Source organism: Bremia lactucae, linkage group LG10, assembly GCF_004359215.1.
Source record: "Bremia lactucae strain SF5 linkage group LG10, whole genome shotgun sequence".
Lineage (NCBI taxonomy): Eukaryota > Oomycota > Peronosporomycetes > Peronosporales > Peronosporaceae > Bremia > Bremia lactucae.
Window position 1 is genome coordinate 5,234,199 of NC_090619.1, and position 65,514 is coordinate 5,299,712.

The following is a 65,514-nucleotide window of genomic DNA, read 5'->3' on the forward strand; positions in this document are numbered from 1 at the left end:
CCGCCCGCTATTTTCTCCACCGATTTTTCAAAAAAATTAAAAAAATCACTATACGAAGAAGTCTATCGTGTGTAAATTTATCATGTGTCGGAATCTACAGTACCTCGTGAAAAACGATTAATGGCTTTACTCTATTTCTATAACAATCTATTTCCGGAAAGTTTACCGAATTCATTGCCTCCTCATCGGTCAGTTGAGTTCGAAATTAACAGGCATCCCGGTGCGCATCCGAGTAATCGTCCGCCATTTTGACTTTCACAAGTTGACTGGAAGGCTTTACAGAAGCTCGTCGATGATTACCTTTCACGCGGTTGGATCGAGCTTTCAGAACTCGCCTTGGGTATCTAACACCTTAAGCATTCCTTAAAACAAAACCGGTACGAGTTCTACTCGTTCGGAATGGATTCGATCCGGAATCGCGAGCATTCTGCTCCGTTGGATGATTTACTACCGTTACGTCAACTCGAAGTCATGTCGTACCACAAATACCTCTGACGCGAATCGATGAGTTATTCCATAAAATGCAAGGTATGAGCTACCTCACACTCATTAACTTAGCTAAAGGGTTCTATCAGGTGCGTATCCATCCGGAAAGCAAAACAATCGCTGAGTTTCGTACATCAAAGAAACATATCAGTGGTTCGATGCTTCGATGGGCTTTGCAGGAATACCTGGTATTCGATCGCGCTTGATGCGTGGAGGTTCGCATTCGCTGTGATGCATTTGAATAACATATGCATCTTTTTCGTCTCTTGTGACGAGCATCTAGGACGTCTTGCTATCGTGTTCGACGTCATGCTCAAGGAGAAACTTTTCGCTCACATCGGCAAGTGCAAGTAGAGGTCAGCTTTCTCGGAGCACACTGTTTCTAGCAAAAAGTTGTCCGTTGATAATAAAAATACAAAAGCAATCGCTAAGTGGCCACCACATACCTCTCAAAAGAAATTGCAAAGATTTCTTGGTCTTGCTGATTACTATCGCCGCTTTATTCATCCGTTTGCGCAGATAGTTCTGCCGTTAAGCCATCTCGTTAAGTAAGATTCTCCATGGGTATGGAATGCAGAACAAGAGGATTCTTTCGTGAGGCTATAGTTGCCTTACAAGCCGCAACTGTGCTGACTTTACCCAGCTTTTCCCACCCGTATGCTCTCAATACGGATGCATCCGAGTCGTGCGTTGGTGGTGTTCTATCGCAATTTATCAATAGACATGACGATTTAGCAGCATTTATTGAAAGAAGCTCGGAATCAACGATATTTATTAATGGCCTGTTCATGATAAGGAGCCATTATCAATCAAAGCTGGGTTAGGCGAATGGCGTGATGACCTTCATGGCCTTCAGTTTGAGATCTTCAAGGACAGTAGCGCCTGCTCTTGGCTGGTTCATCATCCGAAAGTCTCGCCAAAGTTGGCTTGACACTTGACCACCTTCGCTCAATATACGCTTACTATACACCAGATTTATGCTGCTTTAAACGTCGTAGGTTATGCGCTTTCGCGCCAGCCTGTTAACATTGTCGTGGACAATATCCACTTTTGCAAGTGCGATTCTAGTTGCCAACAACGAGGTGCATGTTTACTCTGTTCGCCCTCGGTGCCAACTCTTCCCCGGGAGAAGCTGAGACTCTGCAAGTTGCCGCGTTAACGATATCGTCGTATTTCGGGTTGTCACAAGAAGTTCGAAACAAGAAAACGCCAACGATACAGAATTTGAAGAAGCATTAATCCTACTTTTAACGTTGATGTTTTATCAAAGTATGAGCCGACACCGGAAAGTAATCAAACGTTGTCCGATACCGAAAGCATCAAATTTGTGGATTATAGCACAGCGGATCATCTACAAATTATTGAAGCCTCTTTAAAGGAAATTCGATTCAGTCGTCAACCATACTGCCTCGTTCAATAACATGGCGAAACTAAGGTAGAAGCAAGCTGGGAAAAAGAGAGAAATATTCGCCATGGTTCCCACTGGATCAGCGTCAACGAGAGATCGAATTGGGGAGAATGTCAGGACTAGTCAACTCGCTGAGCCCTTGGCCACTCATTTCGGTCTATCTTTTGAACCATTCATTTTCTTTGATTCAAATTTACATATGCGCTATTATAGATAAAAGTAAAAGCGTTTGTGCAATTAAGAGAGATGGTACCTAGTCAGAATTTTACTTAGGATAGGCAATACCTCAAGGAGTGAACCAAAATTATCGGTTAGGAAAACGATATCTTAATTCGGTCGAAATTTACCCTCATTCCTTACAACCTCTTAATGCAGCATGAAACAATAATTTCTCGAAATGTTATGCTCAGGTATCTAATGAGCGCGACCGCTATCGCAAAATTAACCGGTGAGTTTTTCGCCCTTCAATAAAGTTCGAGAGGCTAAAGAATCGATTGTATTATGTGCAGGGTCACCTACCTTTATCACATATAGATACCGCTGCCGGACTACCATCGCATCCGACTACTCACAGTAAAGGAGCACTCCATTGGATCCCATTTATCGAAAGGATAGGGTGGGTCGCAAGGTCTTATAGAGACCTACGGTGCATACCAGGGATGAAGGCGGTGTCAAGCTCCATATTCGCTTTTAGGTGGCTTACATCATTATCTGCTTTCAGAGTCTCTGACCATCACTCTTCGGGTCAGTCCTTCAAACGGAAATTTGTATTATGTCCATAGAATAGCCCTTCTCAATCCCAGAAATCGCAGCCTTCTGAGGGACATGATAAAGCTTGCGGATACCTACGTGAAACACCGAATGATCTTAAACTCGAGTCTGCAGATTAAGCTAATATCTGTAACCATGACCGAAGCAAATACTCAGCTTTATTAACGTGACAGCAGTGACAACATAAGTTGGTAATTATTGTCCTTTAGCATAGTTAAGTCACCAACAATAATTAGGCGGATGCTTTACATCCATTTTGTCAATTTATTACAAGTTGGAGCGCTATCGCGTCGCATATGTGTCTGATGAAGTCACGGCGGCTTAGTGGCTGCGGGTTGGGAGGCAAACTCCTCGGCAAAAACTAGACCAAACTTAGAGTCTTCGGTGAATCTGAAATCATCCAGTGGTAATTTACAGCGCCGCGAAACGTTATGCCACCCACGTATTCAAATTTGCATAGGATACGGAAAACACTTTTTGGATCATGAAATTTGACGTATCCGCTCACGAATAAAAATCCCTGCTTTTCCGTAGGTAATAAAATCACCAATATAATGCTTTCTATGTTGCAAGCTTTAGCGCATGATTAACTATATCAAGATATTGCAAGCTGGGTGACAAGAGAAAAACTACTGGACTTAAATTGACGCAACTTTGTTGAAATAAGTATATAAATGAGCCAGCATACTCTTAATCAAATGTGATTTAGTTTCGTACCCAGTAATCCGATACACTTAAGCCTAACAAAAGCAAAACCGTCGTTTGCTGAATATAATTTTGAAGATTTATCTCATACTTTATTGTATTATTACCAATCACAAATATTAGCGAGAAGCCTGTGGAAGTATGCACAGCGTTTCTTATCGATTTCTCTTTTTATATAAGATTAGACCTCCACAGTTTTGGGAGTGAAGGCATTAATGTTGCAAGTATATGCTCAAAATAAACTGGTAATAGTCCTTTCTGACCATCCGAAATATCGATGGATGGATGTTGATTTGTGGACACGGCTTTCTAGCAGCCTAAACAGCTGTCGTCAGAAGGCGGATGCAACCTTTGCCTCTCTCTTTTCGATAGTTAAGCTAGTAACCCGCGAGCGTGCTTAAATAAAATATGTGGTTCGTGCCATGATTGGTGACAGTGCAAGTTGCCAAATGCATCATCTTGCAGTTACTACTACATTTGATATAAAAGTAATGCGCCCCAGTTAAGTTACCCCTTTTGGTTACAAAGAATTATTTTAGACCATTGTAGACTGTGCTGAGCGCACTTAGTACCCAAGCTAGTTTCACTCCCTCGCTTACCGATTCCTACTTGGAACGTATACATGCATAGCGAGGGAATATTATTTTACATCGTAACATTCAAAAAGCTTATTCATTGGTAGTATAGGCCTTTATATCGACTTGCTTCGCGGTCCAGTCAGCACTGGACGCGCGTAAAGAGAGAGACATATAAGACTTTATTACCTGTTTTGTATTAGTATATAATTAAGTTAGTAGAAAATAATTAGAAACAGAAGAACTTAATTATGTTAAATAGAGTTTACTTTTGACCCTCTTAAAAGCAAGTGTTTCAAAGAGGGTCTTTCTCTGCACGTACTAGTGTACGTGTGCGCACCACTTGCACTGAAGCTGCAAAGTGAACTTGTACTGAAGCAGTGCAAAGTGGACTTGTACTGAAGCAGTACAAGTCGGCAGTATCCCGTTACACCTGGTAGCACTTTGTAGTCTGTCCAAGGACCACAGTTCTATCATCTAACATGGACATGTCAGATAATAACGGAAACACGCATCACGTTTCGCGTAAAAATTACTCCATTATAAGTTACATAGAAAGGAGTGTGGTCGAACGAATGAGTTCTATCGTACGGAATGATGCCATCCTGAGCATGCTGTCCGGTTTGGACAGAGATGCCCTCCATTGAGCCATCGCCGTGTTCATACAACATGAACTTGACGTGGCGAGGGAGAAACAGCCTTGCTTATCAGCAAGGCTCTCAACAGGCAGAACTGTTGAGGTTGCAACAGGTACCGACCCCTGCGCCTCAGATGACGCACACGCGTCGTCCGAAAACCTTTAAGATAGACATCTCTAACTATAGGCGAGTCGAAGAGGACTCCCTTTCAAGGTGGTTCGTCGAATTAAACGATACCATATAAAGGCTCGTCACATTGTCGACGAGCAAATGCAAGTCGCATTTGCGCAATCAAATTTAATAGGTCGAGCCAAAATTGGGCACTAGGCCTCAAGTTGCGCGACCCATATGTATTTGGCTCGCTAGAGGCTTTTAAAGCCCGGCTCAAACAGACGTTTGAACCGCCTAGGGCTGAGTCCAGAGCTCGATCAGAGCTGAAACTCAAGCAAAGCAAGCATGATGCTTACGCGTATGTCCAGCATATACGACTCTTAGCGAGTTGTACCACAAACAATCTAGTTCATGAACACACGTAGATTACGGTGTTTATGCAAGGTCTTACGGATGGTCCCGTGAACCATCTGTTCCGCTTGGAACTGGATACGCTGAAGAAGCAATATCCGTTGTGGAACAGGAGGAATTTAGTTTGAAACAGGCTTAAGCTAGTTCGTCATCGTATCGTCCGCCGAGACGCCAAGAGCTTGGAGGTCCAGAACCTAAGGACCTCTCTTACGCCGAAAGCGAGAGATCTCGCTTTTCGATCAATAAGCGATTGAAGAGATGCAACCGCTGTCAAAAGCTCGGTCACTACGTTCATGAGTGTAGTGCCCCACGCTCAGTACCGAGGAATACTGGACGTAATTATGGACCGAATTTTAAAAAAGGGCAACGGTCGCGGGTCCGACGTTGTTGCGAAATCGCAACAGCGAGGCGGACCGCCAAAAAACGGTCGGGGTCAGTATGGGCGCAACTACCTACTGATCCAGCAACCTCAAGAGAATTTACAAATTCCTTGACAAAAGTTGCACCAGACACACAATCATTATGTCTCTTTGCACCTGACGATGAGGTATGCCTCATCACCTTGATGTTAAAGTGACAAACGATTTGTCACTTGGAGCCGTAGGGGGCGTCGAATAACTTTATTCGTCGCCAGTCGCTAGAGGGTCGTACGCTCAAATATGATGAGTGCGACATCCCCCAACGAGGATGACGCTGCGTCCAGCGACAGGCGCATCGATAACAGTGATGAAACGCGTAGTGAAATTTCACTACAAGTTAAGAGATTTACAGTATAATGATGCTTTCATCATGCCGGATTTGGATGACAAATTTGATGTCATCCTAGGTCTACATTGGCTCAGAAAGTTTGAGCCAAGAATCAGCTGCAGCATCGATCCCTAAAGATGCCTGCTACTTGTTATTGAGATGGCCATCTGATGAACGTCTTGGAGCTTTTGCAAGCGTATGAATGTCCTACGAGTGAGTGCGATGGCCTCACTTGTGGTACGGTCGCTAGTACGACTGCACAAGATCACAGTGGGATGACTAATCATCAGCTGCCGGTGGCTGTGCGAATGCACAGGCAGCGCCGAAGGTCCACCACTCGACTAAGTCGAGTGGATTGAGACATGAATGTACGCCTAGCGGGCGACATCCTTGGAAGATACCGGTTGCCCAAAAGGAGCAGCACGATGACCCTTGGTCGTGTAGATAGTAGACCGTAGAGGACCCGACTATGATAGCGCAATCACAGTTGGAAGACGTTGAGGAAATAAGTCTCCACGTACTTGAGGAGGAAGCTCCTCAAACAGTTAATGCTAAAGTGATTAAAACTTCAGCACCACGAGCGATTAAATCCTCGGCAGCCTTTGGATAAGGAGGTCCCAGGAAGAAACCGAGACATTGAATGTCGTGGTTAATGACGGATCAAGGGTAGGCGCTTATACTCTTGATCTGTATGCACCTCCTAAGTTAACTTCGGAGATAACTGAATCACCAACCCTAGAACCTAAACGCTTCTTGAGAGATCTGCACTGTGGCAGAATGAAGCAGATCTGCTTACTCGTCACAGAGGACGAATACGTAGCCGATATTTAGTCAGCGATAATTTTGCAGAGAACGAACGGGTTCTCAGCAGCTCATCGATGGACGAGAGTGTCCTCGATGTGAAGACTCGGTTTGAGAGATATCAAAATAGCTCGGTGCGAATTCTCGCACCGGTCTCAACAGATCCGTTACATATCTGTTAAATGTTGCTGGGGCGTTACTAAGCCAGCCTCTGTGGCATTACTAGCCATTCCCAGAGCATCCCACTGGGAGTGCTCACTGCTGTGTACGGGATGTCCCGTTCACGCATAAGGATCTGATAAAATCCATCCATCAGGTCCATAGACGAAAGGTGGTTCTCTTAGACATACCATCTATGATTACGTCCTTGTAGGTATCGGCGATTGAGCCGGTACTGTTGCAGCATTCTGTTTATTGAATGCGTGCCACTATCCGCCATCCTCCTGTGGCCTTTCACACACAGAAGATCGGAGAGCTATGTGGGGAGGTTCACTCTCTTACATGACCCGCTTTAAATCGATCGATAAAGAATTTATCGATGACAAGTACTTGTTCACGAGGCAGTGGCCACTGCTTCATGACACAGTACTTCAAGCCCGGTTTGAGCTCCATCTCATGTTGAGTGCCTTTATCCTTAGGCAACTCGCATGGAGCAACTTCAGCGAATACATCCCTAAATTCAATCAAACCTTTGTATAAAGAATTTGTCTTAAGTGAATCCCAGGATTGAGTAGTACGATGTATTTGTTCATAGCCGGACTACGGACGGAAAGACGGACGTAAAGCTCATAAAAACTCACGTTCGTCAGGTTCTTACGCAAATCTCAAGAAGTAAATATTCGCTGCAAGCGAAATATCACTTCTTGGGTGCATCGTCGGAAAGCAACGCGTGCGCCATGATACCGAAAGATCAAGGCAATTACCGACTGCCCAGGTCCAGTCGATGTCACGGGACTTAGAAAGCTTCATGGGTTAGCGACATACTTGCACAAGTACTCACGCAATTAGGCCGAGATGACAGTTCATCTCTCTCGTCTCTTGAAAAAATACGAGAAATGGTTATGGAACGCTTTCTGTCAGCGTTCCTTTGAGGGCATCAAGCAAAGCTTAATACAATCACCCAACTTGGATTGCAGATTAAGATAGACATTCCATGTGGTTTGTGCAAAGCGATTTGCAATCAGCTGTGCGTTAATGCAATACGATACGGACGGCGCGGAGCGAGTCATTTGTTACCAATCCCCCGTCAACCAGCTGAACGCAATTACCCATTGCGTGACAAGGAACTCCTTGCCATGACATATTCACTGGCTAAATTAAGGGTCTATCTCCTCGGAGATAGACAGTTTATCGTAAATACGGACCATGCGTCATTACACACGGCCGTAAGCAGCCCACACCTCTCGCAAAGAATGTCGAGGTGGCTATCGTTCGTCGCGGCGTATAGTTTCTCCGTGGAATATAAATCAGGACTACTTTTTGTCGTCGCTGATGCGTTATCACGACGACCCGAATTCGAGTCGACTGCGCATTTCAACAGTGAAAATAACCCCACTGTTGCAACACTAATTACGAGTGTTCCAGTAATAACTTTGTTTGATGACATAAAGAAAGCCTACACAGAAGATAAAGACCTTCTGCGTTTAATGGATCATCTGATGAATCCATCCAATAAATCTCTTAAATATTAACGGCTTTATATCAATTGTCATCAAATCGATACACAACACGCAACGGATTACTGTACTACACAGCCATTGCCGGCGACACTCCACGTGTGGTCGTCCCAACTCACAATGATTTGCACTTTCGCATCATGTATGAGTGTCACAATGCGCCAACAAGTGGGCATCGTGGATGGGAGAAAACTTATATCACAGTAAGTCGCGACTTTAACTGGCCCCTCTAGTATCAGTTCGTGCGCAAGTACATTCGTGCTTGCGAGGTATGTCAACGGGTGAAGCCTAGCCTTTCATCCCGTGCACCTCTTTAACCTCTACCACTTCCGGCAGAGTGTTGGCAGTCCGTATCTATGGACTTCGTCTTCGGATTTTCCAAAGCCAGTGATTTGGCAATCACCTGTGCTTTATGCAATACGATACAATACGGAGGGCGCGGAGCGAGTCATTTGTTACCAATCCCCCGTCAACCAGCTGAACGCAATTACCCATTGCGTGACAAGGAACTCCTTGCCATGACATATTTCCTTGCTAAATTTAGGGTCTATCTCCTCGGAAATAGACAGTTTATCGTAAATACGGACCATGCGTCATTACACATGGCCGTAAGCAGCCCACACCTCTCGCAAAGAATGTCGAGGTGGCTATCGTTCTTCGCGGCGTATAATTTCTTCGTGGAATATAAATCAGGACGACTTTTTGTCGTCGCTGATGCGTTATCACGACGACCCGAATTCGAGTCGACTGCGCATTTCAACAGTGAAAATAACCCCACTGTTGCAACACTAATTACGAGTGTTCCAATAATAACTTTGTTTGATGACATAAAGAAAGCCTACACAGAAGATAAAGACCTTCTGCGTTTAATGGATCATCTGATGAATCCATCCAATAAATCTCTTAAATATTAGCGGCTTTATATCGATTGTCATCAAATCGATACACAACACGCAACGGATTACTGTACTACACAGCCATTGCCGGCGACACTCCACGTGTGGTCGTCCCAACTCACAATGATTTGCACTTTCGCATCATGTATGAGTGTCACAATGCGCCAACAAGTGGGCATCGTGGATGGGAGAAAACTTATATCACAGTAAGTCGCGACTTTAACTGGCCCCTCTAGTATCAGTTCGTGCGCAAGTACATTCGTGCTTGCGAGATATGTCAACGGGTGAAGCCTAGCCCTTCATCCCGTGCACCTCTTTAACCTCTACCACTCTCGGCAGAGTGTTGGCAGTCCGTATCTATGGACTTCGTCTTCGGATTTCCCAAAGACAGATCCAGCAAGATGGTACATCTTACTGCAGTACCAGAGCCAATCACGGCTCCGGGATGTGCTTGTGTCTTTATCAACACGGTATCCATACTCCACGGCTTATTCCGTGAACTGGTCTCCGATAGAGATCCACGGTCACGGCGGATTTTTGGCAATCCATGTTCCGATCTCCCGGAACACGACTGGCTACGTCAACTTCTGATCATCCGGAGACGGATGGTCAGACGGAACGCCTCAATCGCGTCCTCGAAGAGATGCATCGAGGTTACGTCCGATCGTATCCGAATTGGAGCGAGTTTTTACCGATGGTCAATTCGCCATCAATAATTCGGTGCATGCGTCTACAACGCATAATCCGTTTTTTTGTGAATGCTTACACCATCCACGCATACCCACCCAATAAGAGAAATCCTAATTTATGGGGGGCTTGCACGAGCAAACCATCTCTGAATTATGCTCATCACGCGTCAAAATTACCGACGACGCGAATGATGTCGATGTCGAAGCAATCGGCATCGAAAGAGAGAAACTCAGCAATAGTGATGACACTTCTGTTCCCAAAAAAATGAATAATACCAGCGAGGAATCCCTCGCTGAAGAAGAGAAAGATCTCATGGCAGTGCGCACAAAGTGCATTGAAAAAGACAAAACAAATGAGTCAGTAGAGGAATTTCTGCTGGCTCGAGAATCAGTAGTCCGTTTGTACAGGATTCCATAGCTAACGCAGTAGACCGGCAGAAATGGAATGCAGACAAGCATGGAAGAGCAAATGTTCTTTCTCATTTAAAATTAACGATCTAGTACTACTGTCTTACCGTAAAGTTACATAAGCATAAAGTCACTAATTTGGGTAGCAGTAAACTACTACCCAAGTTCATCGGGCCTTTCCGTGTACTGCATTGCAGAGGCAACGCGTACACAATAGAACTACCACGAAGGATGCGAACGCATCCTACATTTTACGTTGGTCGGCTTCGCCCTGACCATCAGTACGCAGTTTCTTCCGCGGACGAACCTGACCATCCCTTTCAAGAATCCTCAAATATGCTTGTGATCACGATCTAGACTCTCATGTTGAGTCTGGAGATTCTCATGCCGAATCCGAAAATCCTTAAAATCGCGATGAGCTGATGACAGCTCGTCACGAAAAGCGTGATACTTCCGTTCGTACTCCAACAATGAGTACGCACTTTTCGAGCGTTCTTCCAACCGTTCGATACGGTGAGTCTGCACCGTCTCTTACAACGTGTGACGCTTACCGCGCTCGTAATTAAGACCGTCCTCCAATACATGGAGGAAGTGGTCAAGTTTGTCGATCTTATAAAACCAGATTCGACCTATGTGTCGGATCTAATTTCCCCTCTCCACCACAACCATTGGTGAATTGCCACGGTGGTCAACATTTTTTTTCTTCCCTTGTGGAACGCATCGTAGACCACCGGGATGCGAAGGGGCAGCAAACGAATTATCATGTTTGCTGACGCGGTTATCCACCTTCGCATGACAGCTGGGAGCCTCAGTACCAGCTGGTTGTTGACGTTGAGGGTCTCGTTGGTCAATATGACGAGATCCATCCGATGGGCAGAAGGCCCATCAGAAAACACGCGTCCCTGGCGCTTGTAATCGATTGCAAAACGTCAATCGAATCGCGCATCTCTATCAAGATGCGAGCCCTTCCCCAGGGCGAAGAAAGGGATCAAACATCCCCTTTCTCTCGATTCGTGTTGTCGACATAACACGGACAGGGATCACCCCACGTGAGGTATGGAAATTCTGCCTCACGAGACCATCGATGCAGTTTAAATCTTGCTCCTGTTGGAGTTCGTTTCAAACTTAATGCAAATCGTGTTAAGTTTTTGAAGCCAGGCTTCGCGTCCAATGTCTTTGACATTGCGAATAAACGCGCCCCGGGCTTGCATCAACGAGCTTTTATCTCGCTTGTTGTTGTCATTTTTTTTTGAGAAACATCGAGATAAAAATCTTCCTCAGCGCGGAAGTTCTTAGTGCTGGAATCAAGGCCATGTAGCTTTGTCGCAATGAATAAGTTATAATTATTGTGAGGAGTAGACTCTCCGGACAACTACTGACTAGCCGTTCGGGCAAAAGCAACGGCTTTGTAATCTTTGTCAACACGACATACTGCCCTAATGGGTTTCTTTGTGAACTGGTTTCGGACCGATACCCCTGTTCACGGCGAAGTTTTAGCAATCCGTGTTCGAATCACTTGGAATACGGTTTAAAATGTCTACTTCTGACCATCGTGAAACAGATAGTCAAACAGAACAAGCAATTATGTCTTCGACAAGATACTGCGAGGATACGTCGGCCTGTTTACGAGTTGGAGGTGGATCTTGCTAACGGAAGAATTTGCCACAACCCGGTGTACGCATCAACAAAGCATAAGTCGTTCTCTGGGGCATGACGAGAAGTTTTATTGTCTGCACTTCCCTGAGTGGTATCCACTGAAGCAGGGGTACCACAAGAACTGTTATCACGATGGCTTACGCCATCGTCATCACCACGCACAGGGTTAGGTGCGGGTGACGGCACGGGAGACGGTCCTGGCGATGGGGACCATCCTCATCGTCGGACCAAACATGCTATTGCGAGCGCTATTAGCAAGCTATTCGATTGAGCCCTCATTCGAAGGCTCATAGTCAGTTGCGTGACGAAATTCAGCGACTGGGTTCGACTGTCCCCGAGTCGGCCATCTCGTCCGACTCGCATTCATAGTCGACCGCCAAAAGAGAGGTCGCACTCACGTGGTGACTCACCAGCACCCGCAACATTAAGTGTTGCGGGAAAAGATGATACTAAGGGAGACGAAATGTCTGCCGCAAGAGACACTAATGCGTCGCCCGCGGCTTCATGTACCGCAGCCCGAAAGTTCCGCACTATACGCTGACCGCATGGACCCGTCAACCATGCGATAGAATTGAAATGATGGTTTTGACCAATAAGCATCGTTTTCACTTAAGTGGTCTTATAGTAACCACTCTATTCAATGACAGTCGCAGTGATGGTCGTTTCGGGGGGGGATGGGGTGTATCGTTACATTAAATTAACACTTAAGGGTTGTTAATAAAAACATTATCTAAAAGGTGGATAATATTTTGGGAATACTACTTTACGTGGTAATATTCGAAAAGCTTATTCATTAATAGATATATGCCTTTATGTCTACTTACTCCGCGGTCCATTCAGCACTGGACGCGCGCAAAGAGAGAGACAGATAAGACTTTATTACATGTATTGTATGAGTATAATTAAGTTAGTATTATATGGATAAAAACAGAAGAACTTAATTATATTAAATACAGTTTACTTTTACCCCTCTTTAAAGCAAGTGTTTTAAAGAGTACTAGTGTACGTGTGGCACCACTTGCCCTGAAGCAGTGCAAAGTGGACTTGTACTGAAGCAGTACAAGTCGGCAGTGTCCCGTTACACTTGCCACTAAGCCCAAACTCTTCAACTAATAACTCCTTAGTTCCATGCTCACGGATCGTCTTCTCTGAAAGTTACATCTACTGAGTATAAAGTACGTAATAATAAAGAATTCGAAACCGCCTTAATCAAGCAATTCTATAGAGAGTATCTTGAAGTTTGATATTTACTGAATGGCCGCGGCTATGGCCACAGACATAACTACAACGGCCACAGACATAACTACTACGGCCACAGACAAAAGTACTAGGGCCACAGAAATATAGTAAACTTACAACATGCTAAATTATGATTGGTTGAAATTTCGAAATCATGTATACTGACAATAAAAATCCCTTTTTTATTTCTATTGACCGATTTTCTGTGACCTGTCGGACTGCGGCGATGCTAGCATGAGCTTCCCCCACGTGTTTTTTTGCCGTGCTTCTCTCTCTTTCTTTCTCTCTCTTTCTTTCTCTCTCTGTCCCTCTCTCTCTGTCCCTCTCTCTCTCTCTCTCTCTCTCTCTCGCTGCCTTAGCTTTATAGAGAACATTCTTGACTGTGCCGATCCTCACTCAATCTGCCATTTTCTCTGATTTATCTGATTTCACCGCTATTCACCGCACTAACGACTATTAATTTTCAATGGACGCTGAGCAGCAGGAAAACAGACAGTTCGCTGAGCGCAAGGCCGTGGAAGAACATATCAGTAAGATGGCGGCTGCAAAGGGCTATGGAGTGTCACCAAATCCTCTGACAAGCAAAGAGATGGCAGACAAGTTGTTCACTATAAATGTGATCGTGGAGGTTTAGACCGAAATGGTCACAGACTTTCCAAAAAAAAGAAGTCGAATGGCAAAAGCCAGTGCCCTCATTGACTGCCGTTTTAAAAGAGCCGGATCAGAAGCAACAGGTAAGCTATGCAATATTTTTGAGTAATTCACTGAAGACATCAATGTATTAACAATCTCTACCTTTCTTACAGACAGCACCTGATCCTTTATAGTCACTTGCAATGAACAACCACGACTCCTTCACATCGACGACTGTCCATCCAGTACTCGAATCTCGAAGGCCCAAGAGGAGGAAGTTGCCGGACTCTTCCAGTCTAATGTGAAAGCCCGACATGTCCAGACCATTTTGAAGGAGCAAGATGTGTCATTGGAGATCACCAAACGGAAACTTTGGAATATCAAGCAAAAGATGCCATAGAAAAGCTTGATGAACGAACCCCAATGGAAACGCTGTACCAAACTTTCTCGGGTTACGGATCTGAAATAGACATCGAGAAGGACGCCTCGGGGGCACAACGCCCATCTCTTTTTTTGCGCATCTAAGAAACGTGGAGCTTGTTCGGAACCACTGCGTGTGCTTTTGCTGTATTGCACATACAAAACCAGCAAAATACGATTTCTTCTGCTAAACACAAATCTTTATTCGACGTTCTTTGCCGCCTTTGTTTTCATGAAGAGCGAGGATGCCAACTCGTACATGATCGCAATAAAATTTGTCCGACGATTGTTCCATGATGATCATCTTCCAAAAAAATTGTGATTGGCCGAGAGCTTGCGCTAATGAGTGCATTACATAGCACTTTTCCCGCAGCATCCATCATACTTTGCATGTGTCACATTGAAAAGAACGTCGTCGCCAAATGTAAACTTCATTTTGCTGGGGAAGATGACGAACAGTGGAAAGCATTCTTAAAAGGATAAAGAATGGTAACGTGTCAACTTCTTTTCTCTCTCTTTTTCTGCTTGCCATTGGGAATGTTCATTCTAATTTGTCTCGCTTTAATTCTTATTTTTGTACAGGTCGCCTATTCGAATACAAGAAATGAATTCGAGGAAAACTGGGAAGCATTCCGGAGCAGTTGGATGAAAATCACACAAATTTTATTGAATTTTTGTCAACGACATGGATCAATCCGCACAAGGAGTAGTTTGTTCGGGCGTGGACATATTCGATACGGCCTTTCGGTCAGACCGTCACCTCCCGCGGAGAGGGTGCCCACAGTATCGTAAAAGAATTTATCGCAAGCAGCATGGAAAATCTTCTTGGATGCTGTGAACGGATGATTCAGTCGACCGAAAGCTTCCAAATTGAATATACTTCAGGACTAGCCAAGCAGCAACTGAAGATCTTACCTTTTGGGCAGCCTACCCCACGTGGAAACATTTTTTAAGATGTCAATATAAATATCTCCTATTATGCCTTTTTGGAGAGGTAAGATTGAAATATTCGAGTGGTATTGTGCCTGCATCGTCACTTCAATCATTTATTGACTACATATACATATATATATATATATATATACTATACGTCGAGCTTTTTCCAGCTGTAAATACAAATAACTATTTGTATTTACAGCTGGAAAAAGCTCGACGTCCGTTGGCAGATCGTCCAAATCCATGCACCTCCACTTTTACTACTGTCTGAAGGATACCTTGTGAGCGCCGGTTGCGGGTGATCATCGAAAATGAGAGGATTGAATTGAATGATATAGATGTGCATTGGCACCTCCATCAACTTACTCCACCACGTCCTCCTGTTGTTGACCAACCTGACAATGTTTTACGAGCCTTACTTGAAAGAGTTCAAGAAAACAATCAAAATCTTCCTGAACACCAGAAAGAGGCAGTATTGAACGATTTGACAGATTATCGCAGGTGTTTTTAATTATTATTTTTTGTTCTTCTTTGTTGTTTCGATGGGTGCATTTAATTGCTAACGCACTTTAGATTAGCAAACACCACAGGTTCTAGACGAGCCGGAAGTTACGCGAACAAAAGGAAGGCCTAGCATAAGCAACAACACCTCTACGCAACGAGACCCGTCANAAACGTGGAGCTTGTTCGGAACCACTGCGTGTGCTTTTGCTGTATTGCACATACAAAACCAGCAAAATACGATTTCTTCTGCTAAACACAAATCTTTATTCGACGTTCTTTGCCGCCTTTGTTTTCATGAAGAGCGAGGATGCCAACTCGTACATGATCGCAATAAAATTTGTCCGACGATTGTTCCATGATGATCATCTTCCAAAAAAATTGTGATTGGCCGAGAGCTTGCGCTAATGAGTGCATTACATAGCACTTTTCCCGCAGCATCCATCATACTTTGCATGTGTCACATTGAAAAGAACGTCGTCGCCAAATGTAAACTTCATTTTGCTGGGGAAGATGACGAACAGTGGAAAGCATTCTTAAAAGGATAAAGAATGGTAACGTGTCAACTTCTTTTCTCTCTCTTTTTCTGCTTGCCATTGGGAATGTTCATTCTAATTTGTCTCGCTTTAATTCTTATTTTTGTACAGGTCGCCTATTCGAATACAAGAAATGAATTCGAGGAAAACTGGGAAGCATTCCGGAGCAGTTGGATGAAAATCACACAAATTTTATTGAATTTTTGTCAACGACATGGATCAATCCGCACAAGGAGTAGTTTGTTCGGGCGTGGACATATTCGATACGGCCTTTCGGTCAGACCGTCACCTCCCGCGGAGAGGGTGCCCACAGTATCGTAAAAGAATTTATCGCAAGCAGCATGGAAAATCTTCTTGGATGCTGTGAACGGATGATTCAGTCGACCGAAAGCTTCCAAATTGAATATACTTCAGGACTAGCCAAGCAGCAACTGAAGATCTTACCTTTTGGGCAGCCTACCCCACGTGGAAACATTTTTTAAGATGTCAATATAAATATCTCCTATTATGCCTTTTTGGAGAGGTAAGATTGAAATATTCGAGTGGTATTGTGCCTGCATCGTCACTTCAATCATTTATTGACTACATATACATATATATATATATATATATACTATACGTCGAGCTTTTTCCAGCTGTAAATACAAATAACTATTTGTATTTACAGCTGGAAAAAGCTCGACGTCCGTTGGCAGATCGTCCAAATCCATGCACCTCCACTTTTACTACTGTCTGAAGGATACCTTGTGAGCGCCGGTTGCGGGTGATCATCGAAAATGAGAGGATTGAATTGAATGATATAGATGTGCATTGGCACCTCCATCAACTTACTCCACCACGTCCTCCTGTTGTTGACCAACCTGACAATGTTTTACGAGCCTTACTTGAAAGAGTTCAAGAAAACAATCAAAATCTTCCTGAACACCAGAAAGAGGCAGTATTGAACGATTTGACAGATTATCGCAGGTGTTTTTAATTATTATTTTTTGTTCTTCTTTGTTGTTTCGATGGGTGCATTTAATTGCTAACGCACTTTAGATTAGCAAACACCACAGGTTCTAGACGAGCCGGAAGTTACGCGAACAAAAGGAAGGCCTAGCATAAGCAACAACACCTCTACGCAACGAGACCCGTCATATTTTAAATAAATAGAGGGGATAACTTCAAAGAGGAGGAAGGTGCCAACATGCAGTGCTTGCCATTAAACAGGACATCGACGTACTTTCGCAGCGTGCCCTGTAAATGTTTAAGCTCGAAATCAATCTCTTTCAGCAGCCGGACTCTCCGGAACATCATCAACAAACACCAATCCATCTAATTCATGAAGAGATATATAGAAAAAGAAGTTAGCTATCCTCATCACAATTAGTATCTAAAAAAATCATTATATTAGGGGTTTCCAAGTTAAAGTTTTTCTATCGATAAAATCAAATAAAATCGGTCGATAGAAATAATATCTCTATTATTTCTATCGACCGATTTTATTTGATTTTATCTATAGAAAAAATTTAACTTGGAAATAATCGCAATTTGTATTGTCAGGATACCTGATTTGGAAATTCAAATCAATCATAATTTAGCATGTTGTACATTCACTTTATGTCTGTGGCCCTAGTAGTTTTGTCTGTGGCGGTAGTAGTTATGTGTGTGGCCATAGCCGCGGCCTTACTGAATATCCTGCATGTTTTGCATTTCAAAACGAATAATGACAGTCAATCTGATCTAATTCGAATAAATGTTCGTGAAACTTTATCCTTACAGCCCACTTAAATGACGCTCTGAAAAATCCATTGTTTTTTTGCGCTTTTCATAAAAACAAATGCTCTAACATGCTCGATCGGTCAACAAGAGCACCAAACATCCCGTGTGTCGCCACTTCTCAATAAAAGACCGAGCAGTATTTAAAAAATCGTTAATTGCTCTCACGACGAGCTCACAACGATGCAGGTGGTGGCCCTTATCAGTGGCGGGAAGGACAGCTGCTACGCTATGATGGAGTGTGTCCGTTTTGGCCACGAGATCGTGTGCTTGGCACACTTACATCCACCGTCCGAGTTGTCAGCCGATGACGCGGAAATCGATTCGTTTATGTTTCAAAGCGTTGGCCACCAGTCTGTGGAGCTCATTGCCGAGAGTATGGACCTCCCGCTCGTGTCTGAGACGATTATTGGTACTGCACTTACTACAGACATGAATTATCACGAGTCCATGGCTGGTGACGAAGTTGAGGACCTGTTCCGATTGCTGCAGAAGGTCCTGCTCCAGTGCCCAAACGTCCAGGGCGTCTGTACAGGAGCTATTTTTTCAAGTTACCAGCGTAATCGAGTCGAAAACGTGTAGGTTACACGAAAAAAAGTGGCGATATAATATAGTAAAGTTCCTAATTTCAACTTGTAGCTGTTCAAGACTCGGACTTACGTCGCTGGGGTACTTATGGCGTCGCGATCAGACCGAGTTATTGCAAGAAATGATTGACTCGAAAGTCGAAGCGATATTGATCAAAGTGGCCTCCATTGGGTTACAACCTCACTTGCATTTAGGAAAGACGATTGCTGAGTTACAGCCGCAATTAATGACGCTAGTACGTGGTTCGTGCACGAATAAAAAAATAGCGAGAGAGAAGAATGAGTGACTGATTGGAATGTCTATAGAAAGACAAGTATCAGTTGAATGTCTGTGGCGAAGGGGGGGAGTACGAGACGTTTACGTTGAATTGTCCGCTGTTTAAAAAGCGCATTGTCATGTACGTTCGATAAGGCGATGCTTTTTATTGTTTCTCATGTATTCCTGTTGTTGCGCAAAGCGATGAGAGCCATCCAGTGCTTCATTCCGATGACTATGTAGCGCCTGTGGCGTTCTTGTCCATTGACAAGTGTCATCTCGAGGACAAGGAGTCGATTGATCCATTGCATTTGAACTCACGGATTCCAAAAGCGTTGCCGTTTGATTTATCAAGTCCAGTCAATACGTCGAACAAGAAATTGGCAACGATGCTCGCGCTGACGCCACGAGCATCGAAAGACTGTGTTCCTGCATTTGGTCACTTTCGTGATCAATTGTACGTCTCCGGCATCATGAGCACAAAGGCTGGTGATGGGTCCATGAGTTTAGAAGACGAAGTCACGGACGTGTTTGCTCAATTAGAAGCCATTTTAACGAGCTGTCAAATGGTCCTTACGGACGTGTGTTATGTTCATTTGTACGTCCAGGACATGTCGTCGTTTGCACAGTTAAATGATCAGTATATCCGGCACCTTGGACAACACTTGCCACCGTCTCGTAGCTGTGTCGAAGTCAAGGCGTTGGCTGATATCCCTGCTCGTGTGCTGTTAGACTGTTTTGCTTTGCGTGGTAGTGGCGTTCAAAAACTACAAGCTCTACGGGTCCGACGGGATGTTTTGCATGTCAAGAGTATCTCAGCGTGGGCACCTTGCTGTATTGGGCCCTATAGTCAAGCAAATGTGCTTCATCGGGCGCTAATTTTGCTGGCTGGACAAATTGCGCTCTATCCGCAGACGATGGAATTGATTCCAGGAGATCGTGACGTTCAGACATTGCAATGCTTTCGAAATGTTTGCCATGTCTTGGAAGCGCTGGATTCGAATCTACGTCACGTGTGTTCGGGGGTCATTTTTACTACTGGCGAGCTCGAGGATTATGAAGCTCGAGAGCGTTTATTAGCTGCTAGTCGTCATCATCTTGTGACGAATGCCGAGCTACCGGATACGTTTGAAAACGCTCTTGATAGTGACGAAAGCGATGACAATATAGATAAGGAAGAATCGCGATTGCTGTTTGTTAAGGAAGTGCCGTTACTAGTCGTACAGCTGTCACGATTACCTCGAAACGCGCTTGTCGAAATCGAACTCCAAGCCCTTACTCACATTGCATTCAAGTATTTAGTTCCACGAAGCTTTACGCGCACGAATCGTTCGAATAATCTTTGTTTCCACTGGCAAACTGGAATGGTTCCACGCGCGCTGTGTCAAATCACATGTACTGCGTCTGTAGAACGCAGAAAAGACTTTCCAGAGATGCGAGGATTGGCCAAAGCCGTCGCGGAGGGAATGTGGACGTGCGTACTTGACAGCCTTGTCCAAGCCCTCATGCCATGGGATCGTGTGATTCATGCCCGTACTTACTACGTTGCGTCTGCTTTTTCAAGCGAAGTCGAATTGGCGCAAATGTACTTGGACACCGTCACAGCACGAGGAAAAGTCAAGAGCATGCCAGGAATGACATTTGTACCTGTGGACGCGATCCAAAGCAATGCGCTCGTTGCAATTTTAGTCACCGCACAGGACTTGGATAAATTAGAAACCGAGTTGTGGCTGCATAAGCAAATCTAGTGGGTGCCGTCTCTTGTAATTGTTAATCAAGTCATGTGAACGACGTCGCTTTCATTATTTGATCCGAATATGGTTAAAGCGTCTTGGCTACTGCCGTCGCTTGTGACGTAAGTCACTACTTCGGCTTCCTCCTGCGCTTTCCTCGCGCGTTTTACGCTTGCGAGAATCCCGATCACGAGAACGTGACCGTCCACTACGCACTAATCGATTGCGACTAGTTCGATCCCTCTCTTGATCTCCTGATCCGCGACCTTCCCGTTCACGAGGACGTCCTCGATCTCGATCGTGATCGCGAATACTATCACGAACGCGTTCACGGTCACTTTCACGTCTTCCATCTCGATCTTTCTCCCGGCCTCGATCCTTGTCGTTTGTGTCTTTCAAACCAAGTCCATCACGCCGTCCACTACTCCTAGAATCATCACGTCGAGGGCGATCACGGGAGCGGGAACGATCGCGACTTGCTTGACCTCCACGTCTATTATCGCGGTCATCCGTACGTCCACGCTCATCAAAGCTTCCATGGCCATTACCGCGTCCAGCATTTGGTCCAGCCATCCATGGAGGCCCTCGGCCGGGTCCAGGACCCCATGGGGCTCCTCCCATTGGAGGACCCGTCCAATCTTGCTGACCCATAAACGCGGGTGGCGGACCCATGCTAGGATGCCAGCCTCGTGGTGGTAAACCACCCATAAAATTACCCCCTCGAGGCGGCAAATTTCCCATTAAAGGCACTACATGTCCACCCCATTCTCCAATCTCGTTGTCTCCTTCAGTACTTGCGTGTCCTGGCAACCCACGCAAAGGTACTCCTTTTCCATCCTGTCCTTGTACTTTGGCATCACGATCTCGTACAATTTGTTGATTAGCGGCATTTACGGCTTGTCGCGACGCTTGTTCTCGTGATTTTTCAACCGCAAGTTCACGTCGTAACCTTAATTGCCGTGTGGCGTACTCTCTCCACGTATGCTCATCAAATCCGTAATTGAAATAGTCCGAGATATCAATCCCTGGTTTTCGCCAAGGACGGTCTTCAAGGAGATCAATATCGACATCAAAAGCCGTGCGTCGTCCTCCAAAGATCGCCATATCATCCATCCCATCGGCTTCAGGTTTGTCCAAATCTTCAGGTTGAGAGCCCACCATTGCACTTACATTCGACGTGCCGGGTCCATTGTGTTGCGAACCGGCATGGCTGCCGCGTACGTATCGATTGCCGCCGCCTGTAAACCGTAGCGTGGGTTTGCTGCTAGATTGATCGGTATTCAGCACAATAGCCACGTCCTCGTCGTCGTCGTCCGAGTCTACTGGCGCATCGTCATTCGTTTTACAAGTCTCTGTATCGGTCATTGCAGCAGCAAGCGCCGCTATCTCAGCTTCTGCCTGCGACGACGCCGTGGCATTGAGTTTAATCGAAACGCCGCCATACAACTCCTCGTCTTCATCTTCAACCTCGTCCTTCTTCTCAGCTTTAATCGCCGACACCTTGCTAACTTCCCACTCAGCTCTCGATTCTTTCGTCTTTATTTCTTCCTTTATACTAAGGCCGTCACCACGTGTCGTCACGAGCACATCTTCGCCAAATTCTTCGTCTTCCATGGTTCCAGCAATTTGTTGACAGGAAAGTGGTGTACAAGACATCGAATATACTTCATTGATCAAATCGTACTTAAAATCAGTATTTCATCGGCATGTCTTGTTCGTGATTGGCTTGAGAGGGATTACACTTTAAGTTTGTATGGTTGTCCCCCCGCGGCCAATAATTTCATTGCGCCAAGCTTAAGTGACGCAGTTCTTCTTGTCTCGTTCGACTTTTGCAGGTAAGCGCTTCTATAAGATCCTAAGGTCGCTTGGAGAGGCGACAGCAACATGCAGGGGAAAAGAGGAATCGTATGATATAAAGCAGATCCGATCGAATAGCATTAGAGCGTAAGATATCCCGAGACCTTCTTCGCGCGACTCGCCTCTTCACGACATCGACCTTATTTATTTCCTGATTACGTCTGTCACTAACGGGTTTTGCTATTGAATATGCACTGCAATAGCTTAGTCCAAGATGCCGCATTCGTTTGGTAACCGCGCTCGCACGCGCGACATGTTCGCCCGCCCGTTCCGTCAGAGTGGAATGATTCGAATGTCGACGTACTTGCGCACATTTAAAGTGGGCGACTATGTCGACATTAAAGCAAACGGTGCTGTGCACAAGGGCATGCCTCACAAGTACTACCACGGTCGTACTGGTCGCGTGTTCAACGTAACCAAGCGTGCCGTTGGCGTGCGTGTCAACAAAGTGGTGGGAAATCGCGTGATCCACAAGCACATTAATGTACGCATTGAGCACGTCCACCAGTCCAAGTGCCGTCTTGGCTTTCTCACGCGCGTGAAGGAGAACGAATTGAAAAAGAAAGAAGCTCGTGCGACGGGTGTTCGCGCTCAAATCAAGCGTGTTCCCGCTCAGCCGAAAGCCGCCTACACGTTAAAGACCAAAGGATCGAAGCCAATTACGATGGCGGCGCAACCGTTTGTTGACCTCATGTAAGTGGCTAGTATTGGATTTCTATATCACTGCTACGATCACGTTGTCGGGGTGCTGCGTTCCGCGTGGAAAGAGGGTATCGTTGCTATTGCTTCCTTGCACGTATAACCCCGACGAGTTGGGCTAAATAAAAGAACGAGTCAAATTCACGCGTTCTTCGCTAAATTATTGTGTTTTTTTTATTAAATCTTTTATTTGTATGGTGTATCTCTAAATTTATGTTTAAATCTTGAGTAGCAAAATTGATTTTCGAAAAAGTGGTGCTTTTTGACACTCAAATGGACGTGCCGTTGGATGACACAGCTGTGGAGCAGTATACTCGTGTTCGTTTGCCTGCTGACAATACTATTTAAAATTCTGTGGATTATTGAGCTAGCTAAACGCTACGTGACTCTATTGTGCAGTATCTGGATAATTTGGAAAAAACGGATCCAGAAGGCTACAAGCACTTTATCGCCACGATGGAGAGCCAATTACAAGCTGCAGGATTAGAATCAGGATCTACTTCTGTTGCACCACAACACGATGCAAACGCAGCACTCTTCGACATGCTAAAAACGTCGACAAATGCATCGAAAAGAGCTGCAGGTACCAATACGACAGGTGTGACAGGCATGTATTCAGTCGAGGAGATTTAACTCAAATTTAATGATGCTAGATTTTAGACCGCGATTTCCAGGTGACAAAGTTATGGAGACAAATGGGTTACGAGATACGCCAGAAGGGGTACGACTCAATAAAAAGCCAAAAATTAAAAAAATGGAAAAATAAGTTTCATTATTGTTTGGACTTGTGACAGATATATGTTGATGTATATCCTGGCTTCGTGATCAAGACATTTGACGTCCAGAGCAAGAAAAAGGTACAAAGACTGCTACAGCAGAATAAATACTGTTTTATTGAAACGCTTGTTGGACAAGGTCTTCATCAATGTTGTGTTTGCGGATCAAATTCAAGCCTTTTCAGAAAAGATTAAGCTGAATGAAAAAGGCAAAGAACAAGACGTAAGAAGTTTGAAACGCCTAAGTTCTTGAAATCTATTGATACTTATTGCTTCGCATGCGCAGGGAATACACATACCTCTCAGTCTTAATGCACCTCATAAGGTCATTGATAAGAAGGGAGTGAAATCGTTAACTTTTGACGTGGCGGTGAATACCAAGGTCAGAGATGAGTGTCAAGCTGATAAAACCGACGCATTCCGCAACTTTGTGTGTGAGCTTGCAATTGAGTATATCGACCACAAGGTACTGGGCCTTTGAATTAAAGGAAATTTTGTGCAACCTAAAGGACTTGTTATGACTGAGGCAGTACCAAATAAAGCTTGACAATCGCTACGAATTGTCGCGATTGACGTATTGTGGAAAGCTACCACCGCCAAAGCACTACATCCGCAAAGAACAAATACCAATTATCCAAGAAATGCCGGCAACGAAAGCAACGAAGAGTGTGGGACAGGAAAAGTCTGCCCAGATTGCCACAGCAACGTACAAAATTTGGGAGGAACATAATGGACGTCGAACGATATGTTCAAGGCTTCCTTCTGTTAAAAAGGAAAGTCTTCCGTTATCGTATGAAGAGCTGGAGCAAGTGGGAGATCGATTGATTGTGGATATTCAATTCATAAACAAAATTGATGCGACGAGCGACATTGAGCTGGCACTGCATGCTGAACTTTTGAGCGTAAAGGCAGCAGATCATCATAATTTAGGTATGCTCGATACGTTTGATTACTTTCAAGCGTCAAGGGACTAATACTTGACGATCATGCTTTCAGAAATCTTTCTTCCGTACCCTGTAATGCTATTTTCTGCTCGCGTAAGCTTTTATCAAGAAGACAACACAATGGAAATGATACTTCTTATGGATAAATCGTGGAGCACCATTGAACCTGACTGTGGTTCGGACCCTTGGAGGCTTGCACGGGCACTAGACAAGAATACCGGGTCTGGAAAAGGTCACAATGGTGATGAATGCGCCTCAACAGCTTCTTTTGTAGAGCCGAAATCGCTTGTAGAAATGTTTCAACTAATGAATGCTGCCAAGTCGAGTGATGGCAGAAATGGTGACAAACAAACACGAGATACATGCCTTCTATGGGACCCTGTGCCAAAAGACGACGAACTTCCGGAAGACCGATTACATCGCCAAGATATCATGTCCATGCACTTACTGGAACAGCAGCGATTCGAGCGTGAACTAATGGCAAATGAAGCCGAAGCGAAACGAAATCAAAAGCGAACAGAAGGCGATTCAACGCAAAAGAAGGCGATTCACACTGACAAAACATGGCACGATATCGATTCAAGCGAGTTAATATCTACAAGAATGGATATCGAAGCGATTGTGCAGCAGGAAAAGGAGCGACTCGATCGTCACCATGCAAAGCGACAAAACAAGGATTTTTCAATCGAGAAATGTGTATCCACGGAGGAAGCAATGCGAGCAGTAATGAAATGGAGTGAAAGTAACACAAATAGCACGCTCACGTTGGAATCTGCATTGGCATTTCACTTGCTCTAATTCATAACAATTGCAGATAGCTTATCATTTTCTCCTGTCTAGTCTTTTTTTGTATAATCGCGAGTACCAAAGATGGTTGATCCAATTCGAACGTGTGTGCTTCCGCAGGCAATCTACGCCAATGAAACATCTATCAAACGGAAGAAGTAGGGCGTCAAAATAATCAATTCGTACCGCCAATTCAAAGTCTCCGGACATGCCCATGCTGAGGTCTAGTTCTGTTTCAGGTTTCTTAATTGCTTCAGATACTTGCTTCCGGCAGACTACGAGACGTTCGAAGCACTGGGAGGTGGTATCCCCATACCGACCAATCGTCATAAGCCCCGCGAGGTTCAAATGCTCGCACGCTGTTACAATGTGATGTGCTAACTCAATAGAACCGGTCGGGTCGATGCCAGACTTTTGTTCCTCATCACTAGTGTTCACTTGGACCATCACATTGAGCTTTTCGGTACGAAAAACTCCTGATGCTTTATTAAGGGCATTCGCAATCTTCACGGAGTCCACTGTTTCAACTACAAAGAGGTTAGGCACATCTCGCACGAGTGCCTTGGCCTTGTTTGACTGCACATGACCAATATAATGCCACTTGACATCAGCTGGCAGCAGTGGAACCTTTTGAATGAGCTCTTGAATCTGTGAATATGGAATTCGTTTTTTAAATTCACGACATTTTGATTTTTAATGGAAAAAAAATAAATCGCACGTAGTTTTCGCCAAAGTGTCGTTGCTCGGCCTCGTACGCCTCTAGTACATCCTCTACAGGCTTCGTCTTGCTTACGGCTACTAGCGTGCATTGCTGTTTCCAAGCGCTTTTGGCTACAGCCTCCGCCACCTTATTGCGCACGACCAACAAATTTTTTGCTACAGGCATCTTTTGAACAAAGAGCCTGTGAGATAATACTAAGTATATTTCAAGAAAGCGATGCTGGAAGCTAAGATGTAAAACGAATTCTTATTTTTTTAAAGGCCTGTTCTAGAAGATTCAGCTCAGGTATCCAAATTAACGTAATTGGGTACGTTGTCCTTTACCCAAAACTGCATTCGACGCCAAGTTTCGTGAAGTCATCAACTGAAGCTAACACAGTCGAGCTGGTAAAGTTGCTTTAGACTTTACCAATAAAAAAATAAAGGAAACAATTTGAAGTCAAGTAGACCTCTTGGAAGCTCTAAACCGAAAAAGGCATTGTTACGATCGTAATGATTCAATTGTATCGTGACTACGATTAGAGCTCTATCAGAAGGTCAAAGTGACCTTCTATGGAATTTGAGCTTCGTATTTAAATTAACGACTCATTTAAATTGTGCTCATTCGTTGTCGTCACAAGATGCTCCGTTGCTTTCGTGGTGCACGTGAACGCCCACATGCACTTCAAAGCAAAGGATACAACATTTTTCAATCCTTGAAAGTCACCTTTGCCACCACGACGAGTCGAATTGTCGGAACTAGAATTTTCAACGCGCGTGATTGGATCGATAAAGTTGCTCCAAGTTTGCACACCTTTCTTGCTCAAAAGAAGCACCTACTTGTGCCAAACAAATTCAAAGTGCCGCACGGAGACCCTCAATGGCCTCAAAAGGCATGGGGGTATCGCTTAGGTCTATACTGCAAGATGTTGCGCGCGCGAAGGAGCAGCGGTAAGAGCTTACCACTCTTTGCACTAGAAGAGTTAGAAGCGCTTGGCTTCCCTTGGACTATGTGGCAATATAAGTGGGACTTGCTGGTGCTGCCATCGTTAATACGATTTAGGGAAATCAATGGCCACTGCGACGTACCATGGAACTTTGTTGTCCCGGAAGGGGATAATGCATGGCCAAAATGTTTATGGGGACTCAAACTCGGATATCTTGTCAGGGGCATAAAACACTCTAATACTTACAGAGCGCAAGTCGAGCGATCTCACGAAATTTTAATGGACATTGGCTTTTCAACGCAACGCTGGGACACTCGTATGTGGGATAATAAGATTTTTCCAGCTTTGAAGGCGTTCAAGCGCGAATTCGGACACTGCAACGTACCTAATTATTTTATTGTGCCAAACGAAAGTCCGTGGCCAGAAGCGACGCGAGGATTACGTCTGGGTAAAGTCATAATTAATATACACTCTGTAGGCAACTACGAAAGAATGACATCGCGAGATAAAGAGAAGCTAAAGGAGCTCGGTGTTGTATGGTCTCAATTTGATGATCGATGGACAAACCGAATCTTGCCAGCGCTTAGAACGTTCCGACAATTGCACCAGTCTGGGTGGGTTCCGGCTAGTTTTGTTGTTCCACACGAAGAGCCCTGGCCGAAAGCCTCTTATGGACTGAGACTTGGAAATACATTTAGGAACGTGCGATATTATGATGCATTCTCGTCCTATGTGGAACGAGATAGAGAACAATTAAATGAAATCAAGATTGATTTCAAGGTAGATATGAAGTCGGCGCGATAAAAAATTAGTGGAAAGCTGCGTGACGCAATTAGAAATACCATTTTCTATGTGCAGTTGTCAGTTTTTAAACGGAATTATAACATTTTGCGGCTACTGCTTTGAAGAGCTTGGCAAATTTCGAATTAATTAAAGGGCCACTTTTTGTCTGGTAGAGAACTATTATGAATGGAGCGATTATTTGATTGCTATAATTATAGGTAAATCGTAATGTTTGTAGCAAGCTGTAAAATGATGTTCGATCTACGATTTAATTATCAGGAAGAAACGGTACCCACAGTTAAAGAAACAACATGACCGAAATTCGAATGTAAAAATTAAGTAATTGACTTTCACTTACTGTGAGTCAACTTTTACTCTGTGCAATCAAAATGAAGCGGTGTGGCCAACATCATTTTGAAAAGTAGAAATGGCCATCTCCGCAAACGATAGTCTCGTCGAAGAGGAAGCTCCTGGGGCCGAGAACGATTATGGTCTGCAAGACCTATCTCGTCTTCCTTTATTAGAACAGGTCCATCGCCTATTTCATGCCATACAATACAACTATCCTTACAAAGAGGTAGGCGCAACCACTACAATTCCATATGTTGAAAAAATCATTACTTTATATAAAACCCGTGCAGACCACTGCATGGAAGACATTGCCACTGGATCAAAAGAAGAAAATGCTAGATTACATCCGTGATAAGCGCAAAAATCTACAGCAGAACGACGCAGTCTCCACAAACGCGACAAGCACAGTACTTGAGGTCAAGACAGAAAGCAAGGACCGTACCGCGGACGTTCCAATGGCCATTAAGTCGGATCCGTATCTCCGAATGCTGCAGCAAAGAAGGTTGCACCCAGCAGAAGTCGTCGTTAAAGATCAAAGTGGATCGTTTGAGCATCCAAATAGTGCCTACGTTGCGCCAGCGCAGGTGCCGCGGTACACACCAGTTGAGCCCAAGTATAAACCACGCTGGCAAGTTGCAGAAGGAGAGTTTTTTGACGAAATTTGCGCTTGTGGTGTGAAACATGATGTGGCTAAAAAAGTTAAAAAAACGTCGTTAATACTGCATACAATTAGTGCAATGATGAGTACGTTTGGGGACAGTACGCAGTCGTGTCTAAGTGCGGTAGAAGAGGTGCAGACACTGGGTGTGTAAATTATCATTGCTGGTATTGTATATGAGAAGCACTGGTTACCCTCTTGATCTTTGGTTGTAGTCGGTGATTTCATGCGAAAGGCTTTGAGTTCCTTGAAACCAGAAGTTCTGACGGCGACGTCGTGTCTTAGAGTACGAAAATGTTTGCTGGTGAGGGCTTCAAAGTCATGAATTGATGCTGACTAAGCTTGTTTTCGTGCAGGCGCTGGTGGATATTTTTGACAAAGAAGCCTTATATTACGGTCGTTGGAGAGAGTTTCGTGGCGAGGTAAAGTACGACGAAAATGAGCTTGAAGATGTTGAAGAAGAGGAGCTTGCAGACGAATTGGATCTTTTTGCTGTATCGGAGGCCGACGATGTTTTTAACGAAGCATTTCTGGTACGGTGGCCGTGTCAGTGGGCATAATTATAAGTCTTCTGTTATCTTAATGGACGTTTAACTGGGTGCAGGAACGAATACGATTTGCCGACGAGCGAACGAAAACGATGGACTGGAGTATCTATGATTCGTTTGCAAGAGGTCGTAAATTAAATTTTATGAAGAACAAGGCGCATGAATTTCGGGAATGGCTGGACCTTGAAAACCTTTCTCGGGCATCGCTTGAATTTTTAAATTTCGTGGCTTATCATAAGTATGTATTTTTTTTTCGCGCTGTAAATTAGCCAAGTGCAACTAATATTGCTACCTTATCGTGATAGTATTGGACGAGTAGTGGAGTTGGCAATCAAGAATCGGACTGGCAACGAATTAAAACAATTGGAAACCCCTTTACTAAAGAAGGACATTACGTAAGAATTGCATTTGAATGTTTTTGATTTTGTATGAAGTACAATACTGAGACGTGTACGTGAATTGCAGGTCTGTGGCGTCGGCATTTTGTCAAGCACGACCTCTTTCTAAGCGCACTGGTCGACGACCTGCTGCAAAGTCTCGACGAGTTGGTTCTAATGCCGCAAATAGCAAGAAGGTTCGCGTCGAAAGTGAAGCTGTAGCGTCTGAACCAGCAGACACGAAGAAATTCAACACTAGGTCCACTTTCACAGGGGCTAAAAAGTCTAGCTCAAAATCAGATCCAGCTAAAAGTATTGAGCCAACTGTTCCGCGTAATATCAGAGCTACGCGACTGAAAAAGTTGCGATGAGTGTACTTATCATTACAAAGAATGGCGAACCGTTAATAATACTACAAAGTTCAGTTTGAAGTACTCGCGAATTTCATTTTGATTTTTGCAGAATTATTTTTGTTGTCTATTGCTTAAAACTGCGAGGCACAGTCATACCCTCACTTTTGCTGCGGCTTATCCTAAAATTTCTGCTTTAAATACACGATATAACTAAAGACTATTTGGATATTGAATTGATCGTGCTGTATATTCTGCATTGCAGTCTTAACGCTTATTGATAATTTTCAACAAAAATAGTTTGCTGACCACGCATTTTGACCACTGGAAATGATTAAAGCCTCATTGCACATTTTTCCAAAGACGGGTTTGAGCGAAGAGCTTACCCGCAAAGAGACGAGAGTTAAGCTGAATAAGAAAGACATGTGTCTATATGAGGTAATGGCGGCCTAATGTTGTTCGCGAAATGTCATCCGTTGATAAAATCTAAAAGTTAGCAAATATTAAAAAAGGCTAAAAATTTCATAAGCACCTACTGACAAAGAGCTGCCGGTCAAATTTCAATTTGTTTGTCTCAAAAACGACATACAGATTTAAGTCATCGACCTTGCAACACGCGCACACGAGTCCACATAATTAAGAAGAGGTTTCTTTGCATACAATTATCGATTTTTTCGTGGTCGCGGTTGGAGCACGACCATAGTGAAGAAATGCTCAAAGATGCGTCGTGGGCTTGACAGGAACTATGCCGAATGCTGCCAGATGGTGGGGCTATAACGAGCATGTGTTGCTGCAATAAGTCAGAGCCAATGACAGGCACTTCAATAGTATGCTCTGAACGACAGAAGAATCCTTTTTTTACTAGAAATAAAACAATAGCGAGCCGCTGTTTATTAATACTGATATGCGCCGAAATGTTGCATCCCTGCTACTCCGAAACGGTTTAATTTCTCATACACGTTATAGAGCGAATATTAACGTTCGCCACAAATGTGACCAGCGGCAAGAAAAGAATCGCCGTGACTTATAGCGTAAGATTGGTTCGTTGAAAGAGTCCATACTAGATTACATGCGATCATGTTTTATTCCATACTTAGGTGCCTCTTAAGTAAAAAATAGTCAGAAAGTCAGAAATTCAAATCCCTTTCATACGGATGGTAGGATTCGCTATCCTATAGAAAAGTTTTGCTTGTGAAAGTGGGGACCCTGTCTGATTGGCTAAAGCTTTTCTGCCGCTCGAAACAGTGATACATCATTTCCGCCTTTCGAGCGCAAGCATCGGCAACAATGGATGACGTGTCTTTAAAGCAGAAGCAGACGGACGACAAGGAGCTAGACAACCTTATGTTTGACGGCGAAAAGGAGGAAATGTCGGTGAAAAAGAACCTGTCACAGTACCACGACGTCGACTCGGACGGCGAGGCCTCTGCCAAATCAGGAGATCGCTCGTCGGTGAGCAATGTTTTGCCCGTGGATAAGCTCAAGAATGGCGCCAACACGGCCTCCAAGTATGCTTCCAGCAATGCTTAATTTCTTTCGTGCGGTGAATTCAGAGTTTTGCGTATTTTACGTATGTGCAGGGTGTTGGGCCAGACCTTTTCAATGTTTAAGGAAAAGTCGGGCGCCGCGCTGGAAGCAGCGAAGTCCTCGAATGCTGGTAAAACAATTGCTGGGGGATTGAATAGTGCAGCTAATGCCAGCCAAGAGAAGTATGGGAAGCTGAAAGAGACGGGCGCTTTTAAGAAATCATCGAATCTTGCGAGTGGCGCCTATGAGCGGACGTCCTTTGTTGCTTCTGGTGCCCTGGAAAAGGTACATGACTAGTTTCATATTCTCTTGTAGCTATGCTAATGCATGTGGCTATTTTAATGCGTGGCAGGCTCGCGCAGCATCTTCGACAGGACTGGAGAAAGCCAAGACCACGGCTGCGGCCGGTATTGAGACCATTAAGTCAAAGACAGGTAGTAAAAAGGGTGGAGAGTGACTTCGTGGTGACGAGCTGTCTTTGTGTGCTACAAACGAGTGTTTATACTACTGCTTGCTGGAGGATTCTTCTAACGACCTTTTTTCTTGAGCATTTATTTTTTTGCAAATTATCAAGCAGAGCAATCTACAACTACTCTAAATTAGTGTATCCATTTTGTACAAAACGAGCTATTATTCCATTTGTTTTTAAATTTAATTTTTTTTGCATTGATAAAAGGCTTAATTAAAAAAAAACGAGCCCGACATCAATCCTTCTGTAGTTTTATTATTCCGGTATGTTAAACTTTTGCGCTTATTAACAAAAAATAACTCGTAAAGGTGTCAGCGACATGGATAACATTAGGCATCGTAGATGTAGCGGTGTCTTGTGACGATTTTGGAATGTGCACAATTCGCGGAACATGCCTCTCCAAGTCACGAGCAATTCCAGCATCAACTGTTCCAAAAGAATTAACAGACATTAGCACTAACTCCCATTATTAAGTAAGTTACCTTACCTTCCACATGAATTTGAGGTTCAATTTGCCGTACAAACGCAATTTTTCCAATTGCTGTGGTGCAAAAAAGGATTTTGTGGGCCTTCACGCCCCCAAGCGTCGAGTTGGAGCTCTTCAACTCCGGATGTGTTGCCACAAAGTCACGAATGCGCTGCATACTAGCAGTGTCGCCAGCGTCTTTTACTACAAATAACAGATGCAGGTCGGCCACGTAGGACAGATCGGCCAATAAATGCGGCACTTCGTCGTCTGTCCAAGCCAAGGATTCCGGATTCTCGGTCTTTACTAGCGCGTCACCACTCACAGTGATACACCGCGCGCCATTACGGATAGGCAGTGTGAAATGCAGACGTGCTTGCCGATCATTAAGTCCCGTAGTAGAGATCGCCGTACGCTTAGACGATAAAGATAGCGCCGCAGCGGTTGACGGTGCCATTCGAGCCAAGTTCGCCGCAGCAGCTCCAGCGAGCGGTATATCCCCTTGCCGCAACTGCTGTATATAGACGTAGCCTGTGCTAAGCATAACGACTAGGAGAATAACGAGAATGCCCAATAAACTGTCGTCGATCATGCTGTCCACCACCTCAGGACTCTTAGCGCTCATAATGGCTCCACGGTTTACGCGATTATGAACCTTCAAGTAACCACGTGTCACAAACAATTTCCAATTAGTGACCTAGTTGGCGAATATTACTGAATCTCACACTAATTTATTGAAAATGAAGGAGGTAGCGGACGGGTGCTTCCAGCAGCTCTATGGCGAGATTGTGCGCTCTGTGGTCCGTCAGTAGACCTTACTGTGTGCTAGTAATAACTATACGTGTGCTGATACACCTATTGCTGCAGCTTGAGCGCTACCCGTGGCAAGTTCAGAGTGCCAAAGCGACGACCTTAACTGCAGAGGAGGAGGCGGCGCACCGGGAATCCGTCGTTATCAAGCTGGAGGCTATGGGTTATGACGTAGGCTGTCGCTATGCTGAACGTGCAGCGAGAGAGCGTCCTCGTATGATTGAGCCATTGGACGTGATCAAATTTGTGTGCAAGGACTTTTGGATTGCCATCTTCAAGAAGCAAATCGATAAGTTACAAACCAACCACCGCGGTGTTTTCGTGGTGCAGGATTTTAGCTTTCGATGGCTGGCAGGGATATCTGCTGCAACTGATCAGGAGACAAGAGAAATGGCACTTTTGTTTCTAGTCTTTCCTTGTGGTATGATACGAGGAGCACTTGCCAATCTCGGACTTTCAGCCATTGTCAATGCCGATGTCCCTGACGTCCGGGCACTTCCTGGATGTACGTTACTTAAATACTGATATCAAGAAGATGGATACATTGTGATTAATTTTTTTATGGTCGTCAACTTTTAATATTCAACAGGTTTATTTAACATTAAAATTAAGCAAAGCTAATTATTTGATTGCGTATGGGGTACTACGGACCATAATCTAAACTCTATGATTATGTAACCTCACCTTTCTTCGTTACTCTTAAGCAAAGTTTGCTTCCCAAAGGACTCGATAAACGCATCGAGCTCATCCGAATGGCCTCCACGAGCGCGACCTCTTGGCAAATGATCCGGACGATACAAATCGATAATCAGCACTAACCGCGTCGCATCGGGATGGTGGTTAAATGCGTAGTGTAGCTTGCTATCGTCAAATACGATAAACTTACGCTCTTGATGGTACGTGGTCTCTCCACTGACTACCATGGCGCAGCATGGATCCCCGTTCGATAATGTAGGCACGACAAGCGGAAAATGAACACGTAGCACATAATTCGCCAAGTCTGCCCAACCTCGGTGAGCAGACAGCGTCGTGTCGGGACCTAATTTGGAGAACAATGCCGTACGAATATGCGGCACCTTTTTTAAAAGCTCCGTCGTACGTGGACACATGGAGCATGTGCGAGGAACCCACGTGATTTTGGATGCGTCAGAGGCTGGAAAGGTGTAACAAAACGGGAACACCCGCCACTCGTTATTGCCATCGGTATAGTGTTTTTCTGGCCAGAATGGCCATGTTGTCATTTGTTGCACGGCTTCCATTTCCTCTAGTATCACATGGTAGTTGTGTTTCAGCAAATCAAGCTGCGGAAAGAGGTCGCGATAGGGATAATAATTGGGCATATCATCATCCTGAATCGCTTCTTCGCTTTCGTCTTTTTCGTCTTGACTTATCTGCTCTTCCGGTATATTGCAAGCTTTTGTCTTTCGTAAACAAACGAAATGGTACTCTATCTCACCACGATGTAGCAAGTTATAAAGTCGCGAGTTCTGAATGAAAAATAAAGTCTCGAGCTCAGAATGACGTATGGGAGGTGTGAATTTATAAATCAAGTCTCGCAAGGCACTCGAGCTGAGCTCCGAACTCTTCACTGCTTGATTTGTTACTCGTTGCTCTTGCAAAACTTCATATGGCAATTCATTGGTTCTTGTCGATGAATTTGGCGACACAAACGACTGTATCAAATGATCTGCTGCTACGTTTGGAGGAATATAGTCGGCGATAAACAATAATCCTCCGGGCTTGAGCACACGTAAGATTTCAGTCGCTGCCGTTTCAAGATTGGGCATTTCTTGTATACTTTGAACGGCGACGGCAACGTCTACCGATTCCGGTAACAAGCTTTTCATTCTCTCGCATGAATGATGGTATAACCGAAGCGGTTTTGCACGATTCTTGGGCAGGTGCTCGCTAAAGCGTTTCCAAACCTCTTTACTGCGTTCTAATGCTTGACTAGAGATATCTAAACCCATTATTTCGGCATTCGGATACAGCGTCTGCAGTTCGCAGAGACCGCCACCTGCACCACAGCCAATGTCTATAATCGTTAGTTCTTTATCTCTTCGCTCCTCATGCTTTCCATCGATATCGAGTAGTTTCTTGTATAGCTCGAGCTGACATCGGTCACCCTGATGCAGCTGAATATAGCTGTCGGCGCTATCGGAAGCGGCTGTGATGGCCGCTGTGCTCGGATCTATGTACGTGCCTTCGCTCGAATGGAAGCCCACATTGCAGCATACGCGGTGGTGCTCGGCATAAATTGGTGAGCGGAAGACTCGATCGTAGAAATCGCAAACACTGCTTTCGGACACTTTTTTGGCTTCGACATGTTCGTCAAAAACCATGCCTTCAGATTTTGGCGTCTTACGATCAAATAGACGAATTTAATCATTTTAACAAAAGATTGTTTCTTTATCGTTTACTCGTACTATGGTTGGCTTCTTCGAGGATGGGTGCTTTCTGCCACGTGGACAACAAAACACAGTTAGTCCTGTTAATTTTAATACAGTAATTCGAATTCCTGCTTCGAATACTGTTCCTTGTTAATATGAATCACAATCAAATATCTTCTACAACAAGTTACTAGAGAAATTGGTTTCAAAACATTATGCAATATGACTTTAACGATTCTAAAATCTCGTGTAAGGAGGGTTCATCTCCCGTAGTGAATACTTGTAGCTTTCAATTAATTAAGTTTCGCAAAGCTGTCATATTGACAAGAGAAACATCCTTCACTCTATGAATAAAGTGGAGTCACACCGCTTTGACAAAATTTCGAATCATGTTCGAATTTGTATGCAGGTTTATTTATATCATTTTTAATTTTAATTTTGTCTTTTATATTAATTAAACGAAAAGATGATTTAGAAAAGTTGACAGCTTATGAAGGCGAATTTACATTATTTTTTTTCATGAAATTAAATTTTCTAAGAAATTAAAGTAATTATCCACGTATCATATAATAACTATTATATTATAGTATGATTCAATAATTTAGCTTCAATTAAATTGCAATTTTTTTAGAAATATTTTTCTTAAATGCTCACCATATGCTGAGCGCTAAAGCACAATATGAAAGCTGCTTTTTGTCTTTTTCATTTGCTGAGTGCTAAAAAGCACAATGCGAAAGCCGTTCTTCTCATATGCTGAAAAGCACACTATTTTTACAGCAAAACAAACCTCTTAAAACCTTATGCGGGGGTTCATAAAAAAGAACATTTCGCATTCAAACATGCAAGCTGGGTCTATGGGCAGCAGCCAACTAAGGAACGAGATAAGTGAAACTACCGGGCTTCCAAAGCAATGGAATGGGAGGATTTAGGCTTTTACAAGCACCTAGTAATTATTGCATTTGAAGAAGAAAATATGGACGCGATTGCGATAGGTGAAATTGATCGCTCGAAGCTGCATACCGAGAAGGACCGGAAAACATACGACAAAATGCAGATTAAACTGAAGCGCAGAATATTGAGTTCGCTGTCAGCTGATCTATCACCACGCGTATATGGAATAAAATGGGTACTGAAATGTGGACACACCTCTTAGGGTATTCTTATAAAAAACAAAACTTTAAGACCAAGTCAATCAACATAAGTGTCACGCACGATAGGTTGCAGAATGCGAGAGTCAACACAGGAAAAATCATTGAGGGGCATGTGGTGTATATGATAAACCTTCGCGAACGCCTGGTGACACTTCTAGCTACAGTTGATGATAACCAAATGAAGAAGGTCATCATGATTAGCTTACATAGAACTCAACAATTTCAAATGTATCACAATCAAGTTGTGATTGCTATAAATTACGTAGATACCCCAGAGAAGCTGCGTGGTGCAAAACTGATTCAAAATTGTGCCCAACAAGCGAACAAAACAATTACTTATCAACATGTTGCTGATAGAAAAGCTGAGTATCGACCACCGACACAGATTAGAGATTAAAGCAACGTACCCAAGAGATACAAGACCTTCTCAAACACAAGGAAATGGTTTATATGCAATGAGGCCGGGCACTTGCGTAAGGATGGTAAGCTTAGAGAAAAAAAAAGCGAAGGGACACTAATAACAGCTACTCAAGTGAGAAGAAGCGTTCCGCTAAAAGTAGTTATGCAATTTACGCGAACTTGAGAGACGTAAGCCCACTTACATCAAAGAAGCCCGGATAGTAAAAGAGCAGAAGGACGAATATGATTATAGCAAAGGGGCAAAACTGAACAAAAACGAGCTAAACCCGAGTCAGTGACTGACATGAATGTACAGAATCCGTCATGGTCACTTGATAGTGCGAGTAACATGCACGTGGCCTGTAGTAAATCCGTATTTTTGAACTGCGAAAATTTAAATGTGAACGGAAAGGTGACATTAGCGGATTTTGAGGTACAGGATTTTTGGCATTTCGGCGAGTCCAATTGAAATCGGATGTGTGGAACTCAACACCAGAGTAGGTGATGACACCTTCAAAACAAAGATAGAAGATGTCCACTATGTCCAAAAAGCGATAATAAACCCTTTTTCCAACCCAGCTAGAGCTTTAAGGGTTCGAAGTCGAGTATCGATGAGGTGAAATGAGTTTCGAGTTTGGTTTTGACAATGACTGCGCCTTTAAGCCAAGATGGTATGTACGTACTGTACTTAACATGGTATATAACCAGCATGTAAGCCACGATAAAAATAACAAAAATTATGTAATAATTAACACTGAACCGGCAAGAATAAGCATGTCTACCGAAGATGATGAGTCGATGACCTTCAAAAGGCATGAGCGCCTAGGACATGTGGGTCCAAGTTACTGTAAGTTCATGGTCGATCACGGCCTGGTCAAAGGCATGATGTTAAGAAATCGCATGTTCCGAATTGTGATATATGTCGGCTGGCAAAGCGAAGGCATAAGTCGTCAAAGAAGTCGCTCCCGCATTTAAGTAGTGGTCCAAATGACTTTCTTTATGCTTATCCGTAAATTCCTCCTACGAACAATGGAACACAATTTTCTCAGAATTAAACAGTATCGATGGTTATAGCAGGCATGCAACAATTTATCCCGAAGTTATGATGCAAGCATCAAAAGTAAACCCACTCATCAAAAAATACATACAATGAGCTGAGCGTCAAGTGGAAAGGCAGGCTAAAATTATAATATCGGGTGATATCAAGAAAGGGATTGTTCAGCGACCTGTACCTCCAATTGATCTCGTTTGAATCTCTGTGAACGAACTCATAATACCATGTTTTTTTGGAATGTCCACAGCAATGACGTTACAGTCTGGATTTCCAAAGTTATTATGGATTGATTTGATTAGTACCGCTGTGTACATCAAAATCTAACTTACTCAAAGGTAATAAAGAAAAATCCTTACGAGTACTTGTATGGGTCACGGCCAGATGTGCACCAGGTTCGGACATTCGGCGCAATTGCATACATTCATAGAACAGTATGGGCTCAAAGAAGAAAGCTTGACCAAAATGTAATGATTGGATACGAGGTCGGATACCGCAAAGATACAGCTGGATACAAATTGTACAAACCTGAATCACACACGGCTTGATTTGTTGCAGCACCCATCGATGAGGACACCTTGTTTAGAGATAGACACACAGGATCGGCAACGCTAAGTTCCGAAGGTTGGAACGATTATGCATCTGACGATAGAGGTAAGATGTCAAACAATGACTGTGATGAGAATGATGATGTGAAACCGATGACGGCCTCAAAAGATGGTCTGACGTTTTATCTGACGATGGCTGCAGTGATGACGCCATGAATAATATGTTAGCTACGGGTGCTGCATAAACAATCAACCAAGTTACAAATTTGCCGAATTTGGCATTAGTAGTTGCAAACCATACAATGTAAAATATGAAAACGAAGAGATTTAATGATGTGACAGTACAAGATGATGATGATGAATTAAATTATGCGATTGAGCAGAATAAGGAACTTACGGATTTCGATGAAGTAACGAATAAGAGCTAAAAACAGATTAAGGGACAGAAACGGAAAAGCCTATGGATCTTGGAGCAGGCACTGGCTGTGCTGATAGTGCAGATCTAAGAATGACGGATAACAGGTCTTGCAAAAACAGACCCTTCTAGATAAAATTTGTTAAGGGAAATTGAGAACGTAAACCCGTAGAAGATCAACTATTGCTGTTTATTGAAATCGACCAAATAGATCAAGTAGGTGCTGGTGCGATTGTAAATTCCAAACAACAAATTGTGAGGAGGCGGCGTACTCGAGACGAACCTAAAAAAGTTACTCACCTATGACGTGTCAGACATGGAACAGACACCGAAAGTATTGCATCCAGGCAAGCGAGTCAGAATTGTCCCGAAGTATCTTGATGATTACTACGTGAACGCCACAATGATGACTAGCGATCAATCGATGAACATTTGGCACGAGACGATGTCAAGAAGCTACGTTCCTGGGTGGACTGACCCGATATCTGTGCATTGAAGATGAACAGAGGAAGGACGAGATTTTATGCAGCAGAGAAATACTGCGGCGATGTGCTTAAGTGATACAATTTCACCCAAGCTCATACTTGCCGCATACCAATGGAATTGATCGCACGAATCTATCCGGGAGAAGTCTCCAAGGAAGAAACAAACTCGTTGGAGTTGGACTATTGTGCAGCTATTGGAAGCCTTATGTACTTGGCAACAAGGACGAGACCTGATATTTCATTCGCAGTCGGCTACCTGAGCAGACTTGTGCGTAATCCTACTCGAAAACAGTACGGTGATGTAAAGAAGATCCTAGGTTTCTTATCGGAACCAAGTCACAAGGAATAGTCTACAAGTGCACTATGGTGCTAAATGAGGAGCTTCACATACATTGATATTGTGACAGCTATTGGGGAAACACCTGGAACGAGAAAGAGTGTGACTGGATTTATTCTTACACTAGCAGGAAAAGCTATATCATGGGCCCTGTTAGAAGTCAATACACAAAGGTAGAGACACGGACACACATTTAAATGCATAAGAGAAAGTGTTATTATTTCGTTATCTCCTGGCTCGATATCAAATCCTTCCCGCAGAAGAAATCATATAATGAAACTCCAACAGTTGCTCGGCGCAAAGATTATATCAAAAACTGATTCTAGTACCACTTTCTTGGTATATCAACTTTAAGCTTGCCTTTCAACACTCGTCCTCGTCGGCACTGTCCTGACAGAAAATTTGATCTTTGCTCTGTCATCGTCGATCCGATGGATTTATTTTAAACCGATCACTTGACGCATCTCGACCAATCTTGGTACAGCCAATGCCTTCGTAAGTATGCCTGTAGGCACACTCGAAGTTTCTCGATATTCAGGCTTTATAATTCCCCACTTCGTAAAACCATCCACAAACTTGATGCGCACATCAATATGTTTGGCCTAAGCCGAAGCTTTCTTACCGTCAAGTTGTTTCAAAGCTGCTTAGTTATCCACTCCCAGTGGCATAGGTTATTCAAATCTCAAATTTAAACCTTGCAATAGTTCGCGAATGCCCAAAAGTTCTCGAGCCATAATGAATGCAGCTGTTAACTCAGCCTCCATGGTCGAAAGTGATTAGCCGCGTTGCTTCTTGCGCACTCAGCTCACTGGCATGCCATCAATCCTAATAAACCACTGTCGGCAGCGAAATCCGCTTGTAACACATCTGTTTCATCTTCTCTTCCAATCATAGAAAGTCGCAATGTCTTCGTGCCAGACAGGTACATTGCAATTTTCTTGGCCGACTCATAATCTTCCAATGAGTCCTTCTTGACGCTTCATGCAGCGCAAAAGCAATAATTGGTCTGGTGCGACGCAAAAATCCATAGTAAACTCCCAAGTGACTGGAAAACCTTCACCGTAACCACACCTTCTCCTCCAAATACCGATAACGGCACAGCTACCGATTCTTCAGTATCGTTCCAGTCTTGAGTAATTGGAACACGCACACTATGTCCCATTTCGAGACCGCGCTCCTTCGACATGTCCATAATTCCAACTTCTTGATCAAATGTGTACCCATCTTCGTCCTTGTATTGAATACGCATACCCAAAAACTTGCGAGCACATCTGGGATCATAACCGATTTTGTAGTGAGCTCAGCAAAAATGAATCCTCAGAACCCTGATCACTTCCTGTTTCCAGAAGGTCATCCATGTAAATTCCAACAATCAATCAATGATCATGTGTCCATCTAAAGTAGACACACATGTCTGTGAGACTTTGATTAAAACTAATGTAAACCAATTTCTGGTGTAGCAATTTACTCCATAGTCTTCCGGCTTGTTTTAATCCATATAGTGCTTTCTTCAGCTCCAAAACAATCTCATTGTTCTCCGAAACACTTATTTTCTTCTTCAATTTTTCTGCAAGCTGCATTCCCTGCTGTACGTGGATGTAAATGTCGAGATAATCTTCCTTGTCTGCTTTAACGTAAGCGTTTGGAACATCTCCATGCTTCGCAGGTCCCTTCCACTTCTTGCCAGTGCGAAAATCATCTTCACGCTGGACATATCAATCACAGCAATAAAAGTAACTTCATAGCTCACTCCAAAGACTTGTTCATTCCCACACGCGACCAATCTCGCTTTTAATCGCTCAATACCACCTTCTGCGTCGCACTTCGTCTTAAAATTCCACTTCGAATGAAGTGCTCGAATATCATTTGGAGCCTTCACAATATTCCAAACTCCGTTGTTCTCCAAAGCTTGCAATTCTTCAGAAATTGCCTTCATCTACCCTTCCTTATGACTACTACGCATACAGTGTAGCAGTCATACCAAAGTTTCTTGGGTCAGATATCGTGACAGCATTGACAACGTCATCATCCATGGCTGAACTCTCAGTTCTTTGTCCCTGGCTTGGTTGCTCGCCGATCTTGTCACAACCTTCTTCTTTCTTGTTCATGGAGTCCTTTTCTTCATCTTCTGTGATTGGTCCTGACGACTTGTCGCCTCCTCCATCGTTGTTGTTATTTACCGTCACCAAGTGTGTAACCCTTTCGGTCCAAGATTCCATACGAGATTAAATTGTGCTTCACGCCCTCAGCAAAGTATACATCGGTAAGAGTCAGCACACGCTCAATTCCACAAGCCAAGACGTTAATTGTCACAGTGCCTTTTTTGGTTATATGAAGCGGCTGTCCATCGGGTTGATGACAAATCCCTTCACACGGCTTGACATTTTAAAGCCATGACTCATCACTGACCAAGTGTCTACTGGCCCCGCTATCCAAAATCCAGACATCGTATTGTTGACTTGAAGCTTCATTTACAGCAAGCGACAAATTTGTTCGAGGTCCTTGTGGTCGTTTGCGTTTGCGTTTTTGACACGCTCCGTGCAAATGTCCCACTTCGTGACAAAAATGACCTTTGCGCATTTCCTTGCGTTGTCGATCGGTAACAGAATTAACGATTTATCTTGTGCTCGCTTTTTCTCACCCGAGAGTTCTTTCTCTCCCAGTGTGGAACTCAAATGCTTGTGCAAAGTGAGCGAGCTGTTTTGCTTGTACCAGGTAATCCGTTCTCGTGTGGTCAACTTTTGCCAGTAAAATTGTCCGCATAGCCGTAGAGGCGTATTGCACAATATTGTATACAACTAAATAATTACCACCGTTTCCACAATCTTCGGAAATGGCCGTCAGATATGTATAATGTTCTGGCCAACTTCGGTTTCGGGCTCTTACGTTGCGCAAAACGTCTTGTCGCTTGGGCCGGTGTTATACTGGTCTTGAATGCTTCAAGCATTATCTGAAATTACGTACTGCAAAGTGGGTTATTGACTCCACCACATCGCAACTTGCCTATTATAGTATCTCTCTGCAGTCCCAGAGTAATACAAGCTAAGCTAATCCACTCACACATCTTCAGGCCATTCAAATCCACAAGACGACTGCGCCAAAGTAAATTGTCGCTCGGATCTCCGACCCCAATCCAAAAAACCAAAACCAAGTCCTTCGTACAAATCGCGTCCATCGGACGCTCAAATGCCGGGCTTCTTTTGTCTCGCATCAGGTTATCGCACTTGAAGTATATTTCCTTGTGCATGACCATATCCATCTAGGTCCTGATGTTGCATGTACCCATGCCCTCCAGCTTGGGGCAACATACCAGGAATTCCAAGTCCTGGTGCAACTTGACCGCGAACGTCCTGGCTGGGGCCATTATATTCGGGCTGTTCAATTGGCCTCCTCGGAGTAAATAGGCACACCAATGAACCCTTCCAAGTTGTTCTTATGCATTCCTGTCCCTCTTCCCAAAGTCGAAATAAACAAACTTGAATGTCTAGACGGAGTCATAGGCGTGTCCCTATGTCTCCCACGCCCTTCCTCGGCTTTCATCAACCTTGCCTGTGACTCCTCAAGCCTATCCAGACGTCCGGTTATACCTCTCATCAACACCAGGAGTTCTGACGCGTCATCACACCTGGTGGTAGCATTGTCCACCGCATGGACAACACCCGGTTTTCTCAGCTCTTCATAAATCTTCACACTCACTGGCCCTATTGTGACCAGTGGCAGGGGCTGCTTCCTCATATACGCGCCGTCAAGCGTGTCACCCATGATTGCCCCGTGCTTTGGGCTCATAATCTGTTAGAAGTCAATACACAAAGGAAGAGACAGAGGACACACAATTAAATGCAAAATAGAGAGTGTTATTAGTTTCGTTATCTCCTGGCTAGCAATCAAATTCTTCCCGTAGAAGAACTCATAAAAATAAAACTTCCAAAATTGCTCGGCGCAAAGATGATATCAACAACTGATACTAGTGCCACTTTTTTGGTACATCAACTTGAAGCTTGCCTTTCAACAGGCCGCACATCGATAGATTAAGTGGCTAAGTCTACAGCTGAAGCAGAGTACATTGCTAGTGCTGAAGCGGCCATGGAAGCAATGGGCTTGCAGAATATAATTTTAGAGGCAATACCGTGTGTGAATGTTCATGTAAACATGCAATCGACAACTAAGCAGCCCTCGTAATGTGCAAAGATCCCACTACAGCAGACGAACAAAACACATCGAGTTGAAGTGGCTTTCGTTCGTAGAATGGTAAAGCAAGGGAAGCTGGCTATTGCCAAGGTTGCTTCCCTGCTGACAAGTCACCGATTACGACACCTATGTATACTCGGAGGCGTGAAGATTCCAGGTTAAATCGACTGTGGAAGTGAGACGTGCTTTACGTCGGTTGGCGGCTAGTTGGAATCCGTTTTACATCAATGGTCCTGTTGGGTAACGGTGTGGTCGGTCAAATCTGGAAAAGAGTATATGGAGACACGAAGTATGAGAAGAAGTTAGTAGTATATGTGTAAGTAGCTAGGAGACACGACGTATGAGAATAAATTAGTAGTATATATATAAGTAAGTTGTATACGTAATGTCAAACACGAGAGGAAAAGATGCTGCTACAAAGAGTGGTGGTAAAGATCGAAGTGAGTATATTGTTCTGCTTAAACTGCTTTCTCTTCACATATTCCTAACTGGGTTTTTACCTGTTTTGTGCCGTTTTCCGGTCGACTACACGTTGCTTTTTAACACTCCTCCCTCACAGCGTCGGGCACGTCTGACATTCTCTACTTCAGCTTTTTTTATTTCAACTTTCCATGATCCATTGAGCACAGCGTCATCAACTCTCGCAGCCGGACAGCGCCAAATGCTTTCGTTAACAAGTCAGCTGCCATCGCCTTCGTCGGTACGTAGGTGGGCTTCACAATCCCTTTCTTGGCGTAATCCTTGATAAACTTGAGCTTAATATCGATGTGCTTTGCGCGTGTCGAACTCTCTTCATTTTCCAGCTGACGGATTGCCGCTTGATTGTCCATTTCCATGATCATCGGCAACGCTACAGTGAACTCCAATTGGGTAAGTAGTTCGCGCAGTCTCAATAATTCTTGTCCAGCGTGTGACGCTGACGCAAATTCTGCTTCATGGTAGATATCACGACGGCCGCCTGTTTGCGACACTTCCAGCCCACAATTATGCCGTTCAAGCAATATATTCCGCCGCTGACCGATTTACGACTGCTCTTATTGCCGACGAAATCCGCGTCGCTTATGCTGGTAAGTTCCAGGACGGAATTGTTTCTATCTTGTTTTTGCTTGAGCCGTAGTTTCACATCATTGGTTTCTTTTAGGTACCTCGTGATCCGCTTGGCCAGCTGCCAGTCGCTTGATAGTGACGCATGCGCTCGGCGAGTCGCTCGGTGGACTGCATATGCAATTTCGGGGCGTGAGCAGCGTGCTAGCCATAATAGGGATCCGACTATGGACTGGAAGCTCTGCATCGATGCGCCTCTATCTGGACTATCCGTGCGAAGAAGTAGGTCCACGTCACGCACATCGTTGTCATAATCGAGTCCCAACGGTGAAGTAATAGGATTTGCATCTTGTAAACCAAACTTCATTAGAATCTCATCAATAGACGCTTCTTGATCGATGCCATACCCATTCTCAGCCGAGTAAGAAATTCGCATGCCTAGGAATCTATTGACAACTCCCAAGTCCTTGATCTGCAGTGTTGTCAAGAATCTAAGAACTTGGTCCACACGTTCCTGCGTTGTCCCTGTCGCTAGTAAATCATCCACATACACTCGAACAATTGTATGACCACCGTTGTCGATTTTGAAAAAAAGACAGGTCTCTGTCACACTTTGCACGAAACCTGCTCGTAGCAATCCCTTTTGAAAAAGCTCTGACCAAAGTCGGCCAGCTTGCTTCAGACCATGCAGACTGCGCTGAAGTCGTAAAACCACTTGTCCAGAATGCTGCAGTCTAAGCCGCTGAAGGTCCGCATCATCCACAATCATACCCTGTGGTACAAAACATTAATGTCGATTTCTGGCTCCGTAGATGCCTTTACGTATGGGTTTGGCACATCACCGTGTCGCGCTGGCACACCCGATATTTGTGACAGTGCCAAAATTACCTTACTCGTCGTCATATCCATGACCGCGGCAAATGTCAGTGTGTAATCTTCGCCCAGCGACTGTTCGTTTCCAAACGCCACCATGTGTGCCTTATAACACTTTACGTTACCATTCGCATCTCTGTTCAGTTTAAACACCCGCTTCGTGTGGGGCGGGCATATCATCAGTGCGGGGCACTACCTCCCACGTTTCGTTTGCGACCAGCGAATTACCCTCAACTTTTGCTGCACGCTCCCATTCGACGCGCTTGTCACTCTTCACTATCTCTTTTTTAGCAGCTTTCCAACTAGTAGGTACTTCATGATACACTGCCCCAATAATTTCGCGTGGTGGGATTTTCTTCCCACCATATCGTGTTACCATGCCCGAACCAGGGCTTATCACTTCCTTTTTATCAGCGGCTTCTTTCCTTGACGTCCACGCGTACCGCGCTTTTTCCGCTTCTGAGTTTTGCTTGTGACTCCTCCCGATGTCCAATATCGTCACAAGTACTTAAGGTCTTCTCTTCGCCCATCTCGACTTCAACTGCACATCACATTGTCGAATGAGCCGATCATTCGCCTCTTTACTTAGTGTCTTGATATTCTGAACATGTTGATGGGTACGTACCACCCGGTCCTTCGTAAACAAGACGCGTAACTTTTAACTTCATCATTCTTACCAATAATGATCCCCTCCTCCCCGCGTCTGTCGAGTGCCTTCAGCTTTGATTTACGTATAGCAGTACACGGTCAGCCGAAGATGACAACTTCAGTCAGGATAGGCTTAATCCCTGTCAGCACTTCAGTAGAAGATGCGTGTCCAATATTTCCTTGAGATGGGCTGCGGTTCAGAATACAAGCCGCATATTCCGCTGCGTCGTCCCATAAACTTAAAGGCAAGCCAGACCCAAAGATCATTGAGCGCACCATGTTCATAATCATCTGATGCATACGTTCCGCTTTCCCGTTGGATGCTTGATTGTCAGCTTCCGAAATCTGTCAACGTACACCTTAGCTCTTGAAAAAAGGATCCACAACCTTGTATTCACTTCCTCCATCTGTTCGAAGGCAATGTACTCTGCAATCAAAGCGCTTTTCAAAGTAGACGAGGAACTGCTTGAACTGCTTAGATGCCTTGTCTTTGGTCCTGGCGAGAAATACGCGACAAAAATCGCTTTTATGATCAACAAATTTAATCATGTATCGGTTTCCAAGTCTGTCGGCTGGAGTGATCGTCCCCTTGATGTCGCTGCAAATGACACCGCGAACTCTATCAATGGGTGCGTTCCGTCCTGTGTCTTTCCGCGACTGGTTTTCGCGCCTTTGCTTGCCGTGAGCACATGTCACGCAAGTCGGCCTTTCCTTATCCGTAAGACATATCCCACTTTCAGGGTCACGTGCCATGCTCTCTATCGTGTCGTATGAAAGATGGCCAAAACGCAGATGAAAATCCAATGGACTCCCCGACTGCACATCGCTGCACGGCGCATTCACTGCGTCAGGGAGAGCCACAGTCACATAATCAACGACTTCTTCGCCTCAGCATTGGCGACTTTTACAACTAATACGTTGCTTGCATCCTTGTGCACATCAAACACTTTACACCCGTTACTTCGACGGCCAACGTAACGTTTTAGCCCGTCATAGCAGAGCTCGTATCCCAGCTCATCTATCTTTCCATATGAAAAATATTCCATGGTAGGTTGTGTGCATAGTATACTTCACGTAGGGTGCCTTGGCGCACTTCACCGTCCACGCAAGCCTTGGATGTAGCACTTCCCTTGAGCTGCATCTTCATGGTCTCACCGTTCGGGAGCAAGCATTCTTCTTCGCACTCTACTGGATCATGCAGCTGTGCAGCTGTTTTCACCAAATGACGACTGGAACCGCTGTCAAGAATCCATTGGGACGTGGGATCCACCCCATCAGCAACCGCCAGCGCAAAATTCTTCTGCTTTTTTCTTGGACATTCACGCTTGTAGTGCCTTCTTTTCCACGCTGGAAACAAATGCCTGGTTTTTTTTCTCTCGCGCCAAGTTTAACGTCTTCGATCGCCATCATCCTAAGCTTTAAAATACAGCCAACGTTGCCCTACTCCCAAAGATAGACGTAATTCATTCGTCTGAGCAAAGTGCACTAATTCCTCTGCTTGTCTCAAAAAGTAATCACGGTGCAGATTAAAACGCGCGAGTAGAACTCCTTGAAACACACTTGATGAACAGGCGTACTCAGCGATGTTGTCGAGCACCTGGTCAGGCGCTCCACTGACAGCATCACTCACAGCCATCATATACATCATGTGATCATTCCATGTCTTCCGTCCACATGCACTCACTGAGTTCTTCCGCGATACGAGCTTGACGAAGAAAACGCTTTCCCCAAGGACCGAATCCAGCTCCAAGTCCAGGATACACCTCCTTCCCTTCAAAGGCCTCAATCGCAAGCTTTAGGTCCCTGAATCCCGGCACCCTTGGCGCCGCAAGATACGTAGGAGCTTGTGTTTGTCTATGTGCATCTTCTTGAGGATGCTGTGGATGAAAACCTATCCCCCTGACTGCTCCTTCTGCCCTCTCTTGCCTAAATCCTGCTGCATAGTGTTGCGCTGGACTTGGCGTGACTTCGTCTTCAAAGGAAGCCATTGTCATGCTGCGACCGTGTCCCGTTCGCGCCTCCGCATAAGTGTGGAAGGTGCTGCTACAGGCAGACGCAACCGAAACTTGGTCACCTCCAACTTGTCGAGCTTCTAGCCTGTTAAGGTGAGCTCCGATATCACCCTTCATTTCCGTCTTTATTTCCAGCAGCCTTGCCACAGCCTCGTCCGTGTCGGAGCCTGTACTAGCTCCGGCATCGACGGCGTGCGGCGTGCTTGGCGCTTGGGGTCGATGTGGAGCGTCCTCATGGATTTGGGCTCATAACCTGCCAAACACGAGAGGAAAAGATGCTGCTACAAAGTGTGGTGGCAAAGACCGAAGTGAGTATACTGTTCTGTTTAAACTGCTTTCTCTTCACCTAGTCCCAACTGTTTTTTTACCTGTTTTGTGCCGTTTTCCTGTCACTGACGTATGTCCGCGCCGAGGTCAACTTCATCGATGGTGTCGGTAAGTCGGTCGACTACACGTTGCTTTTTAACACGTAAGGACTTGACCTACAAGTAATGGTCCTTGTAGGGTCAGTTGGCAAATAGGACATCAGCGATAGGAGATTAAAAAAGAAAATACACCGTTAAGTTCGAAAAGTCGCTCTTATCGCTCTCCTAACATTGATTTCATGTATTTTTGCGACAGGGTACACAGCACCAAGGCACGCTGCAAAATTTGTGTCAGTATTAACATTCAACATCTTGAATTTATATATATGCAAAATTTGGGTCAGTATAAACATTCAACATCTTGAAGTTATATCTTCACTTTTTAGGAGCCTCCTCTAAAACTTAATGAAAACTATAGATTTCCCCTTGACAAAAAGTAAAATATCAGCTTCTTGATTACAGTATTTTGCACCCAATCATCTTCCATCTTCTCGATCCTTAACTTGATGTTTTTAGGCCGCCATGAGTAAGCGTACCGTGGTGAAATGGTCTCCGCACGACGCGTCGCTTTTTGCTGTGGGTGCGGATAATCTGCGCTTGTTCGAGGTGACAACATCTTCTTCTCTTAATCATGACTATGTCGACGCCGTGTCCGAGGCAGCAGCTCTCACGACGCAACGCAAGCGCGCTTTTCGCGTCGTGCGGATCAACGCGAAAGTCTCACAACTCAAATGTTTACAATGGTATCCGTTCGAAACCAAGCCGCTACTAATCGCCACAGGCACACAATCTGGAAAAGTATTTTTATGTGACTTTGAAGACCCTCGAGCGCGCGTAATGCGTGAATTTTTGCCAAAATACAGTCGTCCATGCCACACCGTGGCCTGGAATCCATCAGTATCGAATCAATTGGCTGCAGGATTTGAAAAAGTTCGAAGTGATTTTTGTACATTCGTATGGGACTTGAATACGAGTAATGCCGTCGGAACAGCAGCAGGGGGGCAGAGTGTCACGGGAAGCAGCAGTGCTAGCAATATCGAGGGCCACGTGGACCAAGACGGAGGTATGGAGAGAGCTCTAAATAGCAGAAAAGGAGGAAACACTGGTGGAGGCAATGCAAGTGTTGGAGTCGGAGCAGGAGGCAATCAATTCGCCCCAACGGACTCGAAACCTGTGTATGAATTGGCAAATTCGGAAGCTACATTGGCACTTTCGTGGGTACCAGTTCAGCCAACGTGCTTGGCAACGGGTACTGGATTCAAGTGGTTACGTATATACGACTTAAGAGCTAAAGGGTCGTCGCCCATGAGTGTCGTGGCCCATCATAAAGCAGTGCTAGGAGTGGTCTTTGATCACCATCGTCCCCATATGCTTGCAACGTATAGTGATGCACCACAAGAGCCGGTAAAAGTCTGGGATATTCGTCAATTAGAGTCGTCGTCTGGACCCGTCGTGTCGCTATACCATACAAGTCGAAGCCTTGCGCAAGTGTCGTGGTGTCCCTCAAAACCAGGGATTTTAGTCACAGCATCGAATGAAGAGAAATGGGTATCGTTGTGGGATATTACCAAGCCAGAAAGTGAATCTTCGATGCTCAAGAAGCCGTCCCGTCGACGGTATACATCGGAACCCTTGACTTCGTTTTCATGGCAGCATATTGACTTGCAAAGATCACGAACGATCAAAGGAAGCAATCGTAAATGTACGAAAAAACACGAATTAATGGCCGCCGCGTTTCCAAATCGATTGTTAACGGCATCGATTACTGGCGAGCTGGGAGATCTCTCGGTGCATGATGCCATGCCGCTTTCCTTGTCATCGCATGGAGCGGTGACGTTTGGATGTGGAAGGTTATTGTTTGGAGGTGCGAGTGGATTAGGAACGTCTGCTATGACTCGACTTACATTAGAGGAAGAAGCTTTCAAGGGCACTCGTGTGGACGACGACATTTCAAATGAAATGTATAAACGTGCGAAGCAAGGGTACTCGATTGGTTTACCTACGAATCTTAAGCTCTTTAGCGAGCATAGTCCACGCAGTCGGCAATTGCGTCACCTCTGGGTGTGGGTGGATCAAGTCGAAATGCTGCGTACGATACAAGCGTCACGGATGGAGCAATCACAAGCTTCGAGTGTTGGAAATAGTACGACAAATGCTGGAATGATTGGTCCTTTGCGTGGATGGCCTGTTGATCCAAATGCGCTTGTTTATGCCGGTGTCAAGAGTCTTTTAAAAGCTTCCGGAGATCCGTTGACAACTTCCAAAGCTAATTTATCCAGCTCTGTTACCGATCAAGAAGACTCGCGTGAAGAAGAGCTTATTGTGACGGTTGTCTCGGTCATGAAGACGGATCAAATCCTTGGATGTTTGTATTTTGAAGGGCTTGGACGACGATTAGCTCTATTAGCGTGCAATTGGGATCCCGATTCTGGTCAAGGTGGCGCTCGTACGACAATTGTTGGAGGTGGACCTGGTCTGGAGAGCGCCGCAGGAGGAAGAAACATGCATCGCAGTAGTTCGAGTACGTGGAATTCTCAAAAACTATTTGACGAGAATGCACGTTTGGGAAATCGACCCGGGTTTGAAAATGGACATCACGAGCTCTCGAGTATTCTGAATCGCTGTGAAGTCGAAGGAAATTACGCGCGCGCGGCAGCACTTGCGGTGTTTCATGGTGATTTAAATACCGCAGTAACCCTTTTACAAAAAGGAGCGTCGTGGGTGACACAAATGCAGCATTTAAACATTGGCGTCGTGTCGCCGTATTCGCCTGATTTATTGCAGCTCGTTGCCATGTCGGTTGCAGGGTATTCAACGTCAATTGCAAGTGCTGGAGGCATTTCGTTATGGTCGACTATGACGCAGCAATTGTTAAAACGAAGTGAAATTGTATCCCAAGCAAATCCTCGGTACTTTCACGCCATGCTGTCTTTCTTGTGCGTTATAAGCTCGACGTTTTCATCGACCACTACTGTCAATTCGATACGAGCGCAGCCTTTACGGCGTCCCAATGGTCGAAGACAATGGGGAAGTTCGGAAGCATTGGCAGCATACGGAGCTCGACAGGTAAGTGCTGGTGCCTACTCGGCAATTCTACACGACATTACGCTTCCGTTAAGCGATCGTCTTGCATTTGCTTGTCGATATCTTCAAGCAGATGAGTTGCTTGCGTTTGTGGCGCAGCACGAAGAAGAGAGTGAACAATTTGGACGTCTTGAAGGGATTATTGTCACAGGATTCAACGTTGATGGTATTCGACTCTTGCAAACGTACTTGGATCGAACAGGAGACATTCAAACACTTGCGTTATTCGCTGCACGATTGCCAGCGACGTATGTATCGGAATCAGCACAACTACACCAGTGGATTCAAATTTATAAAGATTTGCTGAATCAATGGCAACTCTTTCATGAACGTGCGCGTTTTGATGTCGGACGTGCACAATTGCAAGATAGGTTAAAAGGGTTTTCGAGTTTATTGTCTCGAAACTTTCAAAGCTTATCGAAAGATTCGTTGAAAGCATTTACGCAGTCCGTGCCACCGCAATTGTATGTGCGTTGTAACTTTTGCAATGCATCGTTGTCGTTAGCAAGTTTGCTTCGACTCGGTGGATCTCATTCTTCGTGGCTTAATCGTGCAAAACCAAAATTAACGTGCTGTCCGACGTGTCGAAAGCCCCTTCCACAGTGCGCATTGTGCTTACTACCCTTTGGGTCCCTCAATCCGTACTTTGAATTGGCCCGTCGAAGTTCTCGACAAACGGCAGATGCTGTAAGTTCGTTACTTAATACCGTGGGTAGTGATCCTGGAAGTGTTTTGAAAGAACCCCAGAATGGTATCCACGAGAATGAAAACCTCGCTCAATTGTCAAGTATCCCATTTGTCGAGTGGTTTACGTGGTGCCAATCGTGTAAACACGGAGGACATGCCCATCACTTGGCCGATTGGTTTCAAGCTCATTGCGTTTGTCCTGTCACGGACTGCAAGTGTCAATGTCAACACTTGGACTTGCCACTCGTGGGAGATCAAACGCAAAAGCACTTGATTGAACACCAACGCGCTGCGACATTACGAGCTGTGGCACAAGGCAAAACAAAGCAATTGGAAGGACAGCAGTCGAAGGAGGCAAAAGTTTCGATACGTGGATTAAAACATTCGTTTTCGGACAAACAACAGCAACAGGTGGCATCCAGGCCCCAGAATGGACAGCATCCTTTTTCCGTGGCGTCGTTAGGATCTGGATCAACGTTTCGATCGTACTCGTCGGCTCAACTTCGACCGAGTGGCTCATCGAATGGCTACCCACCTCCATTTTCGTTATCCGGAAGCAATTCCATGGCGAATTTGTCGAGTGGCATCAATAGTGTGGCAACGGGGGGCACGAATGTTGGTACTGGGACACTGAGTGATGGTTTTTCGCTTGGCAACAAGCTGGATCAACTGGAAAAAGAGAAGAAGAATTATCAGTACATGTAAGTAGTTATTAAAACTTTGAGCAGCTTAAATACAGGTACTGCGCCTAATACGGGTAGAACAAAATATTTTTTTAGTGGAAATTAAAAAAAATAACGTGAGTGATTTGAAGTTTTACAAAATCTAGGAACTTGTCACGCCCAAAAGGGAGACTCGACGACTGTAGTCGTCCAGGATTTCTTGCTCGGTGGTACCTAGACGCTTTATTGCTCGTTCGCGGTGCAACTGTTCATCGTTAAAGCCAAAGATGAACTCCACTTTCGATGTTGGCTTCAATTGAGATACGCCAGTATATCGGCGCAATTCCTCACTTTCAACGATATCGCCGTCACAAATGCCAAGCTTCTTCATGCCCTTTTCCTTTTTCAAAATGTCCAAGTTCACACCAAGACGATTAAGGGCACGTCGACTTATTCTGTTTGACGTTTTCAGGTGGTGTTTGCTTGATAGGGTTCTATCTGACACCGGTAATTTTGACATCATAGAGGGCTTACAGAATTGGCTTATAGGAAAGAACTAGGCGTGTCTTTCCGAGGTGAGAGACTATTTATAAAATTGCTATGGGAGCTTTGCCAGCTTCGCAGAGGGTCAGCCATTGGGACAGATCATTTGGATAAAAAACCAATAAGCAAAGATCATAAAAAGTTATATATTTCATATAAGGATTCGAAGACGGGTCGCGAGCCGTTGTTCAAGCTGCTTGAAGCGGAAGGCATAAAGGATACAACGTTCTTGGATTAAAATTGGTGGCAACCGCTTAAGATTTATACAATAAGGAATTCGTTTGTAGTCAAAAGTATTGGCAGGCACGGCATTCAAGCTAAATGGGTAGTGCATGCTTGTATATAATAGGTTGCTGGGGATAACGACAGCTGCTCTTTGTGTGGTTTTCTTCCGCACTTCTTGCTAAATTTCTATTTTCACAAAATCTGGATGCTTTTTGCGGAATTCGTTGACTTGTGAGAAATTAAATACGGCGTACGTTTTGCTCTCTCATTGATGTCGCTAACCAAATGGTTAGGAGAAAGGCATTTGCATAAAAGTGTTGAATTCATGTTAAGACGCATAAAGCACCTGAACACCTTCTTTCGAACGGGCTGTTGTCATGATTAATTATACTGCCACTCTATCTTTTCATTATGTACATCGCTACTGGGAGCTCGCCATGATTGATGCTAGATTTTATAATTTCTGTTGTCCTATGGGTAATCGATCCTCAGAGGTCCATTAAAACAGCTGCTTCTCAAGAACACGATATCTCAGTTCGTCGGATGAGCTAGAAGTCAAGTTGGCATGAAATATATTGAGTTATGTTGCTATATTTACATTAAGTTGCCCGACCAGTCATTCTGACGGCATAGATAAAGACTTCACATGTCAATGCCCGAAATTTATAACGTAGCGTCCGGATCGTCGAGGCGTGTTTCCGGCCCATAAATCGAAGACACAAGCTCACTCAGGCGATTCCGTAGACGGTCATTGCGCCTGCGTAGATCACTTACAGCCTACAGACAAGACATGAGTCGACAATACAAACACTGCCACTTGAATAATAACAACTCACTTGCTGACTTTTTTCGAGCACCACTTTCTTGCGTAGACGCGCTCTTCGCGCGTGTAATCGATTCCGTTCGCGTCGCACGTGTTCACGTTCTTCTTTAGAATCAGCAAACACGTTATTGCTAGAAATGGTGGATGCGTACGGTCGTTTGTTATTGGCATTAAGCTGTTCAGGCTCGTCATTTTCATCATGATCGCCATCGTTGTCGCTATCGAGTGAGAAACTCACGACCTCATAGACCTGTCCATCCTCGTCTCGATCCTCTAACGAGTCGATACCTACTTGCTCGAGTGTTTGCACACATGGGATATTAATGACGTTGCTTAGTCGCAAAAGACACACGGCCGTAACGTGGAAATCAAAAGCTTGTTTGATCAATTCGTATTCGTTCTGTAGCGCTCCAATGCGCTCGGTAAGGCTCTCGAGGAGCTCGCGTTTACGAACGCGCGTGCGTTGAGCGTGCAAACGGTTTCGCTCGCGACTCACACGTAGTTTTTCTTCCTCGCGAAAGATTGTATGCGCCAGATCCATTTGCACAGGAGAATTCAAGTGCAGCAGAGGCAGCGGCTCCTTGGTCCTCGCGCAGTCTTTTTTTACAGGAGACGAGTGAGGAAAGCCACTGCAGGGCTGCACACTCGTAGGCGTGCGCATATTCGCCGTATCTTCATTCTCGCTGACCGTTTTTCGAATACCATTTGCCAGTGGGACACCAAAGTAGCGCGCCATAACTTCCTCATGCTGCTCGCGCTGTTCCTCGCTTGCGCAAATCATAAACGCGGGTGTGGGGGGCCTGCTGCTGACAAAGAGCGTTCCAATAGGAGGAAGCACGATTGGTTTTTCGTGCATTAAACACATGCGTCTCGCGTGTGCTTGAGAATGGGACGCTGTGCTCACTGGTTGTGGGCTCTAGCGCGACACCGACTAAAGCTTTGAATGGTTTGAGTCAAATGTTGAATAGCACACTGCTGACGCACAGATGGTAGCGCCTGTTGTTTTTTTCGAAGCCAGTAGTTTACCTGGGTTGACTGACACGATATTCTCGTGGGCGTTTCTATTATATTCAAATTAGGAAAATGTCTTGACTTTTAAGACTTCGGATGGGCACCGAAAAGATTCTGCTGGCTATCCGGCAAGATTAGAATCTTAAGTAATTACTCATTTACACATGTCTAATTACTGCATGAACAAGTAAAACGGTTGGGATTTTAGCAGTGAATGGCTGCTTCCTTTATTTAAGGAATTCGCAAATTACGGGCATCATTAGTTGCAGCTTTTGGGGATGGGCCTCTGACGCTCATACGACGATAAAGATGTTAACGAGTATCGAAAGGCTAAGCGCTGTGAATACTTAGCGAGAAACTCGGTGCATTTTTAATGGCTCATGCAGCGCGTTAGCTTTAACGAGACTAATATTGGTAGCGATAGCGTCGTGGCAAACCAAGTTGGCAATGCCGTACCTGTCGTAAGCAAACTTTCGACTATTACCAGCGCAACTTTGTGTTTGAGCCTTTATAATGCTTACTCATGCTGAAGAGAGGTAGGAGGAAATAGATACGTGTAGCGTATTATCACAGAAAAATAGGAATTTGCAGAGAAATTAGAAGAATATTTAAGAATGCCTTCGGATTCTTGGCCCATTCGTGTCGAAATTAAAGGCATTGGCGGTTAGTGCCGCCTTGGCATGTCTACGGCACAATATTGTGTTTGTTAAATAATGCAGCGTGTCACGGCAAACTTCTGGTAGTGTAAGAGTTTAGTACAAGCTATAGTAGGTTGTTTTTATTGATTTTGATTGCGAAAACAAAATACTTTCTTAAAACTTTACTAGGTATATTATCTTAAGCTTCTATTGACTATGAATTTAACTTTTTTATTAAATATAATAAAGCTTTTTCTTAATTCAAAATTATTACTATTTAGAATAAAATTTAAATCTCTTTTTGTATCTTTTTTTAAATCTTTTTATACCTCTTTTTTTTTTCCTATTACAGCGTAAGAATAACGGTTAATATTTCGGTAATTCCATGTGAAGAGGTCTTCATTACAGAATTTACGGCAAGCAACAGCATTATTAGATATAACGAAACCCTCTAAGAGAAACCTCATTCGTTGGTCTGGTACTGTCAGTGAACTTGGTATTTCGAGGCAGTAATGGTTTTGACGATTACTTTAGCAGGTGACCTTCAACTATTCATCGAGGCGGTAAAATGGATGTTTGTGAGCTGTTATAAGCAGCAAAAGGCTCCCAGTAAAATCGCTATATAAAATAAAACTCGAACGGTAAATTAAATTTCAAGTCTATGCGACAGCACCATAAAATCTGCTCTTTAAACATTACAGAAATCTAAAACCATTATTTGGTATATTTTATAAATATGTTTTGCCGGATAATGAAGAGATTAATGAATATACATATTCCTTAATTGATTTAAACTTTACTGAAGGTATGGACGGCGAATCAGTATTTATGTAATGCCTTAATGTTACACAGTCCCCGTTTTATACACTTAATGTGGGAAAGGGGATAGTCAATTACTTGAATATAATAATTAGACCCACCACTCGGGTGTGGTTCACATTTGTGAACCAACCCTTGTGTATGTGATGCACATAGGTGCATTCACATTCCGAGGGATGATGCCTAGCGTCATCCGTTACGCGAAGTATCTAGAAAGATACGCTCGCAATACATATTAGTGTTATCTGCAGAGGTGACATTTTTGATTGGTGAAAATAGGTATTTATACTTAATGCGATTAAACATAAATCAGTCTGAAACTACTTCCTACTTAGTAAGTGCGCACGAGGCCGGAATACTGGACCGTGACGACACTTTACTAGAGTACTTATGCGTTGGGTGAGGTCGCTAAGGCGCCCACCACAACTACCTCACTGCACGCAAGAGAAGACCGTCTAACCGCTTCCTCGCTATGCTAGGGTGTGTGTCTAAGTAAAGGGTGGCCGCATTACGGCGTGCCCACCTACAGATTATGCTTTTAGTTTTTCCACGTAATGTATTGTGGCTTTTTAGCGGACGACAAAATTACGAATGATACAACGTGACGTAGTTGATGCCCACTAACCAAAAATATCAAGGCAGAAGGATTTCACGTAGGCTCGGCTCTGTAGCGGGCTCCTTTCACTAGTACTGATAAGTACTAGTCAACCTTACACTGATTACAGTGTAGGTGAGGCGCCTCGAAACATCACGTACACAAGATACAGAGGAAGGTTTCTATGAAGCTAAGGGTAATTAGCTTAAAGGTCTAAACGAAGGCTTCACAATAGAGAACAAGTAAAATTGTATTGATACATTTAATTTTCTACGTAACGATCTTCTATCTACTACTAAAATTATTATAATAACAGCAGATTAAGTATGGGGCCTCCTTGCGCACTCCTCCTTTCGCACCGCACAATCGTGTCTTATAACGATTGGCAGGATTGATTAAGACTTAAAATCAACCAAGCAATAGATGGCATCAATTATCCAAATTTGGTAATATTGGAGCTATTTAAGTCACAATTAATGAAGACAATAGTTTTGTACTTCATTATTATTTCCTCTCATAAGAAATAATACGTATGTAACGAGACACCCCGTTACCCCCCCCCCCTAACCAACGTCACTATAGTGATTGACATAGGGGGACAGGAAATACTATTATGTCTTTTCCTGTAATTTTGACCATGAAAATGGACAATCAGGCAGCAATAAAGCAGCTAGAATCAAACGCCAGCGCCAACACGGTGACATTCGAGTGAAATTTGTGCCTTCGCTGAAGGAGGACTTGTCAAGCCGTTATACGTCGAAACAAAAATGAGGATTGCGGATTTACTAACTAAAACACTGCGTGGAATCGCGCGAGTTTCTTTGGCTTCGCTAAAAGGAAGACAACAAGTCGCGTGGCGGTCGGGGGGGGAGTGTAAGATTTCAAGTGTTAAAATAGGTTGAGGCGGTACAGTAAGTAGTCCAAGATTAGGGCGCGATCTGATTTTAACCGCCCGCTCTTGAGATAAATGAGCGGGATACCGGTAACATACGAATGGATAGATGGTGGAGAATGTACTAGAAGTTAGCACAATTGCTGACGAAATAACTCACTTGATCTTTTACGTTCTACGAGTAATCTCTATCCAACTAAAAATCTTAACATGCGACGTCTCAGATTGAAGTATCGTGACAGAAAGTGTCGACTTAATTTTCACTGCTACTCTCGACTGTCTGTATGACATAAAATTCAAACATAACCATTCCAGCACACTTTCCTGACTAATGGGAGAGTCATCATCAATAAGAAAAAAAAACGATCACGGGTGATCTACTTTGGCGCGAAGGTTAAAGAACTAGAAGTGCAATAGTTAGCAGGCTTGCAAGCTTCTCTTCGAACTTCACGAAATCAGGCTATATGATCTTGTTCGCACTGTTATAACGCAAAAAACTTCAGTTTAAAGTCGATTTGCTTTGCGCTCGTGTAGCTTGCTTCGTTCTCTATCTGTTTGATCGCCACTTGATTATTTATAGCGAATGAAAATGGAACCTTGACGCGTAATCGTAATTCAATGGATATTTTTTTAACTCAAACACTTGTTGAGCACCAGCAGCTGCAGTAAGAGTTTTGCTTCCGCTGTCGAAACAGCAACTGCAGATTGTTCCTTGCAGATCCATCCAACACTTGCTCTAATGATAATAGTGACAACAGCGACCTCACTCACTCAAGCAAAGTGTCGTTACGGGACCGGTAATCTGGCTCCTCGTGCGCACTTACCAAGTAGAAAGTAGTTTCCAGACTGATTTATATTTAATCGCATTAAGTATAAATACCTAATTTCACCAATCAAAAATGTCACCTCTGCAGATAACACTAATATGTATTGCGAGCGTATCTTTCTAGATACTTCGCGTAACGGATGACGCTAGGCATCATCCCTCGTAATGTGAATGCACCTATGTGCATCACATTCACAAGGGTTGGTTCACAAATGTGAACCACACCCGAGAGGTGGGTCTAATTATTATATTTAAGTAATTGAACATCCCCTTAAGTACACCAAGTGTACTTAACGGGGACTGTGTAAGATTAAGGCAACTTTACCCGTCCCACCATCCCCCTCTTAATGATAAAAAATACATTTTGAATTCGTCAAAGAGGAACGAAGAACTGCAAGCAGCTTTACGCGTCGCTAGTTCTCTCGATCGCTCTAGCGACCTGTGTTTACTTGCACGGCGCCAAAGATGCCTCCGAAAAGGGGCCACGTTGGTGGGTCGTCTGCGAAGACGCCCACTCAACCTCGCACAAAGCGCACGCGGCGCTTAACACGCCGGCAGCCTCCAATGCCTTATTCGAAACACCAACAGCTACTGCTGCTATCGCGTTAACAGGGCTAAATGATCCATTTCCCTTCAACAGTGAGGATGCTGATCCGTCGCTCACTGCCGACTACAATGAGTCGACACCGTTGCCTTCACCTCATTGTAGCGATACGGACAACAAGCTCATGAGGAAGGATCATGGCGCATTATTGCCCTTTCAAACTTCTCTCATTGCTCACAACATGGAGACAGCAACATTTACGAATGCTGTCTCGTCATCTGCGCTGGATAGCGCAGCGACCATTAATGAGAGCTCTGCCCATAAAGGAGCAGTCGCTTCTCCGTTGAACAAAACCACAACGCCTAATGTTCAGACCATTATCCATAATGGTTTTGACATAGAGAATTCCGAGCCTAAAGCTCCGTCGACGACATGTGAACGTGGTTAGTCGGTCTCACAAGCCAGTCGTTTTGAAGTGGCTATGTTACGGGTGGTATATCACCGATGCCCCCTCCATCTAAATGACCTCGTTGAAACGGGTCAAGAGCGTCGCTCCTAGAGCGCCCTCTTCTAGACGCTCATAAAGATTATGGCGTCTATAAATCAAGCATGGCTCACAATAAATCGCTTGGGCGTATTTTCCCGGTCCCGGTCGTGTTGCGTTCAAATGAAACGCCCGACCAATACGAGGCGGATTCACGCGCCGCATTCAGCCACATTCCGATGCGATGAAACAGCGGTCGCAGCGAATTTATTTCGACCGCTTGCGTGTGATAGAAATCATGGGCGGCACTGTACCCGCTGTTTCTTCTCACAACGCTGCTTCTGCTAGTCCGTTTGAGATTAGCGAAGAAGCCTCAGCTGGTACACCTTTTCATAGGCAGCCACTAAGCCTGGCACGTCAATACGTAGGGTATCGACTGGTTCCCAAGAGTCGAAACTCTTCGAGTAACCTTTCCATTCGACGAGGATCTGATAGCTTTGCCTATCGGAATGGTGGGCAAGCAACTTTCCAGCAAGAAAGCGTTGATAATCACCCGCATCCATCAGTGCAGGTGGCGCCCGATAGGAGTGGCGATCTCGCCCACCTACTCGCGGCTGCCTCACCTTCGTCTGTTCAGCCGCATGCGTTAAGCGCTGCTGAACAACGTATTGTGGATCTCGAGAGTCAAGTCTCGCGACTGACCTCGAATCTGTTTGATGTCCGAGCGAAGGCTCGTCAGGGTTATGACGCCTGAAGTCTCGCTTGGACCTTTTTTGAGAGGATAAAGCTGAGGGATCCGCGTTACTAGTGTGATGTCTCTCGCTCTCCGAGTCCTGTTCGTGGTGGGAGAAGTCGGTCAGCTGATAGTTTTTCACCTTCTGCGTCTCCCTCACCCGAACGACGCTCGACTCACACTCGGCGTCACCATCGGTCTCCTTAGACGGATGGGGGTATGTGACCTCATTTGGGTCTACATACCTTTTAGACGACACACGTAAAATACGGCCTGCGTCTTCATTAACGGGGGAAGGGTGAGCCTATAATTTAGGTCTCCAATCTCTTCTACCACCATAAACAGGCCAATGAATGCAGCAACAACTTCGTAGTACCTCGAGGTAGTACAGACCCGATTGGCACGATCTGTTTGGCCATCGGTCTAGGGATGATCTGCGGTCGACATGTGGAGCTTGCTACCTAGCAGCTCAACACATTTCGTCAGAAACCAGACATAAAACGTGGATCCCGGTCCGATACTATGGACTTGGGCATCCCGTGTATTCGGTAAACATGATCCCGGACCAAGAGAGCTGCCTCGTTACCTGTGGTCGATATTTTATATGGTGCTAAATGCACCATTTTGCTCAGTCTGTCTACAGAGACGACGAGCCCTGTCCGACCCTTATGATCGGGCGGCATGCCAAACATGAAGTCCATACTTACTGGCTTCCAACAGTTGGTTGGAATCGGTACCGGCTTCAGTGGCGCACGGCTGGACGGTGCAGGCTTAATGCGCTGACACTGTTCGTACTGTTCGTAGAGCGAATATAGTTGGCCACCGATCTATATAGATGTGGCCACCAACTTTTCTCTGACACTCGTAATAATGTCTTTTCACGGCCCAGGTGCCTACTAGATGCCTCATTATGGAGCTCTGGAAGGATCATCAGCTTGAGATCTGTGTCATGAGGCACATAGATTCTCAAGGGATCACAAGGTGACAGCCGTTGCCATAACAGGCCATCGCTGTAGCTAAATCGATTTAGCTTAGCTTTCAGGTGCGACGGAAGGGTACCTTTCGTCCACCAAATTTATCCAATAGCAGGCGGCAACGGTCGTCCTGACTGTAGCTCTCTTTTGTTAAAGAGGCTACTGAGCTCGTCACGTGGTATGCCTTCATGGCTGCCAACGTTGACGGCTGAAATTGTATTTTAGCACTCTAGACACACGTTCCTGGTGTCTTACCTCGAAGTCTGGTCTGCGCGATTAAGCGTCAGCCAAAACATTGACTTACCCGGCTAATTTTTAACTTTGATATTAAAGTCACAGAAGAATGTCAGCCATGTTGCGATTCTAGGCGAGACGTGCGGCGAGCTTATTGCGGTCCGCAGTGCGTGATCAATATAAACTACAAAATATTTCGGAGCCCAATAGGTGCACACGAAACTTTACAAGAGCATACTTTATTGAAAGTAGCTCTTTGTCATGCACGTAGTAATTCGTTCCGCGGCTTTTAAAAGTCGGGACTGATAAGAGATGTTGTGGTCAACGCCATCGTCATCTTCTGCATGAGCGCGCTGCCGATTGCACAATTACTTGCATCGCAGACGACGCAAAAGGGCTTATCTGCGTCTGGCAATGCTAAGACCGGTGCCTTTACAAGAAATTGCTTCACTGATGTGAACGCATCATCTTGTTCTTTTAACCAAACTCATTCTGCGTCCTTTAGAAGGAGGTCAGATAATGGTTTAGTTTGCTCAGTATAACTCTTGCTATATTTATGCAAGTAATTAGCGAGCCCTAGAAATTGGCGCAAATCCTTCACATGCCGTGGGCCATTCCTTTAATGATTTTACCTTATCTGGGTCTGCTCGTACACCATGTGTACCTACGATGCAACCCGGCATAGGTATCTCAGGGACCCGCTATGACGCACTTTTGCAAGTGACGTACAATTGGGCGTCCTTCAAAGTCTGCAACACAGCGTCTAATGACGCTTGTGCGACTTTATTGCGCTCATCCCGTTCTCGTCCCTACTATGCACGAATACATCGCCAAAAAATGGGGCATGTAGGCACGGTCCTGAGGCATTATGTGAGCCACCACTACGTCGAATGTCGCTGGTGCATTTTTCAAACTTGGGGCATCACAAGCCACTCCCAAAGCATACGGCTTGGGGTACTTACCGCTGTTTTAGCTACATCAAACTCTCCCATGAGTACCTGATAGTAGCCATCCTTCAAATCCAACGCGGAAAAGATAGTTGACTTTCCCATGGAGTTCAACAAAACATGTTTTTCGCGGAATCGGCGTTTGAGCCAGTATAGTCGCCGTGTCTAGCTTATTGTAAGCATGAACCACGCGCTATCTACCTGTGGCTTTACGCACACAAAAGGTCGGGCTGCAGTAAGGCGATTTGCTCTCACGCACATGTCCCGCCTTGTTTCGCTTGTCAATGAGCTCATCAATATAATCGACTTGTTCTTTCGGCAACGGCGATTGTCTGGCCACACAATACTTGGTGCCAGGTTCGAGGTCTATCTCGTGCTCGATGCTCCTATCTGCTGGCAGGCGGCTCGGCACTTCATCTGGGAACGCATAGCGATGTTTCCACAAAACCTGAAAGAATGGACTGTCTCTCAAGGCATCCCAGCCTTGAGCAGCATACCGTTTCTTATTATCCGTTTCTAGGGACGCTCTCGTCCATTGTGGACGACGTCCACCAAGTTATCTTCTGGAATTGGTTCGACTAATTCGTGGATCTTTCCTTTTTTTTATTCGGCAAGGAACAGATCCCACGACATCTCCGGGAGATTTACTATCTCCTCGGCAGATTTAAAGACTTACCGGAGTACCTCAACTGAGGGTGCCAACGCAATTTCGTCGTTGACGGCCTCGAACACCTCGTTCGAAGGCCCGTCCTCTTTATTAGGAACTGATCCAAAGGTCACATGTTTAGTCGTGCCTTCGATCGCCCTAATCTGTCGGGTACTCATTCTTCGACTCACCACGACCTTTGACTGGGAAGCGGGTGCTGTTGCTCTCCTGGCTAACGCGCCCCTTCCAACCGCACCAGACTCTAGGCACTGTGCCGGTTCATGCGACGCTTGACATCCTGTAAGCTCGCCGTCTACTGCCACAGCCTCTCGGCTCTGTGTAAAACTATGCGACACATGACTACTCGTCATTGCCCTTTTCACCACCACAGTCTCCACAAGCTGGGTAGAATTTGGTGAAGTTTGACATCCTGTCAACGCACCCTCAACTGTGTTCGACACGACATCAATTGCATACGCCTCTCGCAGGAGCTTGTCTCTCCTGTCCTGCGTAGAGTTCGCAACTGTGCGTGTACGCCAGTCTATCCATGGTGGGTGTTTCGCCATCATGGCATGCCTAGGATGAGGTCATACGGACTCTCCATACCTAGCCTTGTG

General features: G+C 44.7%; 14 protein-coding genes across 14 annotated transcripts; 9 read left to right on the forward strand and 5 right to left on the reverse strand.

Moving 5' to 3' along the window:
* Positions 1-18,064: 18,064 nt before the first annotated feature.
* Positions 18,065-20,592, forward strand: CCR75_003929 (uncharacterized protein; the record flags this gene model as incomplete). Its single annotated transcript, XM_067962020.1, has 4 exons — positions 18,065-18,579; positions 18,641-18,824; positions 18,895-18,986; positions 19,047-20,592. The coding sequence occupies exons 1-4, from the start codon at positions 18,185-18,187 to the stop codon at positions 20,590-20,592; spliced, it is 2,217 nt and encodes a 738-aa protein (XP_067819087.1). The 5' UTR covers positions 18,065-18,184.
* Positions 20,593-20,679: 87 nt separating this feature from the next.
* On the reverse strand, positions 20,680-22,191 carry CCR75_003930 (uncharacterized protein; the record flags this gene model as incomplete). Its single annotated transcript, XM_067962021.1, has 1 exon — positions 20,680-22,191. One exon carries the CDS (start codon positions 22,189-22,191, stop codon positions 20,680-20,682), a length of 1,512 nt encoding a protein of 503 aa, XP_067818829.1.
* Positions 22,192-22,648: 457 nt separating this feature from the next.
* Positions 22,649-26,510, forward strand: CCR75_003931 (uncharacterized protein; the record flags this gene model as incomplete). The annotated part of the gene is given in 12 exon segments (XM_067962022.1): positions 22,649-23,127; positions 23,140-23,204; positions 23,366-23,451; positions 23,533-23,731; positions 23,787-23,854; positions 23,928-23,990; positions 24,049-24,132; positions 24,196-24,375; positions 24,440-24,839; positions 24,906-25,764; positions 25,826-26,287; positions 26,358-26,510. 10 exon segments carry the CDS (start codon positions 22,649-22,651, stop codon positions 25,649-25,651), a joined length of 2,370 nt encoding a protein of 789 aa, XP_067818830.1. The 3' UTR covers positions 25,652-25,764; positions 25,826-26,287; positions 26,358-26,510.
* On the reverse strand, positions 25,690-26,525 carry CCR75_003932 (uncharacterized protein; the record flags this gene model as incomplete). Its single annotated transcript, XM_067962023.1, has 3 exons — positions 25,690-25,764; positions 25,826-26,287; positions 26,358-26,525. The coding sequence occupies 3 exons, from the start codon at positions 26,523-26,525 to the stop codon at positions 25,690-25,692; spliced, it is 705 nt and encodes a 234-aa protein (XP_067818812.1).
* Positions 26,526-26,979: 454 nt separating this feature from the next.
* CCR75_003933 (uncharacterized protein) lies at positions 26,980-28,089 on the forward strand (the record flags this gene model as incomplete). Its single annotated transcript, XM_067962024.1, has 1 exon — positions 26,980-28,089. The coding sequence occupies one exon, from the start codon at positions 26,980-26,982 to the stop codon at positions 28,087-28,089; it is 1,110 nt and encodes a 369-aa protein (XP_067818828.1).
* Positions 28,090-28,443: 354 nt separating this feature from the next.
* Positions 28,444-30,444, forward strand: CCR75_003934 (uncharacterized protein). The gene is made up of 7 exons (XM_067962025.1): positions 28,444-28,645; positions 28,710-29,223; positions 29,293-29,363; positions 29,434-29,610; positions 29,682-29,863; positions 29,931-30,020; positions 30,091-30,444. Exons 1-7 carry the CDS (start codon positions 28,496-28,498, stop codon positions 30,371-30,373), a joined length of 1,467 nt encoding a protein of 488 aa, XP_067818811.1. The 5' UTR covers positions 28,444-28,495; the 3' UTR covers positions 30,374-30,444.
* Positions 30,445-31,614: 1,170 nt separating this feature from the next.
* Positions 31,615-32,581, forward strand: CCR75_003935 (uncharacterized protein). The gene is made up of 3 exons (XM_067962026.1): positions 31,615-31,860; positions 31,933-32,164; positions 32,232-32,581. The coding sequence occupies exons 1-3, from the start codon at positions 31,640-31,642 to the stop codon at positions 32,334-32,336; spliced, it is 558 nt and encodes a 185-aa protein (XP_067818827.1). The 5' UTR covers positions 31,615-31,639; the 3' UTR covers positions 32,337-32,581.
* CCR75_003936 (uncharacterized protein) lies at positions 32,575-33,439 on the reverse strand (the record flags this gene model as incomplete). The annotated part of the gene is made up of 2 exons (XM_067962027.1): positions 32,575-32,774; positions 32,836-33,439. 2 exons carry the CDS (start codon positions 33,437-33,439, stop codon positions 32,617-32,619), a joined length of 762 nt encoding a protein of 253 aa, XP_067818810.1. The 3' UTR covers positions 32,575-32,616.
* A 115-nt stretch (positions 33,440-33,554) lies between these two features.
* Positions 33,555-35,959, forward strand: CCR75_003937 (uncharacterized protein; the record flags this gene model as incomplete). The annotated part of the gene is made up of 3 exons (XM_067962028.1): positions 33,555-33,614; positions 33,682-34,129; positions 34,214-35,959. 3 exons carry the CDS (start codon positions 33,555-33,557, stop codon positions 34,243-34,245), a joined length of 540 nt encoding a protein of 179 aa, XP_067818826.1. The 3' UTR covers positions 34,246-35,959.
* On the reverse strand, positions 34,305-35,966 carry CCR75_003938 (uncharacterized protein; the record flags this gene model as incomplete). Its single annotated transcript, XM_067962029.1, has 1 exon — positions 34,305-35,966. The coding sequence occupies one exon, from the start codon at positions 35,964-35,966 to the stop codon at positions 34,305-34,307; it is 1,662 nt and encodes a 553-aa protein (XP_067818808.1).
* A 958-nt stretch (positions 35,967-36,924) lies between these two features.
* On the forward strand, positions 36,925-37,167 carry CCR75_003939 (uncharacterized protein; the record flags this gene model as incomplete). The annotated part of the gene is made up of 1 exon (XM_067962030.1): positions 36,925-37,167. The coding sequence occupies one exon, from the start codon at positions 36,925-36,927 to the stop codon at positions 37,165-37,167; it is 243 nt and encodes an 80-aa protein (XP_067818809.1).
* Positions 37,168-39,894: 2,727 nt separating this feature from the next.
* Positions 39,895-40,074, forward strand: CCR75_003940 (uncharacterized protein; the record flags this gene model as incomplete). The annotated part of the gene is made up of 1 exon (XM_067962031.1): positions 39,895-40,074. The coding sequence occupies one exon, from the start codon at positions 39,895-39,897 to the stop codon at positions 40,072-40,074; it is 180 nt and encodes a 59-aa protein (XP_067819033.1).
* A 9,978-nt stretch (positions 40,075-50,052) lies between these two features.
* Positions 50,053-54,201, forward strand: CCR75_003941 (uncharacterized protein; the record flags this gene model as incomplete). Its single annotated transcript, XM_067962032.1, has 2 exons — positions 50,053-53,920; positions 54,131-54,201. The coding sequence occupies 2 exons, from the start codon at positions 50,053-50,055 to the stop codon at positions 54,199-54,201; spliced, it is 3,939 nt and encodes a 1,312-aa protein (XP_067819032.1).
* A 1,079-nt stretch (positions 54,202-55,280) lies between these two features.
* CCR75_003942 (uncharacterized protein) lies at positions 55,281-56,479 on the reverse strand. The gene is made up of 2 exons (XM_067962033.1): positions 55,568-56,479; positions 55,281-55,508 (listed from the first exon to the last, which is right to left on the reverse strand). The coding sequence occupies exons 1-2, from the start codon at positions 56,417-56,419 to the stop codon at positions 55,395-55,397; spliced, it is 966 nt and encodes a 321-aa protein (XP_067819031.1). The 5' UTR covers positions 56,420-56,479; the 3' UTR covers positions 55,281-55,394.
* Positions 56,480-65,514: the final 9,035 nt, after the last annotated feature.

Coding starts and splice junctions, on each gene's coding strand:
- CCR75_003934 (XM_067962025.1), top strand. CDS start 28,496: ATGGCCATCTCCGCAAACGATAGTCTCGTCGAAGAGGAAGCTCCTGGG. Junction 29,864..29,930: donor AATTTCGTGGCTTATCATAA/GTATGTATTTTT, acceptor TTATCGTGATAG/TATTGGACGAGTAGTGGAGT. Junction 30,021..30,090: donor TTACTAAAGAAGGACATTAC/GTAAGAATTGCA, acceptor CGTGAATTGCAG/GTCTGTGGCGTCGGCATTTT.
- CCR75_003935 (XM_067962026.1), top strand. CDS start 31,640: ATGGATGACGTGTCTTTAAAGCAGAAGCAGACGGACGACAAGGAGCTA. Junction 31,861..31,932: donor GGCGCCAACACGGCCTCCAA/GTATGCTTCCAG, acceptor ACGTATGTGCAG/GGTGTTGGGCCAGACCTTTT. Junction 32,165..32,231: donor CTTCTGGTGCCCTGGAAAAG/GTACATGACTAG, acceptor AATGCGTGGCAG/GCTCGCGCAGCATCTTCGAC.
- CCR75_003942 (XM_067962033.1), bottom strand. CDS start 56,419: ATGTGTTTAATGCACGAAAAACCAATCGTGCTTCCTCCTATTGGAACG. Junction 55,509..55,567: donor TGCTCGAAAAAAGTCAGCAA/GTGAGTTGTTAT, acceptor TCTTGTCTGTAG/GCTGTAAGTGATCTACGCAG.